The sequence below is a fragment of the Hibiscus syriacus genome, unplaced genomic scaffold (assembly GCF_006381635.1).
Source record: "Hibiscus syriacus cultivar Baekdansim isolate YM2019G1 unplaced genomic scaffold, ASM638163v2 tig00116959_pilon, whole genome shotgun sequence".
In the NCBI taxonomy this organism is placed as follows: domain Eukaryota; kingdom Viridiplantae; phylum Streptophyta; class Magnoliopsida; order Malvales; family Malvaceae; genus Hibiscus; species Hibiscus syriacus.
In genome coordinates this window covers 866,266-938,354 of record NW_024063485.1, presented here as the reverse complement: position 1 = coordinate 938,354, position 72,089 = coordinate 866,266, and the positions used below count along the sequence as shown (strand labels likewise).

The 72,089-nt window shown below is 34.5% G+C and overlaps 6 protein-coding genes across 7 annotated transcripts; 4 read left to right on the top strand and 2 right to left on the bottom strand.

Annotated features, from left to right (window-relative positions):
• The first annotated feature begins 19,606 nt into the window (after positions 1 to 19,606).
• Positions 19,607 to 23,080, top strand: LOC120189716 (tRNA N(3)-methylcytidine methyltransferase METTL6-like). 2 transcript variants are annotated; one of them, XM_039192927.1, is made up of 8 exons: positions 19,608 to 19,857; positions 19,972 to 20,081; positions 20,650 to 20,861; positions 20,933 to 21,021; positions 21,803 to 21,905; positions 22,051 to 22,193; positions 22,454 to 22,579; positions 22,689 to 23,080. In XM_039192927.1, the coding sequence occupies exons 1-7, from the start codon at positions 19,651 to 19,653 to the stop codon at positions 22,550 to 22,552; spliced, it is 963 nt and encodes a 320-aa protein (XP_039048858.1). In that variant the 5' UTR covers positions 19,608 to 19,650; the 3' UTR covers positions 22,553 to 22,579; positions 22,689 to 23,080. The 2 variants fall into 2 exon arrangements, with proteins under 2 accessions (XP_039048857.1, XP_039048858.1); XM_039192926.1 differs by lacking the exon at positions 22,689 to 23,080 and having other exon boundaries at positions 19,607 to 19,857.
• Positions 23,081 to 28,550: 5,470 nt separating this feature from the next.
• LOC120189723 (AT-hook motif nuclear-localized protein 19-like) lies at positions 28,551 to 29,579 on the bottom strand. The gene has a single exon (XM_039192932.1). It carries the CDS (start codon positions 29,409 to 29,411, stop codon positions 28,560 to 28,562), a length of 852 nt encoding a protein of 283 aa, XP_039048863.1. The 5' UTR covers positions 29,412 to 29,579; the 3' UTR covers positions 28,551 to 28,559.
• A 4,424-nt stretch (positions 29,580 to 34,003) lies between these two features.
• On the top strand, positions 34,004 to 36,698 carry LOC120189705. Its single transcript, XM_039192919.1, has 6 exons — positions 34,004 to 34,326; positions 35,205 to 35,494; positions 35,567 to 35,656; positions 35,802 to 36,163; positions 36,279 to 36,580; positions 36,639 to 36,698. Exons 1-5 carry the CDS (start codon positions 34,113 to 34,115, stop codon positions 36,541 to 36,543), a joined length of 1,221 nt encoding a protein of 406 aa, XP_039048850.1. The 5' UTR covers positions 34,004 to 34,112; the 3' UTR covers positions 36,544 to 36,580; positions 36,639 to 36,698.
• Positions 36,699 to 36,868: 170 nt separating this feature from the next.
• LOC120189805 (ornithine carbamoyltransferase-like) lies at positions 36,869 to 38,555 on the top strand. The gene is made up of 4 exons (XM_039192989.1): positions 36,869 to 36,952; positions 37,413 to 37,487; positions 37,605 to 37,682; positions 38,373 to 38,555. The coding sequence occupies exons 1-4, from the start codon at positions 36,869 to 36,871 to the stop codon at positions 38,553 to 38,555; spliced, it is 420 nt and encodes a 139-aa protein (XP_039048920.1).
• A 298-nt stretch (positions 38,556 to 38,853) lies between these two features.
• Positions 38,854 to 41,234, bottom strand: LOC120189804 (zinc finger BED domain-containing protein RICESLEEPER 2-like). Its single transcript, XM_039192988.1, has 3 exons — positions 41,107 to 41,234; positions 39,202 to 40,160; positions 38,854 to 38,912 (listed from the first exon to the last, which is right to left on the bottom strand). The coding sequence occupies exons 1-3, from the start codon at positions 41,232 to 41,234 to the stop codon at positions 38,854 to 38,856; spliced, it is 1,146 nt and encodes a 381-aa protein (XP_039048919.1).
• Positions 41,235 to 52,154: 10,920 nt separating this feature from the next.
• Positions 52,155 to 52,831, top strand: LOC120189803 (ethylene-response factor C3-like). The gene has a single exon (XM_039192987.1). It carries the CDS (start codon positions 52,157 to 52,159, stop codon positions 52,829 to 52,831), a length of 675 nt encoding a protein of 224 aa, XP_039048918.1. The 5' UTR covers positions 52,155 to 52,156.
• Positions 52,832 to 72,089: the final 19,258 nt, after the last annotated feature.

Sequence of the window (72,089 nt, the reverse complement as noted above, 5' to 3'; positions counted from 1 at the left end):
TAGAGGTGACCAGAATTGTATCGACATAATACGGATGCGACCAATTTCGTTTTTTAATATGTGTGACATCCTTACTAGGAACAATTTGTTTAGAACTTTTTGTTGAGTATTTCTATGTTACGTATGTTGGATATTGTTGTTTTTAGTTTGTTGGATATTAAAATATTTTAAGTTTGTCGGACATTGAATTTAATTTGTTGGGTGTTGAAATTATTATTTTTAAGTTTGTTAGTATTATAAATGTTATGTTTTATGTTTATTGGGCATTGATTGGTTAGTGTTTGACTGGTGTTTGATAAATGCCTTTGATGGGTCTTGGGTGTTGCAACGTCTTTATTTATATAGTTTATTTAGTTTTGTTTCTGCGTGAATGTGTATATTTGTTTTCTTGAAATGGTTGTTGGATAAAGAGAGATGTGCAGTAGCATTTACGTGTTAGGTGTTACTGCAAAATTGGAGCTCTATGTTTGTGAGTTGAGTGATTGGTGTCTTACGTATTAAGTGCTTGGTGTATATTTGAGGTCTGATATTAGAAATTGTTACAAAATTTGGGTTTTGTATAGTTTGTTATAAATTGATTTTTTTCCATATATAATAATTGTTATTGTATTAAGCTTTTAATTTATGTTTGTTATTCATCTAATTACTTCCTTTTTATATGATTATTAATGTAGCAATGAGCACATCTAAAAATTTTAGGTGGACAAAACCAATGGAACATCATTTTCTCGAAATACTTGCAGAGGAGACGCAAAAAGGTAATAAGTCATCTAATACATTTAGAGTATTTTTTATAAAACGAGTTGCTACAGCTATTTCCAAAAAATTTCAAGTCCAATGTTCCACTAAACACGGGGAAAATACTTTGAGGACTATAAAAAATACATGGAAAACTATATGTACAATTCATGAAGAAAGTATATTAGGGTGGGATGAGAACATGAAAATGATAACTTGCGACGAAATGACATATGATGTTATAGTGACAGTAATCTTTATATACTCTTATTTTAATAAATGAAATTTAAATTTTACTTTTTTATTATAATTGTGTATAATATTTAATAGGCACACTCAAAATTTGGACAATTTTTGAACAAAAAAAAATGATTCTTATGATGAGATGGCTCTTGTTGTCGATCAAGATATGACAACAGGGAGTTTTGCTAGAACTTTTGTTGATATAGAATTGGATGATGTTAATGAAGGTTCAATGTCGTTAAATTTCAACACTCAAGATATCGATGAGGAAAAATAAAAATTATCTTTATATGGTACATCAAAACGTAAAAGGAAGAATGTCCAAGAGAATGTCAATGATGATCATATTCAATTTGTAGGTGAGAAACTTGATGAGATTGCAAGCACTAAAAAAATTTACAAAGGATAAGATAACATATCTTTATGAAGAAGTTATGTCAATGGAGAAAGAAGGATTTGATGACGACTTTCTTTGTGAGGTGTTCGATTTTTAGCGAAAAATGAGTTGGAGGCCAAAGCTTTCTTGGCAAAAAAAATCAAAACATAAGAAAATATGTGAACTTTTAAAGTGGTGTACTACTATTTATGACTTAGACAATATTTAAGTTTTAATGTGTTGTAGTACTAATTATAGACTTTAACAATGTGTTGGTTTGATGTGTTGTAGCACTAATTATGAATTAGACAATATATTTATATTATTATGGTTAAATAATATCATTGTCTTAATGTGGTGTAGTTTTAAATAAACACTTTGAAAATATTATTATTATTCCAATGTGATGTAATATTGTTGTTTTAATATGATGTAATTTTAATTATTTCTTTGATAATATATTTTTAATACATTATCAAGATTATATCAATTAAACCTACATATAATATTAATTATAAGTTAAAATTTAATTTTAAAAATGTTATTAAATAAGTATCATGAAGACTTCAAACCTAAAATTATGTATTTATAACACAATCAACATAAATTATTAATATTAACTACAAATTTAATTTGGTGTACTTATAGAAATAAAACATTTAATTTCAAAATTTTATAAAATACAAATTTATAAAAATAACTTAAAAATTTTTAAAAGGTAAATTGTAACCCCCTAGACCCGGCCTAAACGTTAGACCCAAACCTAAGCGGGTCACATGTCCTATTCAGATATTCCTTTATATTTAAAACAACTTATAAAACATTATATATATAATACATAACAAAAATAGCAGTAATACCGATATATCCAAAACGATAATAAAATACATGTCACCAAACATAACCGAAAAAACATATAGAAATATATGTTCGTACAAAATAAAGTAGTTGATTTCTCCTGATGCAAAATCTGCTAGCTTACGGTCTGCTGTTATCTGAAAAAGGTTAAAATTTACAGAATGAGCTAAAAAGCCCAGTGTGCTCCAAACAGTGTATAAAAACATACTAACGAAATATTTCAATAAAATTTGTTTATGCACATGTTTTGAAAACATGAACACTACCTCCATCCTTTCACAATCTGTTTGTGTAGGTTCCCCATAACCATACACCCCCGCACAACCAGTAACAGTAAGGCCCTGAGCACATAACCGAGGAGCCTGCAGTAATCTTCCTCCAACAATATTTTCCCACCCCAATGATAGAAATGAACATGAATGTATTCGTATAAAACAATGAATAATTCTTTAAAAACATAAGAATATTTCAAGCTTGAAAACCATAAACAGAAATACAGAAATCAAAAATCAAATCAGTAATGTATGGTAATTCAGATGTTGGGTAATCAGTATTCAGAAAACGGAATAAATATCGTAACCAGAAATCATATCAGAAATATGCAGTAAATCAGAAATCAGATACACAGTATTCAGATTTTTATATACTTTAAAACAATAATATAACACTATCATGAAACACACCTGTAACAGTCTGAGAAATCGGATAGGAAAGCCTACTACGGGGTTTGTCGATCACGCTATGCTGCAGTGCTAGATCCTACGAATTGGAAAAATCCTTATTGGAATTCTAATAAAAAAATAATCTTAATCTTTACTTAAATAATATACGGAAACCTACGGGTAATTCTTGTAATACGCGGTTCGGACTGATCTGACGAACGGACAACACCGGACCTGACTGATCCTTGCTCAGGTGAAACACGAGTACCTTCATAAAATATCTTACTTAATCAATTCCTTAACCATATCTCAAATAAATAATCAAAATACTAAAATACTAAAATACTAAGCCTTTTTGGGTTCACAAGCTCGATTCGGGGATTTCGGGTCAGAATTTGGCAAAACGAACTTCGGAATCAGACTCAGGACGTCGAAAAACATAAAATATGACCTTTCGAAAATTTGAATTCTTGGTGAAAGTCAAAGTCAAAGGGTTTGACTGACAATTGGGAGACTTTCGAGTTCGAATTTGGCGAAACGGACCCCAAAAACGGATTCGAGACGTCGAAAACTGCCATGATAGGTATACTCAGAAAAGATTAACGGTCGTTTAATAGCCGGTCAAAGTCGGTCAAAGTTCTGGTTAAAGGAAGTCAACCATGGTCAACGGTCAACGGTCGGGTCGGGTCGGGTCTGACCGGTTCAGACCGGTTAAAACCGGTTAAACCAGTTTTCCAGTTATTCACTCGCCCTACGGCGGCGCGTGTAGCTCGTGGGACCTCCTCTAGTGCTCTAAAAATCATGGAAAAATTCTAAAAATTATTTTGAGCGATTTTAAGATACTTAAAGATCGGTTCAAATTTTTGAATGGCGGAGAGCTCGATTTCAACACGGGCGAATCTTTGACTGCTCCACCTCCTCACGCGCCGTATTCGACGGAGTCCAAGGATGACACCGGTGGAATCGAAATGGCACAAGAAACACGATGGTGCAGGAGATGTCGTAAACGGAGCAACGATCGGCGATGAATTTAGGATTTTCTAGGCGATTGAGCTAAAAAAACCGTCGATGCTTTGACTTGAAATTCACGGCGTTTGGCAGCGTTTCGCTTCAATTAAATTGAAGGGTTTGTTCCTCGCTCGATGATGAACACGATGGTGGTTTTAAAACGACGATCGGAATTCGGACGGCGTCGGGATCGTCGTCGGAAGTTGACGTAGGGGAAGGGAAATTTGGGCGTGGTTTTCTGTTTTGAAAATAGAAAACCACGCATATTCATTTATAACCCAAACATACCTAACATTTTAGGGTAATTTCAGGGCTTGGTCCCTGAATTTTTTTTAACTCTAAAACAAGCTACAAGTTTTAAAATCTTTCAATTTAGCCCCCAAAAATTTACCAATTTTCACAATTAAAACCTCAATTCCTAATTAAATATTATTTTGAAATTTTCGGGTTGTTATAATTCTCCCCCTATACAAGAAATTTCATCCTCGAAATTTACCTTATGAAAACAGATGAGGAAATTGAACCTCCATTAACTCCAATGTCTCCCAAGTAGCTTCTGAGGGGCTACGATTACTCCACTGAACTTTGACAATTGGAATACGCCTATTCCGAAGAACTCGCTCATCCCTCTCTAAAACATGAACAGGCTCTTCTTCATATGACAAATCAGGTCTCAACTCTATCTCATCAACCTGAATGATGTGATCTGGATCTGGACGGTATCGCCTTAACATAGACACATGAAAAACATCATGAATACGACTGAGCTGGGGAGGCAACTCAAGCTGATAAGCAACAGGTCCGACTTTCTTCAGAATACGATACGATCCAATAAATCACGGACTCAGTTTACCTTTACGTCCAAATCTCAATACCTTCTTCCATAGAGATACCTTGAGAAAAACCTGATCTTCAACCTCAAACTCGATATCCTTACGTCGCTTATCTGGGTATGACTTCTGCCTATCAAATGCCTCTCTAAAGCGATCACGGATCAGTCTGACAATATCTTCAGTCTCTCGAACCAAGTCTGGACCCAAAGTTTTTCTATCATGCAACTCTGTCCAACATATAGGAGTACGATATCTACGTCCATATAGAGCCTCATACGGTGCCATGCGAATACTCGTCTGATAACTATTATTGCAAGCAAACTCAGCTAATGGCAAGAAATCTTCCCAACTACCACGGAAATCAATCACACAACCTCGTAACATATCCTCCAACACCTGAATCACTCGCTCAGACTGTCCATCAGTTTAAGGATGAAAAGCTGTACTGAAATTCAAACGAGTACCCAGAGCCTCGTGCAAAGCTTTCCAGAACCTGGAAGTGAATCTCGGATCTCGATCAGATATGATAGACAACGGAACACCATGAAGTCTAACGATCTCAGAAATGTACAACTTAGCCAGTTTATCCAGAGAATAATTAACCCGAATAGGGATAAAGTGCGCTGACTTGGTGAGTCGATCAACAATCACCCAGATAGAATCCTTTTTGGAAGGACTTAGAGGAAGACCAGTAACGAAGTCCATCTTAATACGCTCCAATTTCCACTCAGGAATCTTAATTGACTGTAACAATCCAGACGGATGCTGGTGCTCTGCCTTAACCTGCTGACAAGTCAAACACTTCGCCACAAAATCTGAAATATTCTTCTTCATACCAGTCCAAAAGTAGCGGTCTTTGAGATTATTGTACATTTTGTCCCCACCAGGATGCATAGCATAAGGACTACTATGAGCCTCCTGAAGAATAACCCGTTTCAACTCATCATCTTTAGGAACGCAGTAACGACCATGAAAACACAAAATACCATCTGATCCACAGTATACTCCAAACTCGATCCCTGCTTAACTAGTTCAATAATGGAAAACAACGAGCTATCAATGAGCTGTTTGGCCTTAATCTCCTTGGCCAAAGTAGGTTTAACCTGTAACTCTGCTAACAAACTATTATCATCAAATAAGCTCAAATTGGCAAATAAGGCTCTGAGATCTGATATCGCGTTACGGCTCAAGGCATCTGCCACTACATTAGCCTTCCCTGGATGATATTCTATCTCAAAATCATAGTCCTTTAAAAGCTCCAACCAGCGATGTTGTCTCAAATTCAATTCTTTCTGAGTAAGCAGATACTTCAGACTCTTATGATCAGTATAGATATAACACTTTTCTCCGTAGAGGTAGTGTCTCCAGATCTTTAAAGAAAAAACCACAACAGCTAATTCCAGATCGTGAGTAGGATAGTTACGCTCATGCGGCCTTAACTGACGTGACACATAAGCAACAACTTTCCTACCTTGCATCAAAACACATCCTAATCCAGAATAAGAAGCATCACTGTAGACAGAAAAATCCTTCCCAGATTCAGACTGAATCAACACTGGGTTTGAGTTAGAACAATCTTCAATTTCTCAAAGCTAGCTTGTTGGTCCTCAGACCAGACAAATGGAACATATTTCCTAAATAGTTTCGTCAGAGGAGCTATAATAAGGGAGAACCCCTCAACGAAACGACGGTAGTAACCAGCTAAGCCCAAGAAACTACGGATCTTAGAGACGTTTCTGGGTTGCTTCCAGTTCAAAATAGCCTCTACTTTGCTCGGATCCACCTGAATACCATCAGCAGAGACGATATGTCCAAGAAAAGTCGCTTCGCTGAGCCAGAACTCACACTTGCTCAACTTAACGTATAGATTATTCTCCCTTAGAGTCGGTAGAAAAATCCTTAAATTGCTCCTCATGTTCTGCTTCACATCTAGAATACACCAGTATGTCATCAATTAATACAACTACAAAATGGTCTAAATAAGGTCGAAACACCCTATGCATCAGATCCATAAAAACAGCAGGGGTATTAGTTAACCCGAATGACATCACTAAAAACTCATAGTGCCCATATCGAGTACGGAAAGCAGTCATCGGAATATCCGAATCTTTCACTTTGAGTTGATAATAACCAGATCTCAAGTCTATCTTTGAAAAGATAGAAGCCCTTCGAAATTGGTCAAATAGATCATCGATTCTGGGCAGAGGATATTTGTTTTTAACCGTGAGCTTGTTCAGTTTCCTATAATCAATACAGAGTCTCAATGTCCCATCTTTCTTCTTGACAAAGAGAACTGGGCTCCCCACGGTGATACACTGGGTCGGATAAATCCCCTGTCCAACAACTCATGAAGTTGAACTTTTAGTTCCTTAAGCTCCTTTGGGGCTATACGATAAGGAGCCATTGAAACCGGGGTGGAACCAGAATAAACTTCAATCTCAAACTCGACTTCTCTATCTAGAGGTAATCCAGGTAACTCCTCGGGAAAAATATCGAAAAATTCCTTGACAATTCGGATGCCTTCAATAACTGATTGAGATCTCCTAGTGTCCAAAATATAAGCAAGAAATGCCTCAGAACCATTCCTGATCATCTTCTTCGCTACCAAGGCAGACACAACATTCGTCAGAAATCCACGTCGTTCCCCGATCATTACAATCTTTCGATTATCTGGGGTCTTCAGAAAGCTCTCTTAGTCTCAAAATCAATATTTACTCGATGTTTGTCCAACCAATCTACGCCGAGAATCAAATCAAACTCTTCAAAGGGTAACTCCATCAGGTCGGCCAGAAAAATCTCCCCATTGATCTGTATAGGGCACTCTCTAAAAATACGATCCAACACGATGGATTTGCCTAAGGGACTTTGAACTATCACTGAACGCTCAGTATTCTCAACAGGAATATTTAGACCCTCAAAAACAGAATGTGATACATAGGAATTTGTAGAGCCACTATCAAACAATGCAAAGTATGGAACTGAATGAATAGTAATAGTACTTGCAGTCACATTAGGCCCATCACGATCTTGTCGAAGTCTAGCAGTGTAAACCAATGCAGGTTGTCTGGCCTCAGATCTAACTGGACCCCTACTCTGAGATGCTCGGCCTCTACTAGCTAATCCAGGTACTCTCTCCTAAGTACGACCACCCGCAGGAGTCTGAACAGTACTCTGAGTACGAGCGAGAGTACGAGCTGGTGTCTGAACTGAATGAGTTATCACCGGACAATCCTTTACAATATGGTCACTTGAACCACATCTGAAATATGTACCCAATTTCTTCCTGCATTCCCCATAATAAGGTTTCCCGCAATAATTACATGACTACAAAGATTGCGACCCAGAAGATCCACCATGTCTAGAAGGCTGAAAAGTTGAAGAACCATATACAACAGGTCTGACACTCGCACCGCCTCTCTGAAAAGACTCACCCCTACTTCTCTTGCTAGGATGTACAGAAGAATCAATAGAACCAGAAGGCCTCCTGAATCGATTCTGGGCTCGATCACTAACTCTCTTGTACTCTATACCCAATCGCTCTATTTCCTCAGCAGTCTTGGCAATCTCAACCAAGGCGTCAAAATTCCTCTCCCGATGGGTAGCGAATCGACTCCTGATCTCATATATGAGTCCATTCTCGAACCTCAAGCATCGATCTACCTCAGTGTTAACAAGTCCATGGGCATAACGACTCAATTGGATGAACTCAACCTCATAGTCCATAACAGTCATATTACCCTGCTCCAGATTCTGAAACTCCTGGTGTCGTTCCTGCAGATATCTCTCTCCGACGTAGCGACTCCGGAAACATGACTTAAAAAGTTCCCATGTTAACTAGTTTCTCGGAATACTACCAGAAATTGATTGCCACCATCTGAAGCTCTCTTTCTTCAACATAGTTAGGGCCACATTCAACTTCTGTTCAGGTCTGAGGTCCATCTCATCCATAATCCTCTCTGTGTCCTCCAGCCAATACTCAGCGTCTGTCGGAGGTCTACCAGTATCACCCTCAAATGGAATTACACCAGCAGTGACCAAAGAATTTGAAATCTCCACTGCATTCATGTTACTAGGGGCTCTAGCAGCTCTCTGAAACATGCGGAAGATAGCTCTATTAATGGCGTCTTCATTCAACTCAGTATCCTCATCTTCGGTGACAGGAGGGTCACTCACAGGAGTAAACTGATCATCATGAGAAAGAGTCGGATCTACTTGCGGAACTGGAGGATCAAGTGGTGACATCGGATCGTCTATCGTAACAGAAGGTCAAGTGACTCGCCCTCTACCATGTCCACGTCCTGTCCTACGACCTCTAGCAGCATTCATCGTTGGATCTATAAGGCTCTACAGAAAGAATTTGAAACATATGTCAGATTAGCATCAGGGATCTCGAGAAAACTTTAAATTATAAAATAAGGTGACATTTTTTTTAATTTCTTAAAAATCCAAAGTTTAGGACCCATATACAGTCCGAGTGTTTAAAACCGAAAGCTCTGATACCACCAAATGTAACCCCCTAGACCCGGCCTAAACGTTAGACCCAAACCTAAGCGGGGCACATGTCCCATTTAGAGATTCCTTTATATTTAAAACAACTTATAAAACATTATATATATAATACATAACAAAATAGCAGTAATACCGATATATCCAAAACGATAATAAAATACATGTCAGCAAACATAACCGAAAAACATATAGAAATATATGTTCGTACAAAATAAAGTAGTTGATTTCTCCTGATGCCAAATCTGCTAGCTTACGGTCTGTTGTTATCTGAAAAAGGTTAAAATTTACAGAATGAGCTAAAAAGCCCAGTGTGCTCCAAACAGTGTATAAAAACATACTAACGAAATATTTCAATAAAATTTGTTTATGCACATGTTTTGAAAACATGAACACTACCTCCATCCTTTCACAATCTGTTTGTGTAGGTTCCCCAGAACCACACACCCCGCACAACCAGTAACAGTAAGGCCCTGAGCACACAGCGAGGAGCCTGCAGTAATCTTCCTCCAACAATATTTCCCCCCCAATGATAGAAATGAACATGAATGTATTCGCATAAAACAATGAATAATTCTTTAAAAACATAAGAATATTTCAAGCTTGAAAACCATAAACAGAAATACAGAAATCAAAAATCAAATCAGTAATGTATGGTAATTCAGATGTTGGGTAATCAGTATTCAGAAAAAGGAATAAATACCGTAACTAGAAATAATATCAGAAATATGCAGCAAATCAGAAATCAGATACACAGTATTCAGATTTTTATATACTTTAAAACAATAATATAACACTATCAGAAAACACACATGTAACAGTCTGGGAAATCGGATAGGGAAGCCTACTATGGGGTTTGTCGATCACGCTCTGCTGCAGCGCTAGATCCTACGAATTGAAAAAATCCTTATTGGAATTCTAATAAAAAAATAATCTTAATCTTTACTTAAATAATATACGAAAACCTACGGGTAATTCTTGTAATACGCGGTTCGGACTGATCCGACGAACGGACAACACCAAACCTGAATGATCCTTGCTCAGGTGAAACACGAGTTTCTTCATAAAATATCTTACTTAATCAATTCCTTAACCATATCTCAAATAAATAATCAAAATACTAAAATACTAAGCCTTTTTGGGTTCAGAAGCTCGATTCGGGGATTTCGGGTCAGAATTTGGCAAAACAAACTTTGGAATCAGATTCAAGACGTCGAAAAACATAAAATATGACCTTTCAGAAATTTTAATTCTTGGTCAAAGTCAAAGTCAAAGGGTTTGACTGAAAATTCGGAGACTTTCGGGTTCGAATTTGGCAAAACATACCCCAAAAATAGATTCGGGACGTCGAAAACTGTCAGGATAGGTATACTCAAAAAAGATTAACGATCGTTTAATAGCCGGTCAAAGCCGGTCAAAGTTCTGGTTAAAGGAAGTCACCAATGGTCAACGGTCAATGGTCAACAGTCGGGTCGGGTCGGGTTGGACCGGTTTAGACCGGTCAAAATCGGTTTTCCAGTTATTCACTCGCCCTACGGCAGCGCGTGTAGCGCGTGGGACCTTCTCCGGGGCTCTAAAAATCATGGAAAAAATTCTAAAAATTATTTTGAGCGATTTGAAGATACTTACAAAGATCGGTTCAAATTTTTGAACGGCGGAGTGCTCGATTTCAATGCGGTCGAATCTTTGACTGCTCCACCTCCTTATGCGTCGTCGTCGACGGAGACCAAGGATAACACCGGCGGACTTGAAATGGCACAAGGAACACGATGGTGTAGGAGGTGTCGTAAACGGAGCAACGATCGGCGATGAATTTAGGATTTTCTAGGCGATTGAGCTAAAAAAAAGTCGATGCTTTGACTTGAAATTCACGGCGTTTGGCAGCGTTTCACTTCAATTAAATTGAAGGGTTTGTTCCTCACTCGATGATGAACATGATGGTGGTTTTAAAACGACGATCGGAATTCGGACGGCGTCGGGATCGTCGTCGGAAGTTGACGTAGGGGAAGGGAAATTTGGTCGTGGTTTTCTGTTTTCAAAACAGAAAACCACGCATATTTATTTATAACCCAAACATACATAAAATTTTAGGGTAAATTCAAGGCTTGGTCTTTGAATTTTCTTTAACCCTAAAACAAGCTACAAGTTTTAAAATCTTTCAATTTAGCCCCCAAAAATTTACCAATTTTCACAATTAAAACCTCAATTCCCAATTAAATACTATTTTGAAATTTTTGGGTTGTTACAATTCTCACCCTCTACAAGAAATTTCGTCCTCGAAATTTACCTTATGAAAACAGATGAGGAAATTGAACCTCCATTGACTCCAATGTCTCCCAAGTAGCTTCTGAGGGGCTATGATTACTCCACTGAACTTTGACCATTGGAATACGCCTATTCCGAAGAACTCGCTCATCCCTCTCTAAAACATGAACATGCCTCTCCTCATATGACAAATCAGGTCTCAGCTCTACCTCATCAACCTGAATGATGTGATCTGGATCTGGACGGTATCGCCTTAACATAGACATATGAAAAACATCATGAATACGACTGAGCTGGGGAGACAACTCAAGCTGATAAGCAACAGGTCCAACTTTCTTCAGAATACGATACGGCCAAATAAATCTCTGACTCAGTTTACCTTTACGTCCAAATCCCAATACCTTCTTTCATGTAGATACCTTGAGAAATCTGATCTCTAACCTCAAACTCGATATCCTTACGTCACTTATCTGCGTATGACTTATGCCTATCAAATGCCTCTCTTAAGCGATCACGGATCTGTCTGATAGTATCTTCAGTCTCTCGAACCAAGTCTGGACCCAAAGTTTTTCTATCATGCAACTCTGTCCAACATATAGGAGTACGACATCTATGTCCATATAGAGCCTCATACGGTGCCATGCGAATACTCGCCTGATAACTATTATTGTAAGCAAACTCAGCTAATGGAAAGAAATCTTCCCAATTACCACGGAAATCAATCACACAACCTCGTAACATATCCTCCAACACCTGAATCACTCGCTCAGACTGTCCATCAGTTTGAGGATGAAAAGCTGTACTGAAATTAAAATGAGTACCCAGAGCCTCGTGCAAAGCTTTCCAGAACCTGGAAGTGAATCTCGGATCTCGATCAGATATGATAGACAACGGAACACCATGAAGTCTAACGAACTCAGAAATGTACAACTTAGCCAGTTTATCCAGAGAATAATTAACCCGAATAGGGATAAAGTGTGTTGACTTGGTGATTCGATCAACAATCACCCAGATAGAATCCTTTTTGGAAGGAGTTAGAGGAAGACCAGTAACGAATTCCATCGTAATACGCTCCCATTTCCACTCAGGAATCTTAATTGACTGTAACAATCCAGACGGATGCTGGTGCTCTGCCTTAACCTGCTGACAAGTCAAACACTTCGCCATAAAATCTGAAATATTCTTCTTCATACCAGTCCAAAAGTAGCGCTCTTTGAGATTATTGTACATTTTATCCCCACCAGGATGCATAGCATAAGGACTACTATGAGCCTCCTGAAGAATAACCCGTTTCAACTCATCATCTTTAGGAACGCAATAACGACCATGAAAATACAAAATACCATCCTGATCCACAGTATACTCCGAACTCGATCCTTGCTTAACTAGTTCAATAATGGAAAGCAACGAGCTATCAAGGAGCTGTTTGGCCTTAATCTCCTCGGCCAAAGTAGGGTTAACCTGTAACTCTGCTAACAAACTATTATCATCAAATAAGCTAAAATTGGTAAATAAGGCTCTGAGATCTGATATCGCCTTACGGCTCAAAGCGTCTGCCACTACATTAGCCTTCTCTGGATGATATTCTATCTCAAAATCATAGTTCTTTAAAAGCTCCAACCAGCGACGCTGTATTAAATTCAATTCTTTCTGAGTAAGCAGATACTTCAGACTCTTATGATCAGTATAGATATAACACTTTTCTCCGTAGAGGTAGTGTCTCCAAATCTTTAAAGAAAAAACCACAACAGCTAATTCCAGATCGTGAGTAGGATAGTTACGCTCATGCGGCCTTAACTAACGTGATGCATAAGCAACAACTTTCCTATCTTGCATCAAAACAAATCCTAATCTAGAATAAGAAGCATCACTGTAGACAGAAAAATCCTTCCCAGATTCAGGATGAATCAACACAGGGGTTTGAGTTAGAACAATCTTTAATTTCTCAAAGCTAGCTTGTTGGTCCTAAGACCAGACAAATGGAAAATCTTTCCTCAATAGTTTCGTCAGAGGAGCTGCAATAAGGGAGAACCCCTCAACGAAACGACGGTAGTAACCAGCTAAGCCCAAGAAACTACGGATCTCAGAGACGTTTCTGGGTTACTTCCAGTTCAGAATAGCCTCCACTTTACTCGGATCCACCTGAATACCATCAGCAGAGACGATATGTCCAAGAAAAGTCACTTCGCTCAGCCAGAACTCACACTTGCTCAACTTAGCGTATAGCTTATTCTCCCTTAAAGTCTATAGAACAATCCTTAAATGCTCCTCATGTTCTGCTTCACATCTAGAATACACCAGTATGTCATCAATGAATACAACTACAAACTAGTCCAAATAAGGTCGAAACACCCTATGCATCAGATCCATAAAAACAGCAGGGGCATTAGTTAACCCGAATGATATCACTAAAAACTCATAGTGCCCATATCGAGTACGGAAAGCAGTCATCGGAATATCCGAATCTTTCACTTTGAGTTGATAATAACCAGATCTCAAGTCTATCTTTGAAAAGATAGAAGCCCCTCGAAATTGGTCAAATAGATCATCGATTCTGGGCAGAGGATATTTGTCTTTAACCGTGAGCTTGTTCAGTTTCCTATAATCAATACAGAGTCTCAAGTCCCATCTTTCTTCTTGACAATGAGAACTGGGGCTCCCCACGTTGATACACTGGGTCAGATAAATCCCCTGTCCAACAACTCCTGAAGTTGAACTTTTAGTTCCTTAAGCTCCTTTGGGGCCATATGATAAGGAGCCATTGAAACCGGGGTGGAACCATAATAAACTTCAATATCAAACTCGACTTCTCTATCTGGAGGTAATCCAGGTAACTCCTCGGGAAAAACATCGAAAAATTCCTTGACAATTCGGATGCCTTCAATATCAGATTGAGATCTCCCAGTGTCTAAAATATAAGCAAGAAACGCCTCGGAACCCTTCCTGATCATCTTCTCCGCTACCAAGGTAGACACAACATTCGTCAGAAATCCACGTCGTTCCCCGATCATTACAATCTTTTGATTATCTGGGGTCTTCAGAACAGCTCTCTTAGTCTCAAAATCAATATTTACTCGATGTTTGTCCAACCAATATACGCCAAGAATCAAATCAAACTCTTCAAAGGGTAACTCCATCAGGTCGGCCAGAAAAATCTTTCCATTGATCTGTATATTGAGATCTCCCAGTGTCTAAAATATAAGCAAGAAACGCCTCGGAACCCTTCCTGATCATCTTCTCCGCTACCAAGGTAGACACAACATTCGTCAGAAATCCACGTCGTTCCCCGATCATTACAATCTTTCGATTATCTGGGGTCTTCAGAACAGCTCTCTTAGTCTCAAAATCAATATTTACTCGATGTTTGTCCAACCAATATACGTCGAGAATCAAATCGAACTCTTCAAAGGGTAACTCCATCAGGTCGGCCAGAAAAATCTCTCCATTGATCTGTATAGGGCACTCTCTAAAAATACGATCCAACACGATGGACTTGCCTAAGGGACTTTGAACTATCACTGAAAGCTCAGTATTCTCAACAGGAATATTTAGACACTCAGAAACGGAATGTGATACATAAGAATTTGTAGAGCCACTATCAAACAATGCAAAGTATGGAACTGAATGAATAGTAACAGTACCTGCAGTCACATTAGGCCCATCACGATCTTGTCGAAGTCTAGCAGTGTAAACCAATGCAGGTTGTTTGGCCTCAGATCTGACTGAACCCCTACTCTGAGATGCTCGGCCTCTACTATCTAATCCAGGTGCTCTCTCCTGAGTACGACCACCCGCAGAAGTCTGAACAGTACTCTGTGTACGAGCAGGAGTACGAGCTGGTGTCTGAACTGAATGAGTTATCACCGGACAATCCTTTACAATATGATCACTTGAACCACATCTGAAATATGTACCTAATTTCTTCCTGCATTCCCCATAATGAGGTTTCTCACAATAATTACATGACTGCAAAGATTGCGACCCAGAAGATCCACCATGTCTAGAAGGTTGAAAAGTTGAAGAACCAGATACAACATGTCTGACACTCGCACCGCCTCTCTGAAAAGACTCACCCCTGCCTCTCTTGCTAGGATGTACAGAAGAATCAACAGAACCAGAAGGCCTCCTGAATCGATTCTGGGCTCGATCACTATCTCTCTTGTGCTATATACCCAATCGCTCGATTTCCTCAGCAGTCTTGGCTATCTCAACCAAGGCGTCAAAATTCCTCTCCCGATGGGTAGCGACTCGACTCCTGATCTCATACCTGAGTCCATTCTCGAACCTCAAGCATCGCTCTGCCTCAGTGTTAACAAGTCCAGGGGCATAGCGACTCAATCGGATGAACTCAACCTCATAGTCCATAACAGTCATATTACCCTGCTCCAGATTCTGAAACTCCTGGCGTCGTTCTTGCAGATATCTCTCTCCGACGTAGTAACTCCGGAAACGTGTCTTAAAAAGTTGTCATGTTAATTGGTTTCTCGGAATACTACCAGAAATTGATTGCCACCATCTGAAGCTCTCTTTCTTCAACATAATTAGGGCCCCCTTCAACTTCTACTCAGGTCTGAGGTCCATCTCATCCATAATTCTCTCTGTGTCTTCCAGCCAATACTCAGCGTCTGTCGAAGGTCCACCAGTAATACCCTCGAATGGAATTACACCAGCAGCGACCAAAGAATTTGAAATCTCCACTGCAGTCATGTTACTAGGGGCTCTAGCGGCTCTCTGAAACATACGGAAGATAGCTCTATTAATGGCGTCTTCATTCATCTCAGTATCCTCATCTTCAGTGACAGGAGGGTCTCTCACAGAAATAAACTGATCATCATGAGAAAGAGTCGGATCTACTTGTGGAACAGGAGGATCAAGTGGTGACATCGGATCGTCTATCGTAATAGAAGGTCGAGCGACTTGCCCTCTACCACGTCCACGTCCTGTCCTACGACCTCTAGCAGCATTTATCGTTGGATCTATAAGGCTCTACAGAATGAATTTGAAACATATATCAGATTAGCATCAGGGATCTCGAGAAAACTTTAAATTATAAAATAAGGTGACATTTTTTTTTAATTTCTTAAAAATCCAAAGTTTAGGACCCATATACAGTCCGATTGTTTAAAACCGAAAGCTCTGATACCACCAAATGTAACCCTCTAGACCCGGCCTAAACGTTAGACCTAAACCTAAGCGAGGCACATGTCCCATTCAGAGATTCCTTTATATTTAAAACAACTTATAAAATATTTATATATATAATACATAACAAAATAGCAGTAATACCGATATATCCAAAACGATAATAAAATACATGTCACCAAACATAACCGAAAAACATATAGAAATATATGTTCGTATAAAATAAAGTAGTTGATTTCTCCTGATGCCAAATCTGCTAGCTTACGGTCTGCTGTTATCTGAAAAAGGTTAAAATTTACAAAATGAGCTAAAAAGCCCAGTGTGCTCCAAACAGTGTATAAAAACATACTAACGAAATATTTTAATAAAATTTGTTTATGCACATGTTTTGAAAACATGAACACTACCCCCATCCTTTCACAATCTGTTTGTGTAGGTTCCCTAGAACCATACACCCCGCACAACCAGTAACAGTAAGGCCCTGAGCACACAACCGAGGAGCCTGCAGTAATCTTCCTCCAACAATATTTTCCCCCCCAATGATAGAAATGAACATGAATGTATTCGTATAAAACAATGAATAATTCTTTAAAAACATAAGAATATTTCAAGCTTGAAAACCATAAACAGAAATACAGAAATCAAAAATCAAAAATCAAATCAGTAATGTATGGTAATTCAGATGTTGGGTAATCAGTATTCAGAAAATAGAATAAATACCGTAACCAGAAATCATATCAGAAATATGCAGTAAATCAGAAATCAGATACACAGTATTCAGATTTTTATATACTTTAAAACAATAATATAACACTATCAGGAAACACACCTGTAACAGTCTGAGAAATCGGATAGGGAAGCCTACTACGGGGTTTGTCGATCACGCTCTGCTACAGCGTTAGATCCTACGAATTGGAAAAATCCTTATTGGAATTCTAATAAAAAATAATCTTAATCTTTACTTAAATAATATACGGAAATCTACGGGTAATTCTTGTAATACGCAGTTCGGACTGATCTGACGAACAGACAACACCGGACCTGACTGATCCTTGCTCAAGTGAAACACGAGTACCTTCATAAAATATCTTACTTAATCAATTCATTAACCATATCTCAAATAAATAATCAAAATACTAAAATACTAAGCATTTTTGGGTTCACAAGCTCGATTCGGGGATTTCAGGTCAGAATTTGGCAAAACAGACTTCGGAATCAGATTCAGGACGTCGAAAAACATAAAATATGACCTTTCGGAAATTTGAATTCTTGGGCAAAGTCAAAGTCAAAGGGTTTGACTGATAATTCGGAGACTTTCGGGTTCGAATTTGGCGAAACGGACCCCAAAAACAGATTCGGAATGTCAAAAACTGTCAGGATAGGTATACTCGGAAAAGATTAACGATCGTTTAATAGCCGGTCAAAGTTCTGGTTAAAGGAAGTCAACAATGGTCAACGGTCAACGGTCAGGTCGGACCGGTTCAGACCGGTCAAACCGATTTTCCAGTTATTCACTCGCCCTACGGCGGCGCGTGTAGCGTGTGGGGACCTCCTCCGGGGCTCTAAAAATCATGGAAAAATTTCTAAAAATTATTTTGAGCGATTTCAAGATACTTACAAAGATCGGTTCAAATTTTTGAACGGCGGAGAGCTCGATTTCAACACGGCCGAATCTTTGACTGCTCCACCTCCTCACGCGCCACCGTCGACGGAGACCAAGGATGACAACGGCGGACTCGAAACGACACAAGAAACACGATGGTGCAGGAGGTGTCGTAAACGGAGCAACGATCAGCTATGAATTTAGGATTTTCTAGGCGATTGAGCTAAAAAAAATATCGATGCTTTGACTTAAAATTCACGGCGTTTGGCAGCGTTTTGCTTCAATTAAATTGAAGGGTTTGTTCCTCGCTCTATGATGAACACGATGGTGGTTTTAAAACGACGATCGGAATTCGGACGGTGTCGGGATCGTCGTCGGAAGTTGACGTAGGGGAAGGGAAATTTGGGCGTGGTTTTCTGTTTATAACCCAAACATACCTAACATTTTAGGGTAAATTCAGGGCTTGGTCCCTAAATTTTCTTTAACTCTAAAACAAGCTACAAGTATTAAAATCTTTTAATTTAGCCCCCAAAAAATTACCAATTTTCACAATTAAAACCTCAATTCCCAATTAAATATTATTTTGAAATTTTCGGGTTGTTACATAAATAACAAGAAAAATATAAAAATCTACATTTTAAAAAAATAGATTCCGTAAATTGTTTTCAGAAAAACTAACCAAACAGTGTAAAACATTTTACAATGCAACATCCAAACAATGTAAAATGTTTTCTGGAAATTTAATTCATTTTCCAAAATTCATTTTCCAGAAACTATTTTAAGTGAAACAAACAAACCCTAAATATATTCACGGTTGATTTTTTTGTCAACTTTTTTTAATTCATTTTTAGATATGAAAATATTATTGTTGATAAAAACAAACAATGTAAAACATTTTAATTCATTATTATTTAAAATTTATTATTGATAAAAATATGAAAATATATTTTAAGATTCTTAAATCAATTAATTTTTAAATATCTATTTTATAAAAATTAATCGTTTAAAATCTTTAAAATAACCATGGTCAAAGTTAAAGATTTTGACTTTTTAAAAGTCAATAATAGATATATTTAGTACGATGGAGAAAATAATTTTTAGTAGAATGTATATTTCTATTTGACTTAATTATGTGACATAGAATCAAATATACTTAGGAACATATTAAAAAAATAATTTTACAAATGATCTTAAAGAAGAGAAACATTTAATTCCAATTTTGTTTCATAATATATCCCTAATCTTTAAATTTATAGAGTACGTTTGCTCCTGGTAAAAAGAAGAGAAAAAAAATTGAAATCTAGAGGGCCCAAATTGTGCTGGAGACAAACATTTAATTTGAGACCAAAAACCCTACATGTGGTTGCATGAAACCACAAAACTTTGAACCTACGAGACAGTTTTGAAGACAAGAAAATGAGCGTATCGGCAGCAGAAGCTGCAGAGTACCATTCCAAAGACTTCGACTGGGAAACACTCCGACAAGAAATAGAAACCGATCCTTCTCTTACCTACCATCTTCTCCCTTTCGTTTCCCCACAACCGCAGCAACAGGTTTCAAAAGATCCAATAAAAGCATGGCAAAGCTTTCACATTCAACACTCTTCTGGCAAATTCTTCAAGGTTGGTTTGTCTATAACAATAAAAAAATCCAATCTTTGCTTCATTTTATTTCTGGGTATTTTATTTTTTTAGTTCTACTTTGTGTGAGCTTAAATGGGTACTTTGTTGATACAGGAGAGGAGGTACTTGTTGAAAGAATTTCCAGAGCTGGTTTCTTGTGGAGATGATTCTAAGGTTTTAGAGGTTGGCTGTGGAAATGGCAGTACTGCGCTTCCTATATTGCGGTAACCACTAAATTATCCTCTTTTTTTGGCACATGTGAAAATGTCACGTAATCAACATGTGTCGACCGATCCGAGGCAATTTTTGCCATTTTGACTAAAAATTGAAACATGAGGATGAAATGCCAAGAGAAATAGGGGGTAAAGTGATCATTTGTGCAAATGTTTTATATGCTTTTTCTACTTCTTGTTATAATTGAATAAATTTTGATAGTTGTACTATATTCTTAACTATCTGGTTTAGTGGAAACTGATTTTTTTATGGTGATGATATTACAACCCCATTGGTTTCTTTGGTTATTAAAGAAAGGTTAATGGTTTACTAACATTGTTGAACGAATGTTTCAAGGTTTATGAAGTTAATTGAACAAATTATGTTTACTTTTAACTTGTTTTATCCATGGTAGCAGCTAATCTAAACTAATCACTTCGGTTTAGTTGAGGTTGTTTTCTTTAAAGTTTTGTGTTGAAGATCAATCTTGCAGGATTGAGAAATTAGAGATGAGCAGTAATATTGAATAATGGTGAATTATCTTTCTTTTATACTTAGACCCTCCATATGTTTATCCAGAGGCAATGACAAAATTATTCTATATGCATGCGATTGTAGCAACGAGACCCTACAGAGAGCTAAAGAGTTTGTAGTTGCTAGTAATGTAGCATTAGTTGAGCATCGTTTCTGCCCATTCTATTGTGATTTTGCAACAACTGGGTTTCCAAAGTGGTTGGCTTGTGATTATTGCAGAGAAAATTTTGGAGAAAAGAATCCAAACTGCATTTCAGGTAGCCATCTTTCCTGTTTCTTACATTGGTCCTGCTTCCATGGCTTGATATCTTGTTTTTTTCCTTCCAAGATGTCAGAGAAGAAAGAACCCTTGAAACTGATTCACTGTCAATGGGAGAAAGAAGTTCTTGCATTGGTGGTGTGGACTTTATTACTTTGGTATGCATCTTGTCATCAATGCCTTGATAGTTGATGTTATTAGATATTGTTTCAGATTTATAGGCTAATCTTTGGGTTGATATATATTGTAGTTAATGTAGGATATTACTTGTATATATACCCATAATGTTGAATCATTGATGAATAGAATACTAGAAAACATTCTCTTCCTAATATTTTACAGAAATCTTAATTTTCTTTGAAGTAAAAATAATTTACATTGTCCATGTTTGAAAGTTATCACATTGATTCGATAAATCGTCCAATAAATATTAGTAAAAGAAGAAAAAATGAAAAAGAGGATTGTAACCTACAATGCTGGAAAGATAAGAGCACGACTGAGTTTGTGACAGGAAACTAGCCAGGGAAACAAAGCATGCCATCATTTAGAAGAATTTGTGGTTGAATATACTCTTCTTCTATTTTCCTTCAAGTTTATGTATTTTTGCATATGTTTCTGAAAGTTCACCTCTTGTCGTTAAATTGGTGCTGGATTGACATGTATTGGTGCAGAATGTCATGATTAGTCTGCAAATTGAATACATGTCTTAGGAAATGGTGGTGGACTGCCACTTATATTATATAGTTCTTCTAACATTTCTAATTACATATATTTCCGATATCCTTTTCTGCACAAGTCCTATGCTGAGACCTGTATCTTCCCCCTTTTAAAAAAATATTATCCTGAAATTATTATACTATTTGAAAAATAGATATAAAATACGATTGAGTCTATGGTATATGGATTTTGATATGTTTTCTTTGCTACATAACGTGTCAGATATTCACATTATCAGCAGTACCGTTCCAAATAATGCCAACAGCTCTCAGAGAGTGCTTTTCTGTCTTAAAGCCTGGTGGCATGCTCTTATTTAGGGACTATGGTATTAATCAACAATTGACAATGCTGATGTTTTAAAATATCGTAATATATTTGACCGTAATATAGTTTATCATCAGGCCTTGTATTTTCTAGCCAAATGTGTTGCCAGAATCAGTTTACAAAAGCTTCGGTTTGATGAAATCCAGGTCTCTATGATATGACCATGCTGAGATTTGAAGCAGACCAAAGAGTTGGGTTCAGGGAATACACGCGCTCAGATGGCACCCATTCATATTTTTTCTGTCTAGATACTGTCAGAAATCTCTTTATTTGTGCTGGCTTCATTGAGGTATAAGATATAATATGCTTCATCACCAATGGTTTGATTTTTGCTTCATAAATCTCAGTCTCGAATGGTCTCTTGTGCACTTGTGTATTGTTTGCCTGACTCATTGTATCAAAGAGAGAATAGAACCTTCTTGCTTGGGTATCCAGGGAACGGAATTATTTGATTTATAATTTATTTTCATATCTAAAGATAACAATCTTCAAGAAGTTTCTGTTTTGACTGCTAGTGGTATTGAATGTTATCTTATTTTGCACTTGCAGCTTGAGATTGAATATTGTTGTGTGAAGTCTGTGAATCGTCGAAATGGGAAGAGCATGAAAAGAGTATGGGTACATGGTAAATTCCAGAAGCCTGCATAAATTTATTGGTCAGCAGCTCTACTTGAGGTATTGTTTGAAGAGACATTTTTCCTCTTCTGTTCTTTTGGTGAATCACTAGACGTGCATATTCGTTATTATCTCCATATAGCTTACGGTGATAAATTTCTCTTATCAGAATACCAACAAAATAACTTGTATGAGTTTCGGATTCCTTTTGATTTTTGGAACAAGCTGAAGGAAATTGCTGATGGACTTTTCTTATCTCTGTTTATGCTTGTTTTGGTTTACAATTTCATGTAGAGGGCATTGTACATTGAATAAATTATTGAGATTCAGTTATCATGTTTCCCATAAGACATCCTAAATCTGTTGCGACGGTTCTGACCCTGCAAAATGATATCTCCAGTCCAATTGCATGGAGAACAAAACATGAAGTTATCTGAACCTTTCAGAGTATATAATATAACTAATGTTTTGTATCGTTTATTCATATGTCAAATAAATAAGTCCTCAGTCAAGACAAATCCGATTTTAGGGCCTTGGACACTTATCTTTACATAATCATACTGATAAGCCTAACTTTTATGTTCACAAGTTAAGGATTGAGTCACAAGATGATTTGTAGGGAGATCTTCTCTTTCCCCTTGTTACGATTTCTGCCGTTAGAGTAGCCTATGATTAACATGTGGCACTTCAAAGTAACTTATCCTAAGAATAATAAGAGTCCCTCATCCATAACACTAACCTTGATCATTCCTCTTGAATCTCTGTCAAGATGGAATAGGCTAGTGAATGCTAAGTTTAGACCAATACATGTAGCATATTGCATATGCACATGCCATTGTCTTCAGCTATGCAGGTACATGCACATGGGGATGCAGAATTGAATTCGGTTTGTTTCTCAGTCTCATTTATATATTCACATGGCCAACCAATAAGCTAGAATTTCATCAACTAGCTTTAATAAGTGCAGTGGTAAATGACTTACTTTGACAATAGGCCCCAGGTTCAAACACGGAAAACCTTGCCCCTAATAAAAATAAATAAATGATAAAGAAGTAAAAATCTAGAATGCCTCACAGTTTTCATTTTCATGTAAGTTGTATCCACTGGCTATGCTGTCACAACTCTTAAGATTGAGAAATAAATTAGTAAATACTGGCTACCTTGGTAGGTTGATCAGGTAATTTTTGGAGCAGGTGCACCATGTAGATTTCTCTTTGTATCTAGAAAATGAAAAGAAAAGGTATGTTTGACTTTCGGAAAATTAGCAGTAGAATGTACGTTGAGCTTATTCTGAGCATGAACTTGATAAATGGTGAAAACCAGTGCAGAAAACTTGTCCTTCCTCTATATTTAGGATCTGCAGCAGGGTATGCCACTTACTGGTAATGCTTCCATTTGATCATGGTTTCTCACTTGATCTTTCTTTCAGTAGCGTCATTCTGTAGCATTTTGTTCCTTTTATCGTACTTTAACTTTTGCTTCTGTAACCATAAGTAGTAATATTCTCACTGATGAATTATTTTAATGTTTTGGTCAACATTAGGATATTCAATTATCTATAAGATCAAAATTGCTGATGTTTTACTCCTGGAAACAAAATGAAATTGAATAAAATATTAAATGCTTCCAACCAACAGAACTATTTTGCCTCCCTTTCTTTATTGCAGTTTACTCATGTCAAGAGGCAAGAAGCAAGATGCATGCATATAGAGTGTGGCAAGTTGACCTTAGTTTCATGCATAAAACAAGATATGAATGCACCATCACCCCTTCCCTTAAAAGAAAAAAAATACTATTTGCAGGGGACGGACTGAAGGGGCATTCATGTCTTGCGTTATGTATGAAATTAAGGTCAATACCACCATTTCTGGTATGCATGCATCTGGAGTCTTGATGTCAGTTATTGAACTGAATTCTTTAATAAGAGTACCATAGTCCGACCCCATGCATTCATTTTTGTTACGTTTTCTTCTTTTTTGTGCATTCATTTTTGTCTTGTTAGCATTACGTTTTCCTTAAATTTTGACCATTGATGCTTTCGGATGCGTTTGTCTAACCTTGAAAGAGAAACTAATGACTGTTATCAAATACCAAGTTTAGAAATATACATGGAAAACTTCATGAAGCATTGGACAGTGTTCGAGCTAACCCCGAAATACTGGCGGGATTTTAGGGGGGTCTAGTAGCTAAGATGCTCACATCATGAAACATGTGGTAGGCAAGTTCTTAATCAGTCGGATTGTCAACTAGATCTGCTTTCATTGAGTGGGACCCTTTTCCTTGAAATAGGTGTCATTAACCCATCTTTTGCCCTCTCCTACAATTGTCCGTTTCTGCACTCTATCTGGGGGAAAATATCAATGTGCCCCCACACTTTTCAATATGTTAATGGTCCCCCCTCCCGCCTGCATTCAATTATTTCCAGCATGCTTTATGGATAATAATAAGCAGAGCTCTACAATTCCTGCATTATTATGCAACAGTTATCTGGAGAATGCAAGAGCAAAAGATTGAAATCCTGTCCTTTATTTATGCAATCGGTGGTAAGATTTAACATTCCATTATTTTCCAATACAATGGTTTTGAATCACTTATATGGAAGTTCCAATATAAATATATATCTCGAAAGAACCTGTTTATTACCGTAAATATTAGCTTTTGTTTTGTATTTTATTGTTCGTCTCTTTTTCCTTCATATTTCTTATGGAAGTGAGATGTTATTTTAATGAAGGCTGTAGTTTCTATTTGAGTATGCCTACATGCAACATATCTAGCTTTATAACGTTTAAAATCTGGGATTGAAGAGCCGTGAAATCTGCAAAACATTAAGACAAAATGGATATTTGTTTCTTGTAATCTTTCCATATTTAAGCACCCCTAAATGCTAACGAAAGAAAATTAAATTAATCTAGCTTGCTTACTAAGGTTCATATTAGGATTGAAAGAAATTTTGTGCCTTATATACCAATAGCCAGTCACCGAACTTAAAGGACCTTCCACCGACTTCTTCCTAGATATGGATCATGACAAGTTAATTATTATTGTTGTTAATCAAAAATTAGTTTTACATATACGTGATAGTCCACTCTAGTGCCTTAAAACTATGTCCCTGGATGCATAATTATCCATTTATCAGTATCTATTGATTGATAATCTGCTGAAGTAATCAACGGTAAGGGAGAGATAACAACTTGATGGTTAATTCTTTGACTTCAAATCTTCGGTGTATAAGTTGGACTGTGTTAGAACTATAGATATATATCATACATGGATGGGTCCCATCAAAGTTGTATTTTGATTTTAACTCTATAATTAAAACTACAATTAGAACTTTGGAGAACTATAGGTATGGACAGTGTAGAACTATAGATATAAATCTTCAGTATATAATTTGCACTCCTTTTTTCCCTTCAATTTTCTGTTTTTGTTGAGCAACAATCTTTAGCCTCCATACATGAGGAGCTGATGAATCATTTATTTGAATCTTTCTTCCATGTACGGATACTAAAAGATTGCTGTTCGATAAAAATTGACAGGGCGGTAGCTATTGGAATGGTTTAGTCAATTTGGCTCTTTCTTTGAGTAGACTCTTTCGTTTTAATTTGCTTTTCTAGTTTATATGTCTCCTTCAGGAGATGAATATTGTAGCTGGTGACCTTTTTACAATTGAAGGATTGCATCAAAAATAGTGATTCATCAGGAAAAGCAAACTAGTGAGTGCATTAAAATATTCCTGCTTTAATAGAGTATGTGGAAATGTTCATCAATGGACTGGACGTGGTGTTCAATGGGATGAATTTGTCGTTCTTTGATTGGAAACTCGAAATGATATTAGATCATCTAACCAGCTAGGAGGTGGAACCTTTTGAAAGTTAGGTCAAATGGCACTAATTCACTGATGGTGCCATGTACCCCACGACAGGTACATGCAGGAAATAAAATTATTAAGCATTTTAGACTTGGAAAGTGAACATGCTCTCAAATTTCAATCGCTGATGCATGATTCTCCATGATCAATGAATAAATAAATCTTTTGTAACTATACAGCTTAGGCTTTATTTCGGTGGACCACATTCCCATAATACCGATTTTTCGGATTCCCTCATCAAAATAGTATAGTTTAATCAGCTTTTCAACTTTTAAGAAGAGCTAGGGGCTGCAATCCATTGGTAAAAATACATTTAGAAAGACAACTAGGGCAGAAGAAAGAGAAGCCATTGGTAAAAAAATAAAGAAAATTTTTATTATTAAAATCCACGGTGGGCTCCACCACTGTCAATGCTTTGCCTTTGGAATGTTGTGCAAGTAACTAGGTAAACTTACCAAGGTGTTCATTAACAATCATCATGTGAGTCCATGTGAAGAGGGTCCTTGGTGTTTGCTAAAACTATAGAATCCTTTGATTTGTTAGAGAAAAAAAGAAAAAAAAACAACCTCTTTTGCATTAAGTTAATTTCACACCTTTCTTTTAGCTTAATAAATTGTAATAGGACGAGGATGATGAATGTCCAACCCCCTTGTATTCTTTCGAGTTCATGCATCGTGCCAAAGCTTTAAGATTCTTGTAGCTTGTGGAAAAATTCGAAAACCCGGTCTCTTAAGATTCTTGTTGCTGGAGGACATTCAAAAACCCTGTTTCATGAAACCGGATTCTGGTTTCGGTTTGTAGCAGATCTATCCTATAATATGCTAACATCTTTTACTTTGTTCAATCGCAGTGAAATGATTCACATTCATATTGCTTTAAAGATTTACGTAAAATGCAACTGTTAAGGACTCTATCATTGCTTTTGACATTGGCTCATGCTGTAGATAGTGGAGTTGCATGGAATCCATGCTGGGAAACCCGGAAAGTACGACTGAAATGAGCGTTCGAAACTTGAGAAGCGACGAGTGCGATTGAAGTTTTTGTTAATCGAAGTGTTATGTCCTGTGATTCATATGCGTATGCATGCATTAATGAGCACCACCATGTTTTCATGTTATTTTTTAAGAACGGTTCATTTCATGCCTTTTATGTGCCTTCTGCAGACTGCCATTGACCTGAAGAAAATCGATTTTTTAAAGAGGAAAATGGCAAAGAAGCATGCCAGAACCCATGAACCTTAACACTACCCCAAATCCTCAATTCTATGTTAAAGTCGCATTTTAAGGAAACTAGTATTCATATATATATATATATATATATATATATATATATATATTCAGATTTTTATTTTTTTAATAAAAACTCAAAATTTGAGGATGAAATAACCCACTATAAATTTTAGGTCAAATTCATGTTATCAACTGTTCTATTTTAGATATTTTTGCAAGTATAATATAAGTTCTCACCAACAATTTTCACCTACATCACCAACAAGAAATTTATTTGCAATAATTTGCTTTTATAGAAAGTAAACTTAATATTGATAAAATAATCACTTTGACTCTTATTTTTTTCTTTTTGAAATATTTATACCTCTAACATTTTCTATCATTTGATTAAATAGTATTTTTTTTGAAGCATTTTGGTTAATGTTTTGGTGTATTAATTATTTATTGACTAATGATTTTCATTCATAGAAGAGTAATTTTGTCTCGAAATGAAACGTTAGAGTTAAAATATTAAAAAAAAGAATAAGAGTCGAAGTAATTATTTAATCGAGTATTAGATTATATTTTTTGGTATTACCCCATTAATAAATGTAGTTTTTTGATATAAATGATGAGTTAGAACAGTTATGTTAGTAAGATATATGTGTGTTATGATTACAAAATATTTTGAATAAGTACTAGTTTATAATTACCCTGTACTATTAAAAGAATCATTGATTTAGTTTACTCCTAATCTCAGTGTATGATTTCAATTGTAAAAGAAATTAGATAAGTATTGTACAAACTACAATCGTATGGCTAAGATACGTACATGAACATAAAGAACTGGGATTTAAGAAGGGAAGTGTATAAGAAACTAAAGATGATGACCATCATATTCTGCAAATTGACGCAAGTGAAAGCATATCTAAATCTCTCACAGGCAATATTCCTCTCTATATGTTTACTGATACGGTGGCCTTCCTCCATGCGCCCAAGCATAAGCCTCATGGTTCAACTGTCCACCATTAGGCACCAAGTTTGGTGGCAAATTATTATAAACTTGCAAACCTGGACCATCGCCGCCTCCTTGTGCAGTTCCTGGTGGCGATCCGCTGCCACCAGCGAGCTGACCTTGAGCACCACCGGCACCCTCATCTTCCTCCTCCAAAGGCAACCTCTCATATGTAGCATTGGAAAAAATTGCTGCCATTACCATGACAGGCCCGGATGCCACAAGTGACCCTACTACACTACCACCAACCAACTGCCCTTGACCACCGGCTAGGTATATCGTCAACCCGGTCGATCCCGGGGGAGCCGGACCGGGCAAAAACGCGCCGGTTAGCGATAAGATCTCGAACCGACCATGAAGAGCCATGACTGCACCAGGAGCCGAAGGTTGCCTCAGTGTAACGTTGGTGACAGTTCCACTCCCGCTGATAACCGAGACCCCTCGCTGTCTCCTCCTGGCGAACTGAGCTAGGGTTTCGGCTACGTCGGAACCGGTGGCTATTTCCATGACGTGACTTCTTAGTGCATTATGGCTATCTCTGGTGACGAAGATGGGTGGTTTGGGCTTGTTTTTGGAGCCTGCTGGTCGACCTCTGGGACGGTGAGTGGATACCTCGATAGCACCTTCTCTAGGCTCGTCGCTGTGCTCTTTGTTTTCTTCTTCTCCGGTTGTTCCACCGCTGCCGCCTGTTTTTCCGTTCATGGATATACCCAGATCTGGTTTCTTCATCGGAGATGATGAAGTTGCTGATGTTTCCATTCCTGGCAACCCTACTTGCCCCGTCCACCATAGATTAGCCATGGTTTTTCTATTTCAAGGTTTTGAGCTTATAAAAAAGAAAAAGGATTAGAAACAAAGCTATAGAATAATGGGTTTTGGATCGTTTTGGCTAGCGATCTTTGATTATGGATATACGACGGAATCGAGGTTTTGAAGAAGATAAAAAAATGAAAGATTTCAACACTCAAGAAAAGTTAGCTGAAAGGGAGAGGCTAGTGGAAGCAAGTATGATATGATAAATAGTTTGAGAGTTTGAGTTTATTTATGCTTCCAGTTCTTGTAGTTTTCAGATTTTTGAAACTTAGTCCTCTACTTTCTACGTTGGGAATTCAATTTCTATTTGTTTGATTCAAACATTAATGTTCAATCACCAAGTTATTGATCTAGATGAAGGAATCACAATATCTCTTAAATAAATTGGATTAAGAAGATAATTTCTTTAATGGTCATTTGTAATATCAAATTTGACTTAATTAATAGATTAAATATTGATAATAAACAAAAGCACTAAAATCAATCGGTAATATTATTAATGAAGTTTAATTAAATTTGAATACATGTCCTTCTAATATTCAAATGTGTGGTTTATAAACAAAGACTATTTAATAATTTTGATATTTATGATCCGGGACGACATTAGTTTTGGTGTTAATCATCTAATGTTTGTATTCATTGTTTTCTCTTTATTTTATTATATTGTGTATATTTTTCTTTTTGTTTTATAATTTTATCTTTATGACACTTTTTTTCTGTCTTTTGGTACGTTTTCAGTCGTTTGGTTGTTGTTCTTGTTTATCTTATTCTCAAGGTTGGATTTGACATAACAACTACAGACCAAAATGACACTTGTTTGTTATCATGTTAATCTTCCCTCTTTGGACCCTTAAATTGGATTGGATACGTGATTTCCATTCGAGATAGTTTTTTTTATGTCACTCGACTCTGATTCAAGGTTTGTCGATGATCTTTTAATAACTTCATCCCATTTTATGGTTCGTTTGTTGATACGGTCAGATATGTTCGTATCTACCTTTTGTTCGAGTTTATTTGGTTAGTTTTTATTTGGTTAGTTTCTTGTGTTAATGATTAAAGAAAAATGTCTTTATTATGTGTTTAGTTTACGATTGTAATTGTAAAATTTTATTATAATTTAAATATTTTCTATTTCTAATAAATTAACTACTTCTATAAAAAAATAAACACATAATTTGATTTAACATAAGTCAATCAAGAATGAAAATTTAATTTTTAAATATACCGGTAGAGGGATTAAATTTTGAAATTAAAAAGCTTAAAAGAGCTAGATTTCGGAGGTATGAATAGTATAGGGACTAGGGGCAGAATTATGATATTTCTTCTTGGGGTATATAGTAAGTACAAGATTATTATTTCCAAGACAGTGGGGTGCACGCACGTCTTACTTCTTGCTCTTGTCCCTACCTCTGTTACATCCTTCAGTTATGTTTGATATTATTTATTTATTTATTTATTTATTGAACAATGACAACGAAATTTAATTAATAAAAATAAAAGAATAAATTTAGATTATAGCGTACTCAAATATAGAAAAGCGAGGGAGACAATAGTAAAAAAAAATCTCATTCAAAAACAAAAGATACGAAAAAAATGAAACATTCAATATCAAAAGAACTCATTAACCTTCACAAAATTCTGTTTAAAGAGACGTTTTACGAAATGATAGAGAACTGGCGAGTGAATCAAGTTATCTAGAAGTATGTTTCACTACACAATTCTGATTATATCGACAAATAATCTTTTACCAAAGAGGTGATCTGATAATACTTGACCACCGATAAACCAATCAGAAAATAAATATTGTAAGGGTATTTGTGCATGCACCGAAACAATCGCAAAGGTATGGTAAAAACGTACCAAAGGCCATTAGAATCGTGCAAAAAAAAACATAGAAAAAACATGTCACAAGAGCAAAGAAAAACATGTCACAAGGAGAGAAATTTTTATTCAAAATTAAAAAAAAAACTAAAAAACAAATTACATAATATAAAAAAAGAACCAAAATTCACCAGCGGTCGCAATCAATATTAAAAATAGTGCCGTCACGACTTAAACAAAGATTTAAAGAAAAAGAGAAAAGCGGCACAATAATTTTGAAAGTAAAACCTAGGTTTCTATTTTCTTAGAATATACGATAACATATATATATTTATTAACTCGTATCCATCCATCTATGACCATACTTTTTTTATTAATTCGGGTAAACAAAAGATAACATCTGTTTAAAGATAACTCTTAACCATTTGACATTGAACGTTTACACCTCTCATATTACTGATGCTCGAACTTGAGACCTCAAGAAATAACAACAATTCTTTTATAACTAAAATCACGTAATTCGTGCATCTATGATCGTAGTTGAATACAAATACTAAATATTATGACATAAATATATGTATAATGGCCATATTTACTATTATATTTCATGTTAGACGATGCATGTTACATTTTGAGATATTAAAAATATTAAATTATTTGTTTGATGTAAATTTTCAAACGTTAACTATATACTAATAAAGATATTTTTAGATCAATATAATAAATATATTCGATTGACTCGAAAATATACATACATAACATTATGATATTGATAAATTCAGTAGGATTGTTAAAATGTCAATGATAAAAAAACGTATTGAAGTGTGTAAAACTCTTTTAATTTTACACTGATGTATCATAAATGTATATCACGTATGAAAAATATAAAGAAATACACATGTATTTTATATTGTTATAAAAAAAATTAAATCGAAATCAAATAATATCATAATATTATAACTATTTATAATTAAATTTAAATAGAAACTCAAAAATTCAATTCGACTTGACTCGGAAAAATTTCAAGTCAACTTCGAGTTGTAAAATAGGACTCACCGACTCGAATAACTCGAAATTTTTTGACTCAACTCGATCGAGCGCTCACCCCTAAAATACTCATAATTAGTATGCAAGATATAAGCTTAGTGGGCTTGTCAATTACACAAATAAAGCCCAAGAATAAAATGGGCTAAAAGGGTTCAATTTGTATAACTACTCAAACGCAATGTAGTTCTTATGTCAAATTAATTTTAATTTGGATTTTTCAACTAAATTGTCGAAATGATCACCTCCATTTCATAAATGTTTATTTTTTATTATTCATTTTAAAAAATTAATATTTTAGTTATTTACATTATTGATTTATAATGTTTTAATCGATTTATAATGTTTTGATTATTGGTATGTTAAATATCTTTAGTTTAATGATACGAAACATTAGTAAAAAGGATTATTTTTAATCTGAATTTTAAACTTAAGATAAAATACGAATTTAACCTCTACAATTATATAAAATATTAATTTAATCTTTAAAGTTTTAATAAAATAATAATTTAACTTTTAAATCTGATCAAAATCTTCGTTTGTAGTAATATTTTTCGTTTTAAAAGTTGGTGCAATTTAATTTTAAGTTTGAATTAAAAAATTATTTAAATTAATACTTTTTCCAAATTTATATCATTATAAAAGAAAAAATATAAACTTAATTATAATATAGATTTTAATGTACTTACTATGAATAAAGTCGTTAGTTTTATTAAAAAAACTCAATATTTACAACTATAACCGTAAACTAAAGACATATTAGGATATTTTTCTATACCAATTGATAAAATAAGCTAGCCACTTGAGTTCAAACAAGGACCAAATTAGAAAAAAGTTAAAAAGCCAACCAAAAAACCTCGAATAGAGATATATACAAATAAATCTGATTGCATCGGTAAACGAATTATAAAAGAGAATCAACTATTGAAAAGATCATCGACTCACATCTCAAATTCGAGCGATATGAGACAACTATCTAAGAATGTAATTTCTTATCTAAATCCAACCCGAGGACCTAAAGCATGAAAGATCAACAGATAACAAATAATCGTCATCTTGATTAGGCGAGATGTCATCAAATCCAACCTTGAGAAAAAATAAAACAAAAAGAATTGTCAAATTACCTATAAAAAAGACTGAAAGCATGCCAAAAGACAGAAAAATGTGCTATAAAAGTAGAGAAACACGTATCGTAAAAGTAGAGTTATTAAAGATTTTAAATAAAATAAACCAAACATGTAATATTAGAAAATAAAAGAAAAATAATGAATATCGACGATCAACAATCAATACTAAAATTGATGTCACCGTTAACCAAAGAAAAATTTAAAAAGGAAAGAAACTAAGGAATTTAAGTTAAATTTGTAGAATTTGTGAACCAAACGTTAAATTTGAGTTTAGGAGAATAAAGAAGAGTAAGTTAAAAATTTTATAAAATTTAATGATAAAAGCAATATTATATTTTAAATTTAAAAATTAAATTGATATTTTATTTAAAATTTAAACATTAAATTAATGATTCTTAACTTTATTATCTTAGTAATCAAAATATTATAAATCAATAATATTAATAACCAAAACATTATTTATTTTTTTTAAATATAATGACCAAAAGTGGATAATTAAGAAACAAAATTTACCTTTGTTTTTTTTTTTTTTTTTGAAGTGTTACCTTTGTTAAAGGGGAAGAAGAAGGGAAGGGAGAGCTTTCCCCTGCGTATTTCTTTAGAATTCAAAGGAAAAATCTTGAAAGTTTCTGGGTTCTACAGACAATACCCATAAATCATTCAAAGGCGTTAAAGATTGCTGATTATTTGAGAGAAAATGGGTGACAATCTATTCGAAGGATTACCGCCGCCATCTCATCATCAGCATCTAGAAGAAAAAGAAAACGAAGAACAGAAACACGAAGGAAAGAAAAGCAATGATCAAATTTCTTTTTCTTTGAAGAAAAGTAGCAGCACCAATAACAAGGAAGCTTCTCCAACGCCAGTTCTGAAGAGTGCTCTCAAGAGACCTAAGCCTAGTGAACCTGAAGGTAAAGCCCGCCCATAATTTGAAGGATTCTCTCTTTTCTGGGTTCGTAAAATTTTATGCCTTTTTTATTTGATTTTGAATTCCGTTTTCTGCTAGTTTATTTGCTACTATGAAGTGGAAATTGAAATGGGTTTTGCTTGATTGCATGATAGGAATTTGATTTTAGATGATGATTTTAGGATTTTGCATCATAATTCAGTTCATTTTTTTAGTGGGGGTTAAATTATTTCGGGTTAGGGATAATAGGGGCTTGGATTTTGAGAGTAATTTTCTTATTATGCATTAGGTTAATATGTATTGCAGTTTGGAAGAAAGTTCTTTGAGAAAGATAATTCAATATGGCCTTGGGGTTTTGTGAACATGCAATTACCTTAGCATTTTATTCCTTGGTTTGTAAGAGACTAGGAGAAAACAGGGATAAAATTTTGAGTTTCATGTTTTAGGTGTTTTTGAAAATTGAATTAGAAAGCAAGAAGAATCTTAGTCGCCAGATTATTTCGGCTATGTTTAATGACTTAAATCGATTCTAATTGTATTGGTTTCGATTTATGGAAGGATGGAGGTGGTGTATCCCTTTTAATGTCTAGTCTCTTTTTTTTCTTCAACTGAATAATAAATAGTACATGGCGTGGTTTGATTTTCATTCTGGTGGAAGGGGATGAGGGCAGGAGAATGAAGAAACTGAAGATATTTTGTTATGAGTAGAAATGCTTTGATTTGGCATAATAGGACTCAATGGGAAAGCACTTCTATTATTGTTTGTTTATTTAAAAGCTCTTATTTGGTTATTCTACTCAACAACTTTTCCCTGGAAGCTTATTCTTCGTTTTGGCTAAACTCTCTGGAAGTAGCTGATTAGTTATGCGTTGTACTTCCCAGCCGCTGTACAAGAAAAACGCTTGAGATTTAAGATGACAACAGATGCCTCAGAGACACAAGTTATTGAGGCAATGCAGAGGATTGCATCACATATCAAGAACCCCACCAAGTTTTCTAAGGCTTCAAAGCTTGCCATACAGCTGGTACAGGCTGGAAGCGTGAAGGCCGGAACTAGTGAACACTTTTTTGCCATATTGGAAGCTGCAATGTCATCAACTGCTTCTTGTACTGATTCTTCAGTGCGAGGCGATTATCATTCGCTGTTCACCGCAGCACAAGATGCAGCTGAAGTATGGTTTCGTTTATTTACAAATATAAGGTTTTACCACTTGAGCATATTCTCAATTTTTGTTTCGTTGCAGTGCCTAAACAAGAAGCAGAAGAACCAGCTGACTGTATGGACATTTAGGGCAGTGATGGCAAATGACTTTTTAACTGATGACAGCTTTGTCGTACGTAGTTTACATCGAGTTTTCCTTTTATTTGCTTGACTAAAATGCTTTGTGGAAATACTGTTTAAACCGATTCCCGTTTCGTACTTGTACAAAATTTGTTACTGATTGCGTGTTTATTCGTTGTTTCTGAACTTTATTACAGTTTTCAAAAACAGCTAGTAAATTAAAAGATGAAATATGTAGTCTTCCATTTGCAACTGAGGAGGATGACATAGATGAAGCTGCTACCCTGAAAGATGAGACTGAAACCGGGAATGATGATGATGCCAAACAAGCTATAGTTTCTTCAGCTGAAGAGAATAACAAGGATGAGTCTGATCCATTTGGACTCGATGCTCTAATTCCTAGATCTGGGAAAAAAGATGATAGAACAAAAGGAAAGAAAGATGCGACAACTAAGAGCAGGAAAGATGACGAGGAAGACACTAAGAGATTTCTTCAGTCAAAGAGAGAAGCCTTGATTTCTTGTTTAGAGATTGCCGCTCGACGTTATAAAACGCCGTGGTAAGTGTTCATTGTTTGTTGCTGCTAATTAAAGGATAGGGAATTCTGCTGTTAGATAGTTGCTTATGTTGATTTTATTTAGGAGATTAATTGTTGCTTGTTGTATTCTTCTTAGGTGCCAGACAGTTATAGACATATTGATAAAGCATGCATTTGACAATGTAGCAAGGTTTACGTCTCGACAACGGGATGCCGTTGAAAAACTTTGGGCTTCTGTTCGGGAGCAGCAAATCCGTAGGAAGCAAGGGAAATCTGTTTCGGGAAAACTCGATGTGAATGCTTTCGAATGGCTTCAGCAAAAGTATTCTACCGAGAAAATCAGTATTCGGCATTCCGTTGGAGCTAGCGGGGACCGTCGTTGTCAACAATGGCTTGGTTAAACACACTTGCTTTCCTGTTGTTCAGAAGGATTATGATGTTAGCTGTTATCCAGAAAACAAATTGAAATCATTGATTGGTATCTATTAATCTGAATGTAATACTCTTCAAGTGTGTAACATTTTTAAATGAAACAATTCTGGATACTTGGTTTCCTTTAGATTGTTTCCCATAACGACCTCTTCCTTTTAATGAAAATGATTCCCAAGAAACGCTTCTTTTTGGAGTCTTGAATCAAGAAAACTCCTTTCAAATGAACTCCATGGCTGTTGTTGAAGATGTTGAAACAGAAAAGGAGGTTCGTTGCAGAGGAGTTCGAAAGAGGCCATGGGGGAAATATGCAGCCGAGATCAGAGATTTGTCATGATCCATGAGGCTGAAATGGAGAAGGAATTGGGGAACCAGGAGGCGGTAATGGACTGAGAAGGAATTGGGGAAAACGAGAGAATTAGGGATTTTGGGGACAAATGAATTGAAATCGATGGACCAAGCGGGAAACATACCTGAAGAGGAGAACGGGCTGTGTGGATTGAATGAGTGTGGACCAGAGAAGAACAAACCCAAATTGGAGAACCAGAACCCAACAGTCTGCAGTGGAGTCCAAAAGATAAAAACAGTTAAAGGAATCTAGTTGTTAGGCAAGGACAGTACAACTGGCAATAAATCTAACAAATTCAACTATATGTTGGTTGTAAAAGAACGAATGAAATTATGAATGAAAATACTGAGTATTCTGTTTTCTTCAATCTATCTTCTCTATTCTCTTAATCTTTTCTAAAATTCTCAAGCAAATCATCACAATTGGTAATCAGAGCACGGTTTTTTGATCCAAAAAGTACATAATTTTTTTTTCAAACTGGGTAAATCAAAGAAAACACAACAAATGTCTTTTACTGAGCAACCACCGGATATTCCTGCTGATCCAGCAGAGTCTTCTGAAGCTGAAGTGATTCCCACTTGGTGGCTTAATCAACAGAGTGCTTTGGAACAGAGGATGCAGGCTTTAGAGACTACCACAAATGAAACGAAAACCATGCTTTAACAACTTTTGGGATTGATGCAGAAGGCTGGGACTGAATCAGGACATTCTTCTCCTACAGAAAGGCAACCATTACCTATAGTTCAGCTTAAAGAACCTAGGGTGTTCATTCGGTTAAAACGGTGGCCGACCGAACCGAATTAACCATAATCGAATTAACCGAATTTGTTTTTCTTTAACCATTAACCGAACCGAACTTTTTTATGAAAAAATTAACCGAACCGAACAAATTTCGGTTAATTCGGTTAATTTTCGAATTAACCGAAATTTTTAAAATTTTTGAATTTAATATTTTTTAATTAAAAAACAGTTTACAATATCTAATTAATTTGATTCAAACATTATATTAAAATAAGATATTTGTATCTATCAATTTAGTTCAAAAATAACCAACAATAGAACTTCTACCAAATAAATCAGAACAAAGTGCAGAATGTAGAACTGGAAGCATAATTCAGTATACAAACCAAGCATAATTCAGTATACAAACAGTTTACACTTTAAGTGTTGGTGCATGAAGAAGGTTGTGCTAACTACTAAGTTGTTTGCTGATGCTGTCATACCAACCAAGATGTTCTCTATCAAGTGTAGAATAATTCATATCTTAAGAGAACATATTACCTGCACAGTGCACAATATAAAAATAAAGAGATGCAAAATTCAGCTCGAACTATCAAAAACAATAAAAACAATCCAAGGTATAAACATCAAATATATCTATTAAGTATCAACCAATGCTAAAATTATAAGTGCTAAGCTAACTCAATCTAATGTAATACAATCTTATTTCAGGTTGATGAAGCTCTTATTAAGGTAGCAGGCCCAAAAGCTTATTTCATGCATTGTTTGCCTGTTGAACGAGGAGTAGAACTGACTGACAGTGTTATTGAGGCTCCAAACTCCATCGTCTTCCCACAGGCAGAAAATCGCATGCATGCACAAAATGCTATAATGCTTCATGTTCTTGGATTATAATTGCATGGCATTGCTGCATTTTTTTAAAGAAAGATGGCATTGTATGTTACCTATGGAACTCCATTTTCATCGTAGACAAAAATCAAAACTTTTGTGAGTTTTGATTGCTTTTTCATGGGTGTAAGGGTTTGAAACTTGAGAAATTTTAGAATCTAACGAGGTGATTACAATAAAAAATATAACACAATCTTATTCAGTAAACATCATCACTTAATCATATCTGTGCTAACTAATAACTAATCTGGCTAATGAAATTAAAATGAATGTAAGGGAAGAAATTACCACAAAAAAACAGTATTCAAAATACTCCTTTTGCACCAATTGAATCCTCCCAAAAAGTTTCCATTTGCATTATCTCTACAAGAAAAAGATATTTTTTAAGTCTAAAAATACAGTATAAAAAACCATATATATAAATTAAAAAATACATTGCAATAATGCAATTTACAATTAATGCATACCCTTCAACTCATACTCACAGTACTGCAGTGCAGAATCCTATGAGCTTATGAATTGAGGGTAGGTTGTAATGCATTCCAAGATAAATCTAAAAGTTAAAATGATTAAATCAATTAATGTAGTGTCAGTTCTCCTCAAAGTAAATTCACTTATTAAATTAAAATTAATTAATAAAGAATCAACATACCATTATTAATCTTGTCAAGCTCTTGAATTTGTTCTTCAAACTTCTTGATCTCCTCTTCGGTTGATGACTTTTTAATATAGTCTTGAGTACACACAAGGGCTTGTACCATTTTAGGAGTTAAAGAACTCCTAAATTGATCAAGCACATGTCCACTGGTACTAAATGCAGACTCTGAAGCGACGGTAGAAAGCGGTATAGCTAATACATCTTTGGCCATATTTGACAGAACTGAAAATCTAGGGCTATTGACTTTCCACCATGACAAGATATCAAATTCATCATCATAATTCTCAACAGCCTCCCCTAGATATTTATCTAATTCAGATGTTTGATCCTCACCACAAATTTCAATCACACGCCTTTTAAACAAATCTTTCATGCGTCTTTTCACTTTTTGTTGCGGTTCAGAAATTCTCACATTTAAATGGTTTCCATCATTAGAGACTCGAGGCTTATACTCATCATACAATTCATTCAAAGTCTCTTTCAGCTTTTGCATCACTTCAAAACTTTTTTCCGAATCATACATCTCACTAAGTGCAAATTCAAGATAACTTAATTTCTGCCTAGGATCTAAAACACAGCCAACAAAAACAAGCATATTCATCTTCTCAATATCACCCCAATATTTCTCAAATTTATCTTTCATCCTCATGGCCATAACACTAAATTCAACATCAGCACTTAATTGAACATCTCTTAAAAGTATGCAAATTTCAGTAAGTTCATCAAAAAAATTGTTAGATGTGACATATGAAGTACATGAAACCCGCAAAGTGACTTTATAAAAATGTTCCAAGAAATCCCTCAAGTTTCTAACACAAGTCCAATCATTTACAGTTGGCCATCCCTCTCCCAACTCAAGTTCAGCCCTAAAATTTGAATCTTGCTCCTCAAATCTCTCAAAAGCTCTGTCAAATTTTTCAACAGTGTCTAACATTAAATATGTAGAGTTCCACCTAGTACAAACATCAAGACATAACATTTTTTTCTCTCAATTTTTTCCATCTCAACACACTCCATGAACTTTTTCAATCTAGCTGGAGATTGTCTCACATATTTCACAGCCCCCTAACACGGCAACATATTTGTTCATTTCCTTTAAACCTTCAACAACAATCAAATTCACAATATGTTTAATACATCTTATATGAAGATATTTACCATTTGCAATGCAACCCCCTCGAGGACTAAATCTCTTTCTTAAATAACCAATAGCAACATCATTCGAAGTTGCATTGTCAATGGTGACAGTGAATAACTTATCAATCCCCCAATCTAATAAGCATTTTTCAATCATCAGCCTAATTGCATCTCCTTTATGACTAGAAATTGGATAAAAACTTATGATTTTCTTATTCAATTTCCAATCGTTATCAATAAAGTGCACAGTGAGACACATATAATTAACTCTTTGTATAGAGGTCCACGTATCAGTAGTTAAACAAACTCTAGAACATGAACTTCTTAAATATTGTTTCAACTTAGTCCTTTCATCCAAGTACAACTGATAAATATCTCTAGTTATAGTCAATCTTGAAGGAATACGAAACTTGGGCCATGCTACAGACATAAATTTTCTAAATCCTTCACTCTCAACAAACTTGAAAGGCAATTCATCAGTCACAATCATTTGGGCTAAAACCTTTCTAGTTGTTTCTTGATCAAATTTCCAAGTTGTGAGATGTCCTACTTCTCCTCGAATATCCTTACTAGGTAACACTAAATTGCTTTGATTAGTGTCAATGTTGTTAGGATTTTTATTACATTGTTTCATGTGATATAGTAATGACCCAGTTCCATTTTTTCCCATCACAACAAAATTCTTTCTCACAATGATTGCATCTACCCTTGCCTTTACCCTCACTATTTAAAAACTTAGTAAAGTGAGTCCATACTTCTGACCTTAAAGGAATAGCTTTCCGTTTACTTTCAGTCCCTCTTGTGTTGTTGATTTGACTTGAAGCTTCAGTCGTTGAATTTGTAGAATTTGATAAAGGGGGTGAAACACCTCCCTTAGCAGATACTGCCATATTGGATATCTACAGCAAAATATGAGAAGTAAAAAAAAGTAATAAATAATCACATTAAGATAACATAACTCAAAATAAATCAGAAAGCATAACTAATACCATTTTTTATTACAAAATAATACATTTCACGAATGACTATTTAAAGACTGACACCAAAAATCTCAAGTAGAATATTTACACTGGAGTGATAAATAAACCAAATACAGGGAAAAAGGATAAAAGCAAATGGTTCACTACTTGTTCATTATAATTATCGCCTCACCCTCAAAATTTTCAATTTGCATAAAAAATATTTAGTTTTGTCATTGTTTAATTGTTAGACCACTGGACTTCAATTTCCAAATTCTGTGATGGCCCGGTTTTACTTTTCCAAAGGAACTTAAATACCATTTGATTACTAAAGCTCATTCTCATTTGGATTTTAAAGAAGTTGGGTAAATATATAATTGGAAAGAAAGTTGAAATTCACCAGGCCTCTGACAATTCATCCTAATATTTGGCTTTCTCTTTACTACTGAAAAAACCACAAGTCAAGATGTAAATTGGTGGCCTATGGCTTTCTAGATCTTTTGCACATGTTCACTTATGAATTCGAGCTCTAGAATTAGAAAGAAAAAAAAGGATTTGTGTAGTAGTTACCCAGGCACAACCATTATTTCCTCTGTAAGCAAGGTTTTATTTTTCTTTTTATATCCAATTTTAAGAGAAGCAAATACATAGATATTGTGACCAAGATATGAGAAAGAGAGAGATGAACAAGACATTCAACACATAGAGCCATAGTCAGTGTTTTATAGTACAATGAAACTAGATTCATTACCACCAGTGACTTCTATTCGTTACTGTTTTTTCTTCTCAAATTCTGGTGTCGTCTAAACGTTATAGAAAAAGGTCCCAATAATCCAACTAATTTCATATAATTACCAGCAACGGTAAACTGTATCATGCTTTTGCTTTATTAGGAAAAAATAAACTGCGTATCGGGATTCAAGCAAAGTTTCAGAAGACTTGATTCAGGTGGTTGTTAAGCAAATGTAATATATATGAAGAAACTTTAAATTACAGAAGTAGAACTTTTCTTTAACAAGTTTTTATTTGTGCCTACACTCGTAAATTGTAACCAATAGGAGCTAAACATGACAATACACAAAAGGTTTTTTTTTCAAAAATAAAAAATAAAAAATTAGGGGACGGGTTATCCGGGGTTTGAACCAACACTGAATGTCAATTGAATATAATGTTATTGAAACATACATACATAACCTTACAGAGCAGCAACCCAGGAAAATCTAAATACTTGAAACTAATAGAACAAGAAAAGCACAATCATGAAATATTGAATACCTTAAAAAACCTAGAACAAGAAGGCCACCAAACAGAATCAAACAAGTGATTAAAATTTTTAGGGGAGATGTAAACTAATCAAAGAGAAAATCTAGAATTTTTAAGTTAGAAAACTAACCTGAATCGAGATTAGAGAGACTGAGAGAGAGATAGAGAGAGAAGGAATGAAGGTTTGATGAAAGGCGAAAGCTCGGGTGGGGGTGAGGAACTGCGAATCGTGAGATGAGAATGAGATTGGTAAAAGTTTACATTTAGTTTTTAGGTTATTTTATTTTATTTAGTTTTAAAATTTAAATGGATTTTAAAATTTAAATGGGCAGTGGGCTGCTGTATGAGTCTGATGGGTTGTGGCATGTGGCTGAGTTATATATATATATATATATATTATATGTATTTAATTCGGTTAATTAACTGAATTCAAACCTAATTAACCGTTAACCGAATTCTAAAACTTTTCTTAACCGTTAACCGACGGTGGCCGACCGAATTAACCGAACTAATTCGGTTCGGTCGGTTAACCGAATTAGTTCAAAAATTTGAACACCCCTATCGATACCTGAACAGAAGCCTGAATTGACTAGGACCATAGAAACAATAGCCAGAATGGGACACTCCCTAAAACGGTGCTTCCTAGACCCACATCGAAAACACGCTCCAGTCTTCCTCCAACACTCTCCCATATGTCTATTGTTACAATAAGAGCACAGAGGTACCTCATAAACACCCTTCGAAACTCTAACACTAACAGTTAGAGTAGCATATGTCACCAGTCTAGCCTTAAAACAACACTGAGAGACCAAATTATCTCTCGATCTCTTACCGAACTGATTCATATAAGCTGTTTGAGTAGGTGGTACTAGTTTTCTTCGAGTTTTATTATAATAGTGGGGTTTAGGACCTAGTTTTAAAATATTATCCAAAAGAATGGCTATCAATACATCTCATTTACTAAGAATCGAGTTTTTCAAACGTTCCCACAATGGTTTCGACTTTATTTTTGGTGCCTGCAAAATGGAAGGTAACAACTTAGTTTTTAAAGGAGCTAAGCGTGAATCTGAATCAACAAATGTTTTTTTAACTCGCTCAATTCGTTGTCTTTCCCCTTCAATTCCCCTGCACAAATCATTAGAAAAATTAGTTTTCTCAAATTTATCAATAATTGGTTCAATAATATTAACGAAATTAAGGCTCGTAACATTATTGGGATATCTCATCGCTTTATAAACATCAAACTTAACTACCTCACCGTCAAATTCCATCATAAGAATTCCACTTCTTACGTCAATTTTCGTATGTTAAATGCTAAGAAAGAGACGTCCAAGAAAGATTTTAGAAGAAGTATTCGTCTTGTCGTTTTCCATGTCAATGACATAGAAATCCGCCAAAAAGATAAACCCGTTTACCTTAACTAAGACATTCTCCAAGAGTCCTTCAAGATATATTACCAATCGATCTGTCAGCTTTGTTGTCACTCTTGTATCCTTCAAGGGCTCAACAAAAAGTAAATTGTACATAGATAAAGGCATTACATTTATAGATGCTCCTCAATCACACATTGCATTATTTATTCTAACCTTATCGATCTTACAAGGTATAGCAAACATACCTTGGTCCTTAAACTTCGGTGAAATCCATAGCCAGAAAATGGAAGAAACATACTCTCCCAGATTGACCTTCTTGTTCCTGGTAAGTCTTCTTTTTTTAGTCCAGAGGTCCTTCAAATATCGAGTATACCTCAAGACCTTTCAGATTACTTCAATGATAGGTATGCTAATTTATAATTTCCGGAAAATGTCCAAAATCTCATTCTCCTTGGCTTGTTTATCTCTTTTAACTAACCTCGAGGAGAAAAGAGATGGAATAACATTGGGAGATGGCGCTGGATCGGATGGTGACTCATTTCTCTTCTTTTTTTGGATCTTGCTTTATTCCCTCTTTCTCTATGGGATCTCGTGTCAACTGTTTCTTATTCTCTCTAGGTTATCGACTCTTCTTCTTTCTTCTGGGATTATGCGCCTACCTCCTCTAGGACTGGTTGTGTAAGAAATGTAATGCTTCTGAGGGTGATGGTGCTAACATTCTCTCATGGGTTCGCCTCGATTTGATATGAAAGCTTTTCTTACGATTCTAAACGCCCCACGGTCTTATCCAGTTAGTTCATTTGTTTTTCAAGATCTTGAAAGCAAACTTTAGTGTGATTCTAGAACTGCTCATACGATAGAACCAACCGTTCGATGATTGATTCCAACGATGACTTTGATGGTTGATACGACTGTGGTGGAGGTGGCCTTGGTTGATAGGCTTGATTAGGTATCAGATTTTATACATAGCTGAAATTTGGATGATCTCTCCACCTCGAGTTGTAGGTATTTATATGAGGGTTGTAAGACCTTTAGGGAGGTCTCGAAAAATTGCCTATCGTGTTTACTTGTGCATTATAATCTTCCTGTAATATTAGGAAACAGTGTGTTGAATGATCCGACATTGTGCATATTCCGTATAACCTCGCTACTCCGATTTTTCCTGAAATAAAAGAATTAACTATATCAATTAATTTATCGATTTTACTTTCTAGTGAAATAGTAATTATCTCGTGAAGCCCATCAACTAGGTTAAATTGAAGAGCCAAACTATTGAGAGTTGGCAGCCATTATAGAAATTAATTCTCTTGTCACATTCGAAGTCATGTTGACGAGAGCTCCTCCACTAGCACCATCGACCATTTTCATCTCCAAAGGAAGCAGTATTTTGTAGAAGTATTGCAAAAGCGTTTGCTCAAATAATTCGTGTTGCAAACAACTCGCAAAACTTCTTAAATCTTTCCTAATAGTCATAAAGTGACTCTCCATCTTTTTGTCGGATTCTTAGAATGCTTCTTCTCAATTCACTTTCTTTTTCTATTGGGTAAAACATGTCAAGAAAAATTTAAGTTAAATCTTTCCATGTATTGATAGAATTTGGTGGTAAGTAAATAACCATTTTTTCTAAATCAGATAAAGAAAAAGGGAAAGCTCATAATTTAATTTGGTTTTTGGATACTCCCTGAGGTTTCATGTTTGAAAATATTATATGGAATTCTATGACATGCTTGTGCGGATTCTCACTAGAAATCCCGTTGAAGGTTGGAAGAAGATGAATAAGCCCCGTTTCAAGCTGAAACAAAGTTTCTCCTTGAGTTAAAGTGATGCAAAGAGGTTGTTGAATGGTGGGTGCCCAGATGGTGCGATTGTCTATTTGTTCAGGTGCTATTGGAGTGGAATACGATTCAGTGTTTGAAGTAGTATCGAGTATTGGTTCTTCATGGGTGGTTTCATCAGATGATTCTTCGGGATTTGATTGTTCTTGTCGTCATCTTCTTTTCTCTTGAAGCATTTGTCCACGAATTCTTCTAGCTCGTGCTTCGATCTCCAGGTCAAAATATTCTAATTCGTCTGGGTTTCACCTAGTCATAAATAAAAAAAACCAAATCAATAATTTGTTAAAGTCCCCAGTAACGGCGCCAATTTGACAAGCATCGTTTTATTGTCAAATAAATTCCTTATTCTCAAAGAAATAAAATAAAGTAGTAATAGTGAGAAGAATGGTCGACCAGCAGGGACTTGGAACTACTGATGTAGATGGCTTTTGATTTTGGTGTCAGGTGAAAAAGTAAGGTGAAATAAGGGCGTTTTAAATAAAAGTATGAGATGAAAAAAAAAATAACTTGGAAAATAAAAGGTAGGATAAAATCAATTTAATAAAAACAACCACAAGCTTTGTTTTGCCTCAATTTCCATCGATCATTGGTTCTAGGTTGAAATAGTGATCGGGCATTGATTGTTTAGTGATTAGAAACTAGATGTTACAACTAATTTCATCAAAAACACAAAAATTTTCCAAAAATTTTAAATTTTTGAAATTAAAAAAAAATTTGTTGTTTTTCAAATCATTGTATTTTGATTAAATTATGTTATTGTTATGAAAACTATAATATATTGTTTCTCAAAACCATATTTTTTTTCAAAAGTTTTTTCAAAAGCTTTGCCCATTAGGATTGATTTAGAGAACCTTGAAATATTGAGGACTCATTTGAGTTTTGGGATTAATTGAATTGCATACATTTGTTTTTTAAATTTGCAGGTTATTCAATCTATTCTGATTTCCTTCACCATGTCTAATCCTAAACGTGCTAGGTCTTCATCTAGTCGTTCACACCGACAACCAAATCCACCTCCAAATCCTCCACCTATTCCAATTTCTAATCCTAATCCTATTGATCCTAATTTGACTATCCAAAATTCGTGTTTCAATCATCCTGGTCCTAGAAATCATCGTTTTTGGTATTATCAATATTTCGACTCTTACAAAATCCGGGAAGAACGTATTCCTTCTCGTCAAGCTATGTTAGCTATCAATTTTAAATATCTTCCTCTTTTACAAGAGTGGAAATTTGATAAACTCTTTGACCTTGAACCCATTATTTACCATCAACTTGTTCGTATTTTCTATTCTAATGCCGTTTGTGTTAAAGACCAAACTGAAACCGAAACCATAGGAATTCGTTTCTACCTTCTAGGACAATTCTTATATATTGACTCGGCTTACATAGCCAATACATTCGGATTAGATAATGAAGGGATTTCAAATGAAAAACAGGTTTTAGGATCTCGTTATAAAAGAAGGGATAGTGCAAGTGTCCTAGACCTTCATGAACGTTTTCTTCATCTAATGATTTCTTGGTGGTTTCGACCATCTGGAGGTCGTTATTCTACTCTTAGAGCCTTAGATATTTGGTGGTTACATTGTTTCGAAAACAATATTAAAATCAACCTACCTCAGATTATTTTTGCTGAAATTGTTGAAACCGTAAATCTTGTTCCTAATAAAAAACTTTGTTCATCTCTTGTTTACGGTTGTATTTTGAGTAATCTGTTTTCCAAAGCTGGGCTTAGAGTCAGTCTAGATGTCGTTTTTCCTCTTAAGAAACAAATTAACCTTCTTTCCTTAACGAGAGCGGGATGGATTAAGGATAAGGAAACCGGGGAATGGGTTCGATCTTCTACAACTACTCCGGGAGCTAGTTCTTCACGAGCTCCACCCGAAGCTGACGAAGATCTCGAGCTTGAGCAACTAATGCGAGACATCGATGAAGCTGAAGCTGAACCTGAGCAGGCCGAGGAGCAGCCCGAAGAGCAAGCACAACAATCGACTCAAATGCCTCCATATTTTCAATCTTTTATGGAGACATTTGATTACCGATATGCGACCATGGATTCGCGCTTTATTTCTATAGAGTCCCATTTATCCACAATGGGAGCTCAACAATTAGAGATTCTTCGGGAGATGCGTGCAAACAATGAAGCAACCAACGCTCGTATTAATGAACTCACTCACGAAATGGCCACTATGCGAGCTTGTTTTCCTCCTCCTAATCCGGATATATGATTAAATGTTTTACTTTGTTTTCCAAACTTATTGTTTTAACATTTTGAATATTTTAGGATGTTTAAATTTGAGGATTGTGAATTTGTTTGGATTTATGGATGGTTTGAACTTATATGTTTGGTGTGATTTATTTATTATTGCATCATTTACATCATTATTAGCAATATGACAAATTTTTCCATATCACATTATTTATGAATATTGATTACGGAACTAATGGCTAATGTTTCTCTTAATTGTGATCTTAGCAGCTTATGCATACATATACCTAATCAATTGGCTTAATATTTTTCACGTTCATTTGAATCTTTTTGATTTAACAAAAAGGGAGAGAAGTGTGTTTTAAGTGTGTGTTTTTAAAAAATGATAAATGGGAGAAGTGTTAAAGTAAGGGGGAGTAATTTCAAAACTTGATTTCAAAATCTTAAAATTACTAAAATGTTTTGTTATATCAAAAAGGGGGAGATTGTTGAAAACATTTTGATATTTCGATATAACAAATTAAGTTAAATGAATTTTAAGATTTTCCAAAATGATTTTCTAAGTATATTCGATATAATTATTCGAATATCAAAACATTACTCAAAATATTTCAAAAATCATTTTTAAACCTTACTTAAGTGTAAAATTAAGTTTTAATCTTAAAACAATTTCAAAATAATCTTTCAAAGTATTTCGAACCATTTCAAAGCCAAAAATTCCAGATTGCTCAGAGGGAACCGATTCCCCCCCATAGGGGGTACTGATTCCCCCCTGAATGGTTTGGCTCCGAGATTTCCAGAATGCTCGGAGGGAACCGATTCCCCCATAGGGGGTACCGATTCCCCCCTGTTCAACGGTCGAAATATTTGAATTTTACACTTAGGGAACTGATTCCCCATAGGGGGTACCGATTCCCCCCACGCTCCAAACTGTTTTATTAATTGTTTTCACACTAAAACGGCTATATGATCTTCACTAATCATCCCCAACGTTCAGAAGAGATTCAAGGTGTATTTAAACAAGTTCTGAAGCCCTTGATCAACAAGAAATTATAGAAAAATAAGAGAGAAATCATCAAACACCAAGTTTGTGCAAATCAAGCCAATTTTCCTTTCAATATTCATTTTGCTTTCAAGAACACCATTTGTGCTCATTTGTAATTATCTTTGAGTGTTCTTTTCTTGTTCTAGAATTGTGCAAACATCTTACCTTGTGAGGTTTTCTTGTAAGTTTGCAAATTTGTAATCTTCTCTTTGGGAAAAAGAGTGTTCTCAAGAGTTGGGGTATACTCTTGAGGGATTTTGTAAGGTTATCTCTTTGGCCTCAAAAGAAAGAACAAATTAGTGAATTTGTTGGAAAATCCTTAGTGTGGATAGCTAAGGTAGTGGACGTAGACTTTGTTTGAGAAAGTCGAACCACTGTAAATCGCTGTGCAATTACTTTCAATTTTTCTGCAAAAGCTTCCACGAAATTTTTAATTGCCAATTCACCCCCCTCTTGGCCGATTCCGTCGATCGATTAACTCAACAAATATGATTAATTTTTAAAAATTAAAATAAATTGTTAGCTTTGACAATTAAATTAATAAATTTACTTTCTATATTAATTATAATTCTTATATTATAAATCTTAATTATAATAATTTTATTAATTATATTAAAAATTTATTTATTAAACATGATTTTATTAGATTATATAAAATTAATTTAAATATTTATAAGTTTAATTTATTTTTATGTGATAATTAATTAATAATTTAAATATAATTTACTTTAAAATTTTAAAACATATAAAAGATAAATTTATTTTAGATTGAAATTTTAAAATTTTTAAATTCTCCCACTACTTATTAAGTAGTGGGAGATTTTTTTAAAACAAAAGATTGGTTTTTGAAGGAAAATTTTGTTGTTTTTAAGGAAATTTTGAATTTTTTTGGGGAAATTTTGAAAGGGAACTTTTGTCCCAAAATTGTTTTGGGCTAATTACACTTACACTCCTCCAACAATCAGAACTTTTCTATTTTGTAATTTTATTTCTTTCATTTCAATCATGATTTAATTATAAATCTCTTTTTGAATTTTCAATTCAATGTAATTTAGTCCTATATACATTCTAATTACGTTTAATTTTCCCTTCTTTCTTTAAGGTGCATAATTACTTTTTATACACACACACTTAATACTTATATTATATATTTATAAGTATAATGTAGACTGATATATATGTTATATAAATACTTATATATATATATATAAACCTGTATTTATACTTATAAGTATAATGTATAGTTATATTATATATATATATATATTGTTTCAATTTTTCATTAACTTTTAAAATGAATGCAATTCAGTATATTTTTATATTAATTTCAGTTTCATATTTTGCTATTATTTGGATTTAGTCCCTACATGTTGTGTAATTTATTTAAATATTAATTTATTAAATTTAATCCTTAAAACTATATTTTTATATGAAATTGGTCCATACTTATTTATATTTTTGTAATTTATTTCAATTTTGTCCTTAAAATTATATTTGTATATGAAATTTGCTCATACATATTTATTTTTTGATTTCATCTATCATATATCATGTTGTTTAATTTATTTAATTTTTTGTCTGTAAATTCTTGTTTATTCAATTTAGTGCTTAAAATTATATTTTATTAAAATTGACTCACAATTATTTATATTTTTTTTGTAATTTACTCCAAATCATATACAATTAAAACTGATAATTCATCGTTCATTAAAGACAAAAAATAATTAACCTAAAAATGGCCTGATGAAGTCAATTCGTTCCCAGTATGATTCAACCTGAATTTTATCTTTCAATGATGTGACCCGATCTGAATGAGATCTGACCTAAACTCCATCTGAAACTGAATTTACCTAGAATTTAATTGATTCGGACCTGAACTGTTTTAACCTAAACTGCCATCAATCCAAACTGAAATTAACCCGATCCAAACCCGAACTGAATCTGATGTTAAAATCAACCTGAAAAAGACTTGAACTGATTTGATCCGGACCTGACCCGATCTTAATCGAACCTTCAAATTGACATGCCATGACCTATATCTGATTTAACTCGACTGAAACCTAAACGATTACATGATTTTACATCCGTAATTAATAAACAAGAGTTAAAAACATGCATCCCCCATTGTCCTCTCCTTTGCTAGAGTGGGAAAAACTAGGCCAGTAAATGAACTGAACGTTCAGCGAACCGTTCATGAACCGTGCAGCGGGAAGTTCGTTTATGTTCGTTTATTTATTAAATGAACGAACATGAACAAGATTTTGCATTCGTTTAATTAAATGAACAAACACGAACAAAGAGCTCGTTCGTTCATTTACTTTCGTGAACGTTCGATTATATGTTCGTTCATTTATGTTCATTTATGTTCAAATAGAGGGCAAGTTGAATATGTTACGAAGATTATTGAAGTTGTTTGGATTTCAAGAAGATTGTTTTGTTAAACAAATTAACTTTAAGACTTTATCATGTTCATATAGCTTATTTATGATTTATATATGTTTTTGTCGTATTCGAACAAATTAAGTCTAAAGTTTCAAGTTATATTAATGAATTTTAAGTTGTTATTCTTGTTGTTTACTTTTTTTACGTTCATTTGTTGTGTTCAAATAAGTTTGTTTTTTGTGTTTGTGTTGTTCGTTTATGTTCATTTATTATGTTCGTTCGTTTGTGTTCTTTTACATTCGTTTATGTTCGTTTATCATTTAAATGAACAAACATGAACAAGCTATATTCCTTAATGAACAAACATCAATAAAAAAAAATTTGTTCGTTTATGTTCGTTTATTTATTAAATGAAATAACATGAACATACTTCTGTTCGTGTGCGTTCGGTTCGTTTACAGGCATAAGAAAAACCCCTTTATCTACTGACCAAATAATCAAGCTGACGACACATTTTGAAAGGAAAAAAAATGGTATGACCTGGCCGCCATGGCCCATTTGATCCTTTGACTCACGTGTAGCTACCTCATTCGAGGGTCCAATTAACGACCAAATAATGGTTCTTTGAAAAAACCCCTTAGTATATTCATGTATTTCACCATTCTTTCATGCTCTGTGACCTTGTCATCATTCCAATCCGCCTATATATATGTCACAAAAATAACCACATTCAAAGAGAAATAAACATGGATTCTTCATATTTCCAATACCCAAATTCTCAATTCTCATCTGAATCATCTTCTTCCTTTGTTTCTCAATCAATCTCATTCACTCACCCTCATAACCATGCTCTTCCCTTCAACGAGAACGACTCCGAGGAGATGCTTCTCCTCGGAGTCTTGAACCAAGCTCCATTAAACTCTTTAGATACCGAGTCGGTTAATAACAGAAACTTGAGAGACGAACATGAAGTGAACTCGAGAGCAAATGAAGAGAAGATTCGTTATAGAGGAGTGAGGAGAAGGCCATGGGGGAAATATGCTGCTGAAATAAGGGATTCGACGAGAAATGGCGTTAGGGTTTGGCTCGGAACCTTTGATACAGTCGAGGCTTCTGCTTTAGCGTATGATCAAGCTGCATTGGCAATGAGGGGTTCCATGGCTATACTCAATTTCCCCATAGATAAAGTCTACGAATCGCTTAAAGAAATGAACTATAGATTCGAACATGGTTGCTCGCCTGTTTTGACGATGAAGAAAAGGCATTCATTGAGGAGCAAAAAGGGAATGACGACGATGATGAAGAAGGTGAAGAAAGAGAAGGAAATTGTGAAGATGGAAAATGTGGTGGTGTATGAGGATTTAGGCATTGATTACTTGGAGGAGCTTCTTAGCATTTCCAAGAGTTCCATTCATAGATAATTACAAGATAATATTTATTCAGACATTTTTTTCACGCATCAACAACATGCATATCTTACAAACGCAACTACTTAAACTCAAAACTTCTTAAAATAACAATACTCTTCTCTACTATTAAGGTCATTCAATAGATTTGCATTTTTCGATAATTCTGATTAATTAAAAATTACTTCCATTTTATTAATTTTTTTTCAATGTTAGGAGATGTAATCATCATATTCTAAAAATATTACATTATCTGAATCGAGTTCGTTCTCTTTTTCCTGTTTAGATACGGAGGAATAAGACTTTTTTTTTCGTTGTTATTTGTAAATGTTGAAAATGGTGGAGGATTAAAGTTTTTTTTTGTTGGACATTTGAGTTTTTGTTTTGTTGTTATATGTCAACTTGTGCAACAGTGCAAGTGGACAAATAACTTTATACGCTACCTTCGTTTTCATGTTCCATTAAGATGGGACTTTGATAATAACAGTTATTGTCATAAAAATACATAGATGTTACTCGATATGTTTAGGGATTACGGAAAGTAAACACGAATCAAGTAGTATATGTAGTAAAAGAAATGTTATTATTTTTTAAGAATTAAATTTGAATATCATAAATGTTAAATGTATTAGTATTTAATGTTAAAAGGTTAAGAATGTTCTTTAAACATATACGGTACTTACTCCAAATTAATAAAAAAAATAATTTACAAAAATAACTGTAAAAATATATAAAAATAAATGTTTTAATAATTATTTTTAAATATATAAAAAATTCTAAACTTTATTTGTCTTAAACTCAAACTTAACTTTCTTATTAACAAAAACCCGTCACAACATGAAAAATTTTAAAATAAAAATAAAACTTATAAAATTAAGTCAAATCACATTAAATTAAAATAATCTGATAATCTCTAAACATGTCTCGACCATCAAAACTCAAAAATCAATCAATATTATATATTTCTTTTGAATAATTGTTTTAAAGAATATCATTGTATTAAAAGGTGTATTTGAAGCAAGCTAAATTCTAATTTGTTATAAAGTGAGAATCCAAAACCCAAAAAAGTTCTCTATAGTTTCATTTGTCTTGTTTTATTTTCTTCTTTATTTGGTAGGTGACGATATTAGTTTTGATATTAATTGTTGACGGTCTATATTTTTTATTATTTTTCATATCGTATTTTGGTTTTCCTGATCTTTTTTTTAATTTTCAATAATGTTGCCTCTATGATAAACTTTCTTCTGTCTTTATGGTACTATTTCCTCTACCTTTTGACACATTCACGGTTTTTTTATTGGTCATTTAATTGTTTTTTCTTTCAATTTACTTAAGGTTGGATTTGACAATGTCTCGACTAATTAAGATTACGTTTATTTGTTATCCTGGTGATTTTCCGTGCTTTGGACCTTTTGATTGCATTTGGATACACAGTTTGCATTCGAAGATAGTTTTCTCACGAAGCTGGACTTTGATTTGCGATTGTTAGTGATTTTTTAATAGTTTGATCCATGTTGTGGTTCATTTGTGATGCAGTTAGATATGTTCGTATCAATCTTTTGTTTGAGTCTTTTTGGATGTGTTTTAAATATTTTCCTTACATGGTGCTTGTATGATTTCGAGTGACTAATATTTTGTGTTAGTTATTATGAGAAAAAATGTCATATTGTATGTTTAATTTATATTTATTGTTGTAAACCTTTTTTACTATTTTAGATATTTGCTTCTTTTAATAAAGTAATGGCTTTTATTTGTGTAAAAAATTAATTTTCCGAAATTGTGAGGGGACATGACCCCTCTGAACCTCGTTACCTTCAGCCAGTTATTGTTGGGCCTAATATGTGTATGGTCAAGGTTCATCTATTTTATTCATCAGACAATTTGAGCTTGAGTAGCGATTTTAGAATTAGATTGAGAATGAAAATGAATCAATCATTTTTAAAGTGAAAATCTTTTTTCGTACCTGAAATTTTATAAATTCATTCATTTCTAAAATTTTTAAAAGTTCGCTCCAACATAAAATCATGCGTCCATCCTTGGTTAAATCACTTGTGTTGAGGATCTTTCGAAGTGGAGGGTAAAATTCGGGGTGAACGTTCAATTCAGCCGCGTCGAGTTAAATTTTTTTTAGTTATTCAAGTTGATAAATCCTATTTTATAACTCAAACTTGATTTATAATTTTTTTTATTCAAGTTGAGTCGAATCGAGTTGTTTGAGTTTCAACTTAAATTTATTTATAAATATTTATAATATTATGACACAATTTGATTTTAATTTAACAGTTTTCTATAATCATATACAATACATATATATTTCTTCATATTATTTGTCTATGTGGTATACATATATTATACATAGTCAAAACATTCAACTCCAACTTGAAAAATCAATCCACTAATTATTAAAAAAGTTTAAGTTATTCGAGTTCTATTTTATAGTTTGACTCAAATTTAAAAATATTTTGAGTCAGGTCGAGTCGAAAGATCAAATTTTTAAGTCGAGAAGAGTTTTACTCACCCCCTAGATATGACAGTGGGGTGATGACTCCAGAGATATAAAATAATCATTTTATTAAGACTTGAATAGACATTCTTTTTAAAACATATTGTCATCTTTTCGATGTTTGAAAACGTTAGACGTTTGTCTCCCAAATTATAACAATAACCGTTCACTACTAGCAACACTACTACAATAAAAAAAGACACATTCAACATTGTCTTTTCTTCTATCATCGGAACAATAACGGTTCACAAATTAGTTCTAGCTTATAAACACCTCCCAAAGTTTATGTTTTCCATATGGGACCCTAAATATAGCTTAATTGGGGGTTTGGACCCTTTTCTCTGGGCTTTATCATCATTTACTGACCAACTCGTTTCAATTCCAATTTCATCCATCACAGTTCATTGTGGGATAACTTTGATTAATTTGTGTACAGATATCATCTACGAGACATATATTATTACAGTAATTTGAAATATATTTGGGAAATTCCCAATACCCAAGCAACAAAGCACATACCCAATTATAAAACAACGCAAATAACGCCACTGAGTTAACTCCATCATTCAGCTGGAACTTAAAACCTTCCACAGCACTAAAGTTCAAAAGTTCTAAAGATTGTCGTAACCGGTTTTTGTCCGGGCACAAATTTTTTTACTCGGCGGGAAATGTGATGTGAATAAATGATTTTTAAAATAATTTGGGAGTCGACATCGACCTTTTGGGTTAGGTAGGTCGAATACCTAAAAATTATATTTTAAAAGAGTTTTTAAGAAAGCATCAATTAAAAGATAAACTGATCTGCGTTTTAACCAAAAATTCGTTCTTTTTAATAATAAAAAGGGATTCGTGGTCGGTTACGTTTAGGGAAGGTTTAGCACCCCTACAACGCCCAAAATTGGTACTTTTTAATTATAAATTGTCTCTATTATTAGAAATTCAAAAATTCAAAATATATTTAATTTATAATTCTATTATTTCAAAATTATAATTATTAGAAAAAAATAATTTATATATATTTATAAATAAAATATTTATTTATTTAGAAATATCATAAAAGGACTTCTAGGTGCCTTAAGACAGCTCTTTTCTTCGATATTAATAAATAAATGACTAAAACATTTTCTTAAGATAATAAAAATTTATTTTAATATAGTAAGATATTTATTTTAAAAAAATATCAGAAAAGGGCTTCTAGGTACCTTAAGACAGCTCTTTTCTTTGATATTAATAAATAAATGACTAAAACATTTTCTTAAGATAATAAAAATTTATTTTAATATAGTAAGATATTTTAAAAAAAATATATATCAGAAAAGGGCTTCTAGGTACCTTAAGACAACTCTTTTCTTTGATATTAATAAATAAAAATAAATATTAAAATTTAAATAATTTAAATAAAACTAAATTATAAATTTTATAATGTTTAATTATTTAAAATACCAGAATAGGACATCCAGTTGTTTTAAGACTGCACTTTTCTTTGATATTGAAAATAAATATACATTATCATTTAATATATATATATATATATTAATTTATGTGACTAATATGAAAATAATGATAATATAAAAGTAGTAACAAATTAATATTATAAATAAATAATATTTAAAATAAATTTAAAAGCAATAATATTAAATTGCAAAATATATAAAAACAATCAGGATCAAAATGAAAAGAAATAAAATATTGGTGACTAAAAAGTAAAATATTAAAATTAAAGGGTATAATTTGAATTAACAAAAAAACTTTATGCTAATAATGTAATTTAACCTTATTTAATTAATTCGGGTTAAAAAATAAATTATAAAAATTATGAAGGACTAAATAAGGCATTTAACCTAAATATATGTATAATACAGGTAAGGACTAAATTAAAATAAAATAAAATTATAAGACTAAACTAGAATAATCAAAAATCAATTTCAGTGACTAAATTGTAATGATTACAAACTTGGAGCACTACGGACAGGTTTTACCCTCTTCTCAAAACGCACCGTTTCATCATGAAACGACGCTATTTTGTATCAGGTATAAAATACCCCAAACGACTGGCCCTTCGGGCCAGCTCTCATTTCTTCTTATTTCTCTCCTCTCTCTAGCTGAGAGAGTTTTGTAAACTCTCTCGCCTCTCTCATAGTTTCCTTCGCCGGAGGAAACCATACAACAACCGGTCGCCGTATTTTGCCATCGGTACCACCGTCAGCCACCATCTACGGTGACCGAAAAATTACAAAACACCCCCAAATCGATGTTGTATTTACCCTAAAGCCCAATCTAAGGTTGTTTTAACCTAAAAGCTTACCAAACGTCGTAGATCTGAGATAGTTTCCTTCGATGTTTCGGTTCTCCGATGACTCGTGGAGGCTCTCACGACAGCGATTTCCTCGGTAAGTCTCTTTTTCTCTTCTTTCGGTTTGTATTTTCTGGGATCGTTGGTGTAGTTCTTGCTTTGTTGGTTGCTGTGTTCTCTGGCCTGTTCTTTTTTTTGCTACTGTTCGCTGTTTGTTGCTCTCCCTTTCTATCTCCTCGTTTGTTTCTCTGTTGTTCTTCGTCTATTCGCTGCCTCTTTTTTTTATTTGCAGGTATGGTGAGGCTTTTATAGCCATTGTTGGAGCTTGTCTCAGACCGGTCCTAAGGGTGTAAGGCTCGGTGAGTCACCAAGCTATGGCGGTGACTCACCATAGAGCACTGATTTGGTGAGGGAGGTAGCTGGCTTCTGGAAAGCTCGGCGAGGCTGGCGTCGTGGAACCAACAGCGTCGGCAACAACTGGTTGGACCATCTGGCAGTGGAGATGGCGTCTAGACGAAGCACCTGACAGAAGAAAGTCGGTGGGTCTGGTTGGCTTCAGGGGCGCCGCCGCGTGGTCCTTAGGGTTATGATAACCTAGGGTTTCTTACTGGAGCATCTGGGGACCGTTGGATCAAGGCCAGATCCAACAGTGGTGAGCAAAGGCGGCTGGGAGAAGATTCTGAAAACCCTAGAAGGGTTTTGGGTCATGTTTGGGCCTGGATGTAACCGGGTTGTAAATGATTTGTAATTGGGCCTATAATAATAATAAATTATTTATTTAATAATAATAATATAATAATAATAATAATAATAAAACAAAATAATAATAAATAAAACAAATGAAATAAAAAAAACTAGTGTCTTCAACTGCCCCTCTTTGTTCATTCTTGTGTTAACGAGAATAGGGCAAAGACGAAAAGACAATAAGTTTTTTTTTTCATTTGACTTCACTTGGTTATGATGGAAATGTTGAACAAGTTCTTCTTCTTTGGGATTAGTTCTTCTCATTATGAACTTTTCCACTGGGGATGATAATTTGTCTCCTTTTGTAATGTAATTTAGCAAAAAGTTAACAAGTTCTTCTCATTATGAACTCTTTCACTGGGGATGACAATTCATCTCCTTCTGTGATGTAATCTAGAAATGTTGATGCTGATCTATTTCCTTCTGTGATAGAATCATGCAAAATATTGAACAAGTTCTTCCTTCTTCAGATGAGTTCTTCTCATTATGAACTCTCTCTGGAAAAGTTGATCCATCGAGTGATGAATTCGAGCAAAAAGTTGAACAAGTTCTTCTCATTATAAACTTCTTCTTTCTTCTTCAAATGAGTTCTTCTCATTATGAACTCTACTTGGCAATGCTGATCCATCGAATAATGAATTCAAGCGAAAAGTTGAACAAGTTCTTCTCATTATAAACTTTTTCTTCCTTCTTCAGATGAGTTCTTCTCATTATGAACTTTCTTTGGAAGAGTTAATCCATCGAAAATGAATTCAAACAAAAAGTTGAACAAATTCTTCTCATTATGAATTTCTTCTTCCTTCTTCAGATGAGTTCTTCTCATTATGAACTTTCTCTGGAAAAGCTGATCCATCAAGTGATGGATTTGAGCAAAATGTTGAACAAGCTCTTCTCATTATGAACTTCTTCTTCCTTATTCAGATGAGTTCTTCTCATTATGAACTTTCTCTGGAAAATCTGATCCATCAAGTGATGGATTTGAGCAAAAGGCTGAACAAGCTCTTCTCATTATGAACTTCTTCTTCCTTCTTCAGATGAGTTCTTCTTATTATGAACTTTCTCTGGAAAAGTTGATCCATCGAGTGATGAATTCAAACAACAAGTTGAAAAAATTCTTCTCATTATGAATTTCTTCTTCCTTCTTCAGATGAGTTCTTCTCATTATGAACTTTCTCTGGAAAAGCTTTAAGAAAAAACATTCTGCACTGTAGGGCTTACAGCTGGCCCGAAGGTTTTGAAAACATCAAAAAGCTCCCGAAGGCTTTTTTTTTTGGAAACATCATGCACTGTAGGACTTACAGATGACCCTAAGGCTTTGAAAACATCAAAAAGTTCCCGAAGGCTTTTTAGAAACTTCATGTATTGTAGGACTTACAGATGTGAGAAATAGTTTACTAAGTAAGAAACTATGAAAATCGTTTTCTTACTATTCAACAATTTCATTTTTAGAAAAGATTGAATGAGAAACTATGAAAATCGTTTTCTCATTATTTTTCAAAATAACATGTTGATTGGGTAACATGCCCCAATCTCAAGATAATGCTCACTCTTGCGGATTACGTTCATCTATTCTTCAGATGTTTGCGTGATTCCTGTATTTGTGGTTTTGAATACCTTCTTCTTGTAAGGTATTTTTTACCTTGAATCTTCTTGTTCTTCCGAAGGTCTGTAAAACTTCATGTTTGAATGCACTCAGATGTATCAATGTGATGCATTGTCTATTGTGTAAATGATATTCTTATGAATGCATGAATGTTGATGCAATCTTCATTCGACTTCAAAGTGGTGAACTTGGTCTTCCTTCACTTCATCCTTTATTGCCAGGGTTACCTCTGGATATCAGTGTAGAAACTTATGCTATCAAGCTTTCATTTCTGCAGAATCATCTGATTAACTTGTATCTCGGCGTCTTCTTAACTTCATTTAAGTTTCAGAAGAAATGTTTCATTTGTGAAACTCTTGCTGTAGTCAAAATTATGACCCTGATGCCCCATTTTGTCTTGGATAAAACCAACTTTCTTTGCTTCGACTTGTGTAAAAATCCAATAAATCTTTCATCTTTGAAAAGAGAATCTATCATTTTTTAAAAGAGAATCTATCATCTTTGAAGAGTGTAGATGTAGATATGCCTAACTCAGCGGGGATTAATTAGGGGAGTAGAGTCTGTTCTGATTTGACTTTTGAAACACATCATAAGGAGAATTTATCTCAATTACTTTCATGTCCCCATATTATCAGATCTCGAATAAGGCAACTTGGACCATATAATGTCGAGATGCTTAACAACAACCTGTCGTTCAATCATAGTTGGCTCCACTAGTTTCTTATTGTTAAAATTTTTGCTTCCCTTTTGTGGAAAGAAATCTTCATTATATCTTACTTCTAATCTTGGGGTTGAAGAAGACAGATTTCATCTTGGATCAATAAATGGAAACCATATGATCGTAACATTGGTTTAGCATCAGAATAGCAGGTTCGTAAAACATTTGACAGCGCATTCATCCTTTCCTGTGGCTTTTGCTCAGATGTTCTTAAAACATTTGACAACATATTCATCATTTCCTGTGGTTTCTGTTTAGATGTTCGTAAAACATTTGACAACACATTCATCCTTTCCTGTGGTTTCTGTTCAGATGTTCGTAAAACATTTGACAACACATTCATCATTTCCTGTGGCTTCTGCCAAGATTTCTCAATCATTGAAACTCTTGACTAATGTTCAAAGCTTTTGAATGACGTCACAAGACCACTTGAGAACAAAACTCAGTGGGGATTCAAGTGTAATGTTGGTATGACCAAAAAGTTAGTCAAATTCACAAAATGTGCTGGTGTCGAATTGAATAGGAGATACCTAACAAATCTTGATATCATCTCTGGAAAAGGAAAATGTGATACTGATCATGCTTTCTTTCATAATGAGCATTGTAGAAAGTAGAAACACTTCAGCTATAAGATCAATGTACAGAAAGATATCCGTGGAATTTTTGCAGCTGGGGATGAAACACAAATGATAAAACCAAAATAGATGAAAACTCAGTTCACCCTGGCTAGCAATGATGATCCCAATAACAACGGGAATAACAATAATATAAGTGAGAGTCGAGTCTCCCTTTTCGATGTCATCAAGTAAGCAAAACTGATGTGAAAAAATAGCTTCGTAACCTCAACAGTATGGTTGAAACTAACTGACAGGAATCTCAAAGAAATATTTTCAATTATCACCGACACGGATAATGCAAAATTCAAAGCTGAGATCTTCAGGAATTGAACCCTGGATCGAGTAGTTTGCCTGGGGGACCATCTTTATTCATGCAACCATGATGTAGCTTAACAAAGAATACGCTGTCATGTGATACATAGTTAAGAAGATTGGGTACTTGAAACCATACTTGCTGAGTAGATATTTGTTCAACAACATGATCATAATATAACTGCTTGATGAACGAAACAATTATGTATAGTCAGCTCGACTATCACTGTTTCACCATTTTCATTCTTCATATCTTTCTGTTTCATTGGAAATATTTTCTCAAATCAATGATCTTTAACACATGATGATATGGGCCTTCAGCATGCCCCACATGGATCTGTCTGAAAGAACCTTTAAAATGCTCAAACATTTGCTGATACAGATATTGAAAGTGTGCTCAACATTATTTCTTGTTGAGATGAGCCTCCAAGAATGCCCAAATATTCATGTTGTTGTGAGCCTTCAAATTGCCCCAATATTCTAAAAATGGGCCCTCAAGACGTCCCTCTAGATTTGTCTGATTCACTCTCAAAGTTTGTATGACTGAAATGTCATGATCCCCACGAGGTCCAATTTTGAAAATGAACTGTTGTAGGTACTTGTAGCTTTATTTGTGCCCCAAATCTATTTATCTTGAATACTCTCATTCTGGTGTCACTAAACAGTAGTGTTATCAAGTAACTGAAATTCTCTTCATGTTGTCACAAACTTAAGAAGTATTCAATCATTCTGACAGAAACGTCTGAGATATATGTCTTCTGAATGATGTGACAATTTTCTATATCTGGAGGGATTTAGTCAGACAGAGCAGTAAAAATAGCTTGGTAATCCGTTCCAAGCTGACACAGTGGCTTATCATCTTTCACTGAAAGCCATCTCTGAAATATACTTTTCTGTGGGAGAAACCAATTTCTGCAAACAGTAATCTGATGCAATAGCAAGACTACATATACAGTGATACATGATCTTCAAAAATCCACACCCATGCAACATGTTGATTCTGATAACAACTCATCTGATTATGAAGTGATCTTTTAGGATGATTTCACAGATATTGATAGTTCTTCTGATATCAAGGAAATCCTGAATTCTGATTCTGATGAGGAGAATAAACTGTTATTCTTGACAAAAATGGGATTCTAAGAGGCTGAGGCTTCAATAACTATGGAGAGATGTGGTCCAGATTCATCAATTGCAGAGTTGACAGATTCTGAATTCATCAATTGTAGGGTTGACAGATTTTATATGTGCTTCTCAAATGGCTAAGGCTGCTGACGCACTTCTTTCAGGAGAAGATAGGAAGCCATTATGTAATGACCCCAATTACAAGAAAAGGCAAAACTTGGGCTATGATTTTTGAAAAGGAAGAATCAGAGGAAGCTTGAAAAGAAGCTTCTTAATGAAGACGATCATGCAGTTCATCTTTCAATTCCAATGATTGGTTCTGGGGTTCCTACCGAACCAAATCAGATAACTCAAAGAACACTTCCAGAAGATGCTATTGGGCCTCCTTATTTCTACTATGAGAACGTGGCACTTGCTCCAGTTAATGTTTGGACTGGAATATCACAGTACTTATTCGATGTAGAGCTAGAATTTGTAGATTCGAAGCATTTTCATGCTGCTACACTGAAAAGGGGCTATATTCATAATCTGCCAATTGAGAACAGATTTCCTCTTATCTTGTTTTCTCCCCGCACTATACATGATGTTTTTCCATTTACAACAAACTGGTGACCTTCCTGGGATCCAAGAACAAAGTTGAACTGTTTAAAAACATGTAAAGGAAGTGTCAAATTGACAGAAAGGATCTGTAAGGCTCTTGAAGCTTATGACGATGAGCCACCTTCGAGTGTCCAGAAGTATGTTCTTGATGAGTGCTGAAAATGGAATCTGGTATGGGTTGGAAGGAATAAAATTGTTCTATTTGAACCTGATGAGGTGGAAATGCTTCTAGGTTTCCCTAAAAACCATACACGAGGATCTGTATAGAGACATGTTCCATGGTGGTATCAATGTCCTGTCTCTTTTCTCTGGGATCAATGATGCAGAAGTTTCCTTTTTACTGTCTTGGCATACTTTTGAAAACAGATGTGCAAGAACTGAATGATGATCGGTTGGAGCAATTGATGAGTAGATTTAACGGACTCGACCTTGTTGTCGGAGGCATCCCGTGTAACAACCTTAATGGAAGAAATAAACATCATTGTGATGGGCTTGAAGATTTTTGTTGGTGCATTTACTTGCAATGATTGCTACAACAAACTGTCTCTTCTGCTGCTCCAATATATCCCACTCTTTTCGCATCATGGAACGATTTAGTTGACAGTAAAACTGGTTATCTTCAACTTTTGGAATTCTGTAACCAATGTTACCCTATATAAAAGGCCTATAAGGATAGATTATGTTCCAATGTCTTGTTCTGTGCCATAAATCCTCAAATTCAAATTCAGCAATCTTCTGAAGGACATAATGGATATAATCTTGTCAAGGAAATTGATCAGCATGGAAAAGGTAGCAATGTTGTATCAAGACTTGAGTCAGTATCACGGTATAACCAGAGTGCAGGTAGTGACTTGTTCATGGCTCTATGATGTAATCTTATAGAAAACATGAATTTATGGTTGGGGAAAATAATTTGTCTGGTGATGCTTATCTCCCTCAGCATGAGATAAACGATAATCTTTCTTGATGGATTGCTAATAATATCATAGGAGAGTGTCACAAGTTTAATTCTCCAGACTTTCTGGCTTTTTGGACCACTTGCCTTCAAAAATGTGAAGTGCTTCATTATTATGGCCTCGTTCATTCTTTTTCTATAACAGAGGTAGAACATGCATCAACTTGCTTCAAGGACCTTTCTCATTTGAGACTGCCCTGTTTGAAAATATTTTTTCCTCCTTTGTTTATTGAAGAATGAAAGAATTTTACAAAGTATTGCCCTTCTCAGGTTCACAATAGAATCAGATCATAAACAATGAGTTTAATAAATATCAAATAAATCAACTACACTTTTAAATCATTCAAAAATCATAGTCCTATGGCAAGTGTCAAAATTATTGACTGATTTGAGGTGTAGGTTGATTCTGGTAAAGTAAGGTCTCTCAGGTTCTCAGGTTAGTCCAGCATATATGTCTCTTTGGGCTTCCATTAATTTGAAGAAATGGTTGTTATGCTCATCTTGTAAAGATGCTTCTCGTTTCCAGACTCTCATGAACGTCTTTGGGATGTGCGGTGTTTCATTAAGATCGTCTCTTATGTCATTGTTGCACCATTCATTATTCGAGCCGCCTTTTTTAGGTTTTCAACTCGAATCCTCCTTTGGTTTCAAAATGTTATTTAAAAATTTACATCTTGAACCCCCCCTTTATCATTTTTCATATCATGCATTAAAGATTTTAAAAACCAATTTTTGTAAATAAAAATCAATCTTGGGAGGCGGAATGAATTCTAAAGATATCATCTTTTACTTAGAAATTCATGTATGATTAGAATGGACTTTTCAGGTACGTAACGTAGGCCATGGCTTATGGTTACGAAAGAAAGGGATAAAAAGGCCCAAATAAGTGTTTAAGGGTAATCAAACCAAGGATCAATTCATTCTGATGCCATCAATCTTGCCTTGCTTAACTTGGATCTGCTTTGTTGGGGATTTTTCCATCATTTGGATCCCTCTAGACTGCCAAATTTTGGATTCATTTCCAATTTCTCATATCTTCAGCATTTCTTGCTCTTCTTGTTCGTACTTGATCAACCTTGTAACTTGAGGCTCAATAAGTCACCCATCTTGATTCAATTTTCCTTTTTCTTCTTCTTTTTTTTCTTTTTTTTTTCTTCTTTCTTTGCTGGATGAGTATAATACTTCAATTTGCTTTGAGCACCTCCTTTTCCTTTTGCATTTTGGAGGTTTTCCATTATTCTTGATTGGATTGATCTTCAAGCACTCTGTATTTGACATACTTTGTAGTTCAAAACTTTCATGACTTCATGGAAACTTGTCTTCGTAATAAAACTGTATTGACAATCTTTATTCTTGTGAGCCAATATCCTTTACCTTGCCCCCCAATGTAGAGGGTGATCCTTGGTTAGGGTTGAATTAGAAGAAAAATTATTCAGGCTCAAATAGGGACAACAAAGGATATATATATATATATATTAAAGGATAAATGAAACAATGTCGTTCATCATCTCATACACAGAAACCTTTGTAAAAAGAGGTATCCACAGGGGAATGAATATTCAAGATTAACTTTATTTACATGAAAAATGTAATTAATGCATGATATATTTATTTCAATCAATCACTTTCCCCTTCTTCTTTGAGTATGCCCTAATCACTCGAAATTATCATCAATGAGTTGGTCCATGATGCCTCATCTCGTCTCTTCTTGCAGTAAAATTCACGAATAATTGAAAGTTTGGTTCTTTTGAGGTCTTTTGGTTTATGATGGTTTTGTGTTTGGAAGGACAAATGTGTGACTTTTAAAGTCATGTATATGGTGGAAGGGATAATATCATAAACCAACCAACTCTATCCGAGAAGGTAAACATCTAGAGTTGATGACTCAAAAACAAGTAGAGACATTTCTTCAGAATCTCAGATAAATGTAGTGTCAGGATTTGGTTTTGGTAAGGGTCGAGTAATTGGCATTGGATGGGATATTGAAGATATAGTTTTACCACTTGCCAATAGATCTATAACTCTTGAAAAATTAAAAGAATATTTAATCTACTTGATACTCAATAATCTCAAGATTAAAATTTGACTCATTGCTCATAACCATAAAAGAAACACATTTATTTATTGCACAAAAGGCGGAGAAAGGAACAAAAAACATATTCAAACAAGATGCTGAAAATAGAAAGTACTACAGTGGTAGATAACACTTCCACTTGTTTATGCATTATTACTCCTCTATTATTGGGTGTGTACTTGGCCCAGGATTTTTATCCTTATTTGCCCCCCATTCCTTGATCGTTTCTTGTGTCAAGACTCCTTTGTCGACGAGCGTCTCTATTTCCTTTAACAGTGACCAACAATTCCCTGTTGAATGTCCAGATACTCCCAAGTGAAAATTACAGAAGCTATTTTGATCATAGCAATGGGCATAAGGCTTTGGTGACACCTTCACCAATCTTGGTGTAATGTATTGACCTTTAACCAAATGAGGGTACAGGTCTGAGATAGATTCTTGAAACACCTTCAGAGGTTTTCTCGCTCGTGAGGCTATCACTTTCTTTGATCGTTCTGAACGAATGAATGCTCTCATGTTATCGAGGGGGTTGTGAATACTCATTTCAGCTATAACTGGGGTAGTGTTCACCAGACTCCTTAGATTGCCCCTTGGGACCAAATCTTGAATCTGTCTTGAATTACCATGCTCTCTAATAGGTTCTTGATCATCAGACACTATCACATCGAACTCATCATTATCATTCAGAACCTTATTCATAGCCTTTACAGCGGGATCCTTTAAGGGTTTCTCTCCATGGAGTACAACATTTATCAGGTCCATCAGTTTTGTCATTTGCTCTTTTGAATCATTATGGGAAATTTTTTCTTGATCAATCATCTCTTGTTGAGTCTTGATAAGTTACTCTTGTAGTTTCTCAATTCTACCAACCCTTGCTAAAATCTCATTCATGGTTCTTATCCTTGTTTAGGAAGACCAAGTTAGCTCCACTTTGATTTCAGAAATTCTGTCATGGAATCCTCCACGAATTACTCTCATGTTTTCATGTTTAAATGTATGTAAAATAGTTTAAAACCAAATGTAATTATGTAAAAATGAAAATGTAAATACAAACGTAAAAAATGCAAAGGTAAATACAAATGTAAATGCAAATGTAAATATGTGAATGTAACAATAAAAATGCAAATTGTATAGTACAAAAGCAAATATAAAAGTATAAATGCACAATGAAAAATGCAAAGATGCAAAATGCAAATGCATGTATGAAAAGGTGTTTACTCAAGAGTGATCATCTTAGAACAGATTTCATTGAACACCAAAGTTTCGGTACATCAAACAAAACTTTACATATAAGGATATCTTTCACTCCTAACTTCTCCAAAGCCCAATTAGTTTCCATTCATACTCAAAAAGTTGAGTCTGCAGTCTGCTTCATCTCCTTGTAAAGTCAGCTAAATATATCATTTAAGAATCATATTGCTTGTCTGGACTGCAACTTCTTCCATGACATTCTCTTTCATCTTCTGTATCAATTCTTGGAGTTGCTTATTTTCCCTTGTAAGAGATCCTTTCTGTCCAAGAAGTTCTTGAACAAAAGCTTCATATAAGTTGCAGTTCTTTTTCAGCTTGGTGACCCCTGTTATCCACTCTTCTAAGGTACTTCCTAGGCCAGCATTTTGAAAGGCTTGACTGATCTTCTGAAAATCTTCATGCATGGTTTTCATTTCTGTGCTCAATTTCTTGTTTTGGTCGTTCAAGTCCTTCAAATAACATGCTTGAGCTTCATAAAAACCTCAACTACTCTGAATGTCCCGACTGATACTCTTACTGTAGACTGCTTTTGGTATCAATCTGGTAGGATCTTTGTGTAATACTTTTGGTATTAATATAACCGGTTCTCTATGTACAGAACTTCCCTCGATCTTTGTAGTTTCTTCAGGATGTCTTTCCTTGGCCGCATCATATTTTGTTTGATCATAAAACTTGTTGTCCATTTACGATTTCTTTCCAATATGATGAACAGTCTTTCCAGTAAATACCTTTTGGTTATGCCATGATCATGCAATGCAAACAAAAGAAATCAATATGAACAGATTAGAGCAATATAACATGCATGAAAAAATAAGAAAAAATAGAATAAATAGTACCAACTAATGGAAAAAATCTATCTATCAAGGTATAAATCTTAACCTTATGCTTTCTAGTTCCATGATTTGTTTGGAAAATTTAACCTAACCGCATAATTTCTAGTTCGCATGCATTTATTCAGGAAAAAGAAAAGGAAATAAAATAAATTAAAAGCTAGAACTTATTTCTCCTTGTGTATACCTACTGACAAAATTTCGGCATGGTTTCAGATCAAGAGAGTTTCTAGGGTTTATTATATACAGGTTTTCAGTTCTAGGAGTAAAGGTACTCGAACTGTCCTTGTTGATGCCCCCTTGGGCTGTCAACCCTCAATCCTAGTCCATTACAGACTTAAATGGATCGAGTTCAATTCGAGGGGATACATTTCTCTATACCTGACATGGAGAATAAATTCTCACGAAGACATTGAGCATATGAACCCCGAAAGTTACTTGCTAGGTCTGACACGGAGAATAAATTCTCATGAAGACGTCGCTTTCACTCCCACTTAAAAGGGACAAACTCAATTATAGAGCTTTATGTTATGCAATGCAAGTGTTGTGTGTGAGGAGAAATGTTCAAACCTCTAACAGACAAATAAAATAATTAATACCTTCATAAATAAAAAATATTAATAATATAAAAATAATAAGTAATAAAAAATTTGAAAGAAAAAATTAAATATATGAATTTTTAATTTCCAACTGATAGAGACAATTTATAGTTAATTTTAAAGTTTAACGGTCCCCAGCGTAGTCGCCAAGCTATCGTAACCGGTTTTTGTCCAGGCACAAATTTTTTTACTCGGCGGTAAAAGTGATGTGAATAAATGGTTTTTAAAATAATTTGGGAGTCGCCATCGACGTTTTGGGTTAGGTAGGTCGAATACCTAAAAATTATCTTTTAAAAGAGTTTTTAAGAAATCATCAATTAAAAGATAAACTGATATGCGTTTTAACCAAAAATTCGTTCTTTTTAATAATAAAAAGGGATTCGTGGTCGGTTACGTTTAGGGAAGGTTTAGCACCCCTACAACGCCCAAAATTGGTACTTTTTAATTATAAATTGTCTCTATTATTAGAAATTCAAAAATTCAAAATATATTAATTTATAATTCTATTATTTCAAAATTATAATTATTAGAAAAAATAATTTATATATATTATAAATAAAATATATTTATTTAGAAATATCAGAAAAGGACTTCTAGGTGCCTTAAGACAGCTCTTTTCTTCGATATTAATAAATAAATGACTAAAATATTTTCTTAAGATAATAAAAATTTATTTTAATATAGTAAGATATTTATTTTAAAAAAATATCAGAAAAGGGCTTCTAGGTACCTTAAGACAGCTCTTTTCTTTGATATTAATAAATAAATGACTAAAACATTTTCTTAAGATAATAAAAATTTATTTTAATATAGTAAGATATTTATTTTTAAAAAATATCAGAAAAGGGCTTCTAGGTACCTTAAGACAGCTCTTTTATTTGATATTAATAAATAAAAATAAATATTAAAATTTTAATAATTTAAATAAAACTAAATTATAATTTTTATAATGTTTAATTATTTAAAATATCAGAATAGGACATCCAGTTGTTTTAAGACTGCCCTTTTCTTTGATATTGAAAATAAATATACATTATTATTTTATATATATATATATATATATATTAATTTATGTGACTAATATGAAAATAATGATAATATAAAAGTAGTAACAAATTAATATTATAAATAAATAATATTTAAAATAAATTTAAAAGCAATAATATTAAATTGCAAAATATATAAAAACAATCAGGATCAAAATGAAAAGAAATAAAATATTGGTGACTAAAAAGTAAAATATTAAAATTAAAGGGCATAATTCGAATTAACAAAAAAACTTTATACTAATAATGTAATTTAACCTTATTTAATTAATTCGGGTTAAAAATAAATTATAAAAATTATGAAGGACTAAACAAGGCATTTAACCTAAATATATGTATAATACATGTAAGGACTAAATTAAAATAAAATTATAAGACTAAACTAGAATAATCAAAAATCAATTTCAGTGACTAAATTGTAATGATTACAAACTTGGAGCACTGCGGACAGGGTTTACCCTCTTCTCAAAACGCACCGTTTCATCATGAAACGACGCCGTTTTGTATCGGGTATAAAATACCCCAAACGGCTGGCCCTTCGGGCCAGCTCTCATTTCTTCTTATTTATGTTCTCTCTCTAGCTGAGAGAGTTTTGTAAACTCTCTCGCCTCTCTCATAGTTTCCTTCGCCGGAGGAAACCAGACAACAACCGGTCGCCGTATTTTGCCACCGGTACCACCGTCGGCCACCATCTACGGTGGCCGGAAAATTACAAAACACCCCCAAATCGATGCTCTATTTACCCTAAAGCCCAATCTAAGGTTGTTTTAACCTAAAAGCTTACCAAACGTCGTAGATCTGAGATAGTTTCCTTCGACGTTTCGGTTCTCCGATGACTCGTGGAGGCTCTCACGACGGCGATTTCCTCGGCAAGTCTCTTTTTCTCTTCTTTCGGTTTGTATTTTCTGGGATCGTTGGTGTAGTTTTTGCTTTGTTGGTTGCTTTGTTCTCTGGCCTGTTCTTTTTTTTTTTTGCTACTGTTCGCTGTTTGTTGCTCTCCCTTTCTATCTCCTCGTTTGTTTCTCTGTTGTTCTTCGTCTGTTCGTTGCCTCTTTTTTTTATTTGCAGGTATGGTGAGGCTTTTATAGCCATTGTTGGAGCTTGTCTCAGACCGGTCCTAAGGGTGTAAGGCTCGGTGAGTCACCAAGCTATGGCGGTGACTCACTATAGAGCACTGATTTGGTGAGGGAGGCAGCTGGCTTCTGGAAAGCTCGGCGAGGCTGGCGTCGTGGAACCAACAGCGTCGGCAGCAACTGGTTGGACCATCTGGCAGTGGAGATGGCGTCTAGACGAAGCACCTGGCAGAAGAAAGTCGGTGGGTCTAGTTGGCTTCAGGGGCGGCGTCGCGTGGTCCTTAGGGTTTCTTGCTGGAGCATCTGGGGACCGTTGGATCAAGGCCAGATCCAACGGTGGTGAGCAAAGGCGGCTGGGAGAAGATTCTGAAAACCCTAGAAGGGTTTTGGGTCATGTTTGGGCCTGGATGTAACCGGGTTGTAAATGATTTGTAATTGGGCCTGTAATAATAATAAATTATTTATTTAATAATAATAATTTAATATAATAATAATATTAAAACAAAATAATAATAAATAAAACAAATGAAATAAAAAAAAACTAGTTTCTTCAGATAACCACCAAGATATTTCTACAGCACATAAACTAAAACCCAATTCTAACAAAACGAAGATCCGAACTTTATTCAGACTAAATTAACATGGAACTTGTTTTTTCATTGAAGTTAACATGCAACGTAACAAATGCAATTTTCAAAATACTTCAGGGCTCCATTTTAGGATATCCTTCCCTTGTTCCAACGTCCGTCGTCTCCTGGGCTTCGTCTAAAGAACGGTATCGGTTTTGGTGCCGACGGGGATGGTGGTGGTTGTGGAGGAAGCGGTGCTGACAATGATGTGGCTACGGCAGTGAAATCGACAGTGGAGGTGGCGGATCTTTTTTAAATGCAATCGGAGAATGAGGTTTCGGTGCCGGATACGTCCTACTCA

Bases quoted from the DNA above. Each gene is read 5' to 3' on its own strand.
- LOC120189716 (XM_039192927.1), top strand. From the start codon at position 19,651: ATGAGCGTATCGGCAGCAGAAGCTGCAGAGTACCATTCCAAAGACTTC. The intron at 19,858-19,971 runs GTTGGTTTGTCT...TTGTTGATACAG, and splicing joins CTTCTGGCAAATTCTTCAAG to GAGAGGAGGTACTTGTTGAA. The intron at 21,022-21,802 runs GTATGCATCTTG...ATAACGTGTCAG, and splicing joins GTGTGGACTTTATTACTTTG to ATATTCACATTATCAGCAGT.
- LOC120189723 (XM_039192932.1), bottom strand. From the start codon at position 29,411: ATGGCTAATCTATGGTGGACGGGGCAAGTAGGGTTGCCAGGAATGGAA.
- LOC120189804 (XM_039192988.1), bottom strand. From the start codon at position 41,234: ATGGCAGTATCTGCTAAGGGAGGTGTTTCACCCCCTTTATCAAATTCT. The intron at 40,161-41,106 runs GTCAGAAGTATG...TGTTTGTACTAG, and splicing joins CGGAAAGCTATTCCTTTAAG to GTGGAACTCTACATATTTAA. The intron at 38,913-39,201 runs GTATGTTGATTC...TTTTTCTTGTAG, and splicing joins GCTTGACAAGATTAATAATG to AGATAATGCAAATGGAAACT.
- LOC120189705 (XM_039192919.1), top strand. From the start codon at position 34,113: ATGGGTGACAATCTATTCGAAGGATTACCGCCGCCATCTCATCATCAG. The intron at 34,327-35,204 runs GTAAAGCCCGCC...TGTACTTCCCAG, and splicing joins TAAGCCTAGTGAACCTGAAG to CCGCTGTACAAGAAAAACGC. The intron at 35,495-35,566 runs GTATGGTTTCGT...GTTTCGTTGCAG, and splicing joins CAGCACAAGATGCAGCTGAA to TGCCTAAACAAGAAGCAGAA.
- LOC120189805 (XM_039192989.1), top strand. From the start codon at position 36,869: ATGGGGGAAATATGCAGCCGAGATCAGAGATTTGTCATGATCCATGAG. The intron at 36,953-37,412 runs GTAATGGACTGA...GGTAAATCAAAG, and splicing joins AATTGGGGAACCAGGAGGCG to AAAACACAACAAATGTCTTT. The intron at 37,488-37,604 runs GTGATTCCCACT...GGATTGATGCAG, and splicing joins CAGAGTCTTCTGAAGCTGAA to AAGGCTGGGACTGAATCAGG.
- LOC120189803 (XM_039192987.1), top strand. From the start codon at position 52,157: ATGGATTCTTCATATTTCCAATACCCAAATTCTCAATTCTCATCTGAA.